The sequence below is a fragment of the Elaeis guineensis genome, chromosome 3, assembly GCF_000442705.2.
Source record: "Elaeis guineensis isolate ETL-2024a chromosome 3, EG11, whole genome shotgun sequence".
NCBI classification, from domain to species: Eukaryota; Viridiplantae; Streptophyta; class Magnoliopsida; order Arecales; family Arecaceae; genus Elaeis; species Elaeis guineensis.
The window spans coordinates 111,280,839-111,352,927 of NC_025995.2; the positions used below are offsets into that span (position 1 = coordinate 111,280,839).

Consider the following 72,089-nt stretch of genomic DNA (forward strand, 5'->3'; position numbering starts at 1 on the left):
GCAAGATTGGAGCCCACCAATTCCTCTAATTGTGCACTTTTTGTCTTCTTTTGACTGACTTCCTCTCTGGTTTGATTCATGAACTCATGCACCAACTCAAGAGAATCTATGTAGTTCAAAAGCCTAAGCTGCAGCTTTTAGATTTTGAAAAGGTGAAGAAGTTATCCATCTCTGCACTAGCATCCAAATATAGTCTAAAACCTATTTTTGTTAAAAAAAAATTCGAAGTTACCTGCTGTTCATGCTAAATATGGCATCTCAAAGTAAATATTTTTGAAAAAAAACCTTTTTTAAAGAAATGCAGTGATAATATACCGTCCCAAAGGTTGAGTCCCTCGATCATGGATCTTAAAGTAATAAGATTAGACACAAGAACTGCGTGGTAGAAGTCACCAAGAAGAAAAGCTAGAAAGTGCATCCCGTTTCCCGAATATAATTTGGGAGCAGAATTCCAAGGTCTGTGGAGACTGGAACTTAGCCATCCAGTGACAGTCATGGTTGTCAGCACCCCATTGCAATGACGGAAAGTTGTCATAAATTGTGTGCTGCACCCACACTGAGAGGGATGGGCGGCTTGTCTGCCCAGTTCCAGCCACACGTCGTGCCTCAACGTCAGGTCCGATATGATGGGCACATGGCCACTCTTCTCATTCACCTCAAAATTTGATGCATAACCGGCGGTATGCATCATTATTTTTTTATTTTTAATGTTTGATAGGATGGATTCATAATGAAGGTACGAAAACATGAAATATCACGGAAGGCGTTTGGAGCTACCCCCAACTCGGTCCATAAGGAGCCACATTCTCTTGCCATCCTCTAAATATCCTACAAGAGGAGATGTGTAACTACCACCCCAACTTGTCTTTCGATCCATCCAAACACTGTAGCTGAGTCGTCCTCATTGTAAATGAAGTTAGCTCTCTGGATCAGCCTCGCAAAATGGACACATCTTTATTTTTAAAAAAAATATAATAAAAGTGTCTTACAATCCTACATGAAAATTAAGGAAAAAAAAGGAGAAAAGAAAGGAAAAAAGAGTGTATACATACTCACCAAAAAAAAAAGAATGTGTTACAACACAATTCCTTAATTTGAATGAGCAGCAGATCTGATGACCCAGTTTCGTCTTGGAGGCATTGCGTATGTTACAACTAGTCACACAGGGCGCCAGCGATTGAACACAATTAATAACCAAGGCCTCACTGAAAAGGTAAGATACATCTCACGTGAATGGCGCGCCATTTGCACTGCTATTAGAGTGTATATATACTTGTGAAAGCAGAGGAACTGTAATATATAGCAAGCGTAAACTAGATATAGTTGTATGCTATTATGAAGCTAAGGAAGTGACTCACCACGTCGCCTCTTGCGTGTGTGTTTTTTTCTTTTTCTTTTTTTTTTGATTGAAAGGGAGGTTGACCTACCCTATTTTATTGGAATTGAATATTTACAGGGATGGCCTGATGCTATGCATGCCTGTCAACAATGAGACCTCATCGATACTATTCATGTCAGGGCCATGAAACGGAGCTACATGATTTTCTAGTGGGGTTGTAAGATTGCCTAGCTTAAAAATCAAGATTGTGAGTTCCTAAAGGGCTAAATGAGCATATGGTATGTATTTAGAGGGACAAAGCCCAGAAGGTAAATCGACGACACTACAACATTTCTTGTCTTTAATGACTATTCAGTCAAGTATTTTCACTCCAAAAAAAAAAAAAATTATTTATTCAAGTATTTATCCGAAGGAAAACGACTATTCATCCAAGTACCAGGCTTGCCATAAGTTTCTACCTACCGCAAACCGCACACTATTTTGTCTATTTTAGAATTTTAAGCATGCACCTAACGAGGAAACAATAAGTTTTAAGATAAATTACAAAAATATTTTTGAGATTAGGACTAAATTACACTTACACATAATAGTTTGAAAAATACATGCATACCTCCCCAAGATTTATTTTTATCTAATATGTTAATTTTTAACTTAACAGAATGTTAGTTAAAACTGGTAGACCCAAATACTATATTAGAATTTAGAAAATGATGAAAATAATCTTCAACACTATATGGACTTATCAAGATCAAACTTACATTAAAAGATAAACTAAGATATAATATTCTAGTTAGAATAATATTATAATAGCAATCAGGAATATTAAAAAATATTATTAAGATATAATATTTTAAATGTCTTAAATGCAAAACTGTTGGATTCCTATCCAACAATACATAAAAAGATAGGCCAAAAAAACTTGTAAAAATAGAAGAAAGATGAGGGATGTATTTCTCTATACGATCAAAATGTCGCATCATTAAACCTCCCACCGAAGCTAAGCCATGTGGAGCTTCTGGAGCTCCTCAAGTCAGGATACTTTTATCATCGCCGACTCATCACCGTCGATGGCAGCATTGTTGTCGTTGTTGTTGCCGTCATCAATCCCAACAACGAAATGGTGTTGAAAGTTGCAATAGTGCTGGCGGCAACTCTACAGGATGAGGAGATGAGCGAAGGGGCTCCATGCTTGGACCTCCATGGTGATGGAGTCCTGGCTTCAAATGCCATGGCGATCAACAATGCAGGTGAGAAGAGGAGCACCTCTCATGTCCCTCAGATTTCTCACTTTGAATTGCCCAATGTTGCATCGATGATGCTCAAAATAATACCTCTATTGTCACCTTAGTTGCACGCCCAAGATTTTCTCCATTCTCCTCTCTATTTTCATATTTTAATTTTATTTCTTATTTCATTTTTTTCTATTATTATTATTTTTTTTGATTTATTTTTTCTTCACTCTTTGTTCTCTTCTGCCTCTTCCTCTCTCTTAGTTAGGGCATGTATAAGGGTTTGGTAGACACTCAAAAGGTCCCACACAACATTAGCGTTGCTACATATGGTACATTGGGGAGTAATTAATAAAATGGCTTGGTACATAAATATTCTAATTATATCAATTAGATTTCTCAGCCTTTCTTCTTATTAATTATCACTAATAATATCCCATTCAGATTTCTTTCTTTTTTCTTTATTTCTCCTCCTCTACTCTCTCTATCATACTCCGAATCCATCACTTGATCCGATCATGTGACATGGCCACATAAACCCTAAAACGATACCCTAAAAATCATACAAGGCCTATAGCTTATATAGAATCTCCAATAATATCATAATTTATTTTAAATAATAAATGATCAAATATGTTAACTAAAAAGATTTATCATAATCAAATAAACTTGTTCAATTATAATTATTCAAATATGCATAAGTATCAAAAACTAAACTAATTAATGAACTAATAACTTTGGTACTCAAACTTCACGCCCAACCTGACCAATGCTATACAGCCTGCAACTTTGAAAGGAAAGAAAGAATTGGAGGTGTGAGCTTTACGACCTGATAAAAATTCTATTATACATATTCCAATATAATAATACAATTCAAAAATAATGAATGAGTAGTATCAAGAAAAATCATAAGCCACAAAATGTCGTATCAGGCATCTAATATAACCCAATAGTTATATAATATATATCACGAATCCTAAATTATCACAGCTCCATGAATATTATATGTAAATTCAAACAACTTATCATGCATGTTTAATTAACATATTCCAAATTAATTATTATCTTTTAGTTTGGACTAATCATGGTCACATTTCAATCCATGACTGACAAACTATGAACCATACTTCGGTCTATGATGACAATCTATAATATTTATGCTTCGATACATAGTGGCAAATCAAGATATCTGTGCTTCGGTCCATGGTGGCAAATCAGGATATAATGATTTGCCCATGACTGACAGTCCAAGGCATCATGATTCGACTCGTAACCAGTAATCTATATTATGGCTAATTCAAATCTTTTTACACAATCAATACACCATTCAATAATTTATATTACATATCTTGCTTAATTTAAAACAAAATTAGATATCATATTTCTATCAACCAAAATAGTCAACATGAAATAGAGCCAAAATAATCATACATAGTACAAAACATACATACAAATGTTCATTTAAAAAAATTCTTACCTCCACCTATCTCAGACTCAAATACAACTATCGATCAATTTCTCGATCTACAAACTTGAGGTCAAGATGTTCCACTCGACATCTTCTTGTTGACAATTGCTCTTCCACATAATCAAGTCAATCATAGAAGATCATGAATGATGAAAATTATGAAAAATACCTAAACATTATAGATCCAAGACCCCTCTTAGGTTAACCAATTGATCCGGATTTATCTAAATACCTGAACCTTCCACTAATCCATAATATCTCTAGAGAGAGAAAGGGATTAGAGAGAGAAAGAGTATAGTAAAGAGAGAGTGAGGAGAGAGAAAAGAGAAAAAATTCTCCTCTTTTTTTCTTTCTTTTTCTTTTTCTCCTCTCTCTCTTTGTCTTATTTTCTTCTTCCTTTTTTCCATGGAGAATAGGGGAAGAGGTCCTAAGCTGACCCACCTCCCGTGGCCATGGCCCTCATCGATAGCACCCCAAATGACTCCGACAGTAGTGGTTCTAGCCTTCGGCAATCAGGACAAAGCCGCATCTGATGACGGCAGCCGATCTGACAGAAGGAAAGAAAAAGAAGAAATATGGGAGATTTGGTCCCCCATGAAATTCAATGGCTGGCAGCTCAATCCAGCTATCAAAAGCTTCCTAGAGTTCGAAAAAAAGAGATGAAGAAGGATATGGGGTCAATACCTCAACTTCCGTGACGAATCAGTGGTAACTCATTGGAAACACTCGATGAAAAATATCCTCTAAACCCCATGACTTCGCTAGTGATTGATTGGGAATTTAAGCTATGCATAGAGGAAGAGAGCTGGGGAATTCATAGACGAAAATCTTAGAAGTTTCACTAGAGTTTGATTGGCCCTAGGATCCCTTTTTGAATTGAATTCACTCAATCGATAGTCCGCCTTTTCCGCCTTATGTGTGTAGCATGGGGGTTAAAAATATTTTTTTTCTTTCTTTTTTTCCTACAATAAGATTTGTGAGGAAAATTTAGAGTCTTCAGGTCCTTACACACTCTCTCCCTTCCCCCCATGTTTCTTGGTTTGTAAGGATTTTTTCATGCGTTGTTGATCGAGGTGCTATGGCTCTGAAGGTGAATGGGTTTGTTTGCAAGGCGGACATGACAAAGGATGACTTCTTCTTCGTATGATTAGTCTTCCCCAGTGCCACCAACAACAGCATGAAATCCTTGATGATGGGGCCAACGTAGAGAAGATCCCATAACTCAACACCATGGGCATCTATATATCCCGCATCGACTATGCCTTCGGTGGGCTCAACCGTCTGCACACTCATTCCCATGTCATAGAGATGATCTTCATCCTCACAACACCCTCGACGTTGGCTTCATCACCACCACCAACAAGCTTCTCACCAAGACCATCACCAAGGGTGATATCTTTGTCTTCTCTCGCTATCTCTTCACTTTTAGAAGAACAATGGCAACACCCCCACTGTTGTCATCGCCGTCTTCAACAGCAAGCACCCAGGCTTGGAGAAGGCAATCAGGGTATCAGAGTTCTAAAAATATTTTGAGAAAGGGAAAGGGTGGCAAAGTATACGATTGCAATAGCAACAATCAAGGCAAACATGGGGCGGCCTGTAAAGGAGAAGATGTGGAAGATCGAGAGGCTTAAAGAGGGTGGGTGCGCATGGATGCTCGAGTGAGTGGATGCAATGATGGCCATGCAGGGGCGGCTGGAGGGTCAGTGTGGGTGGCGACATGAGAACGGAATGTTGTAGGACCTAGCATCATTATGGTGTCATCCAACGATCGAGGCCAAGATGGTTCTGGGCATGGTCGGTGAGATCTTAGGTGACTTGGAGGTGGAGATACACCATGAGTTCATATATTTAGAATGATGGGGATATTGGATATCAATGGAAGATAGAAACGGATGATTTCAATCTTTTACATATTATAAAGGGTTATACCAACGTTATTAATTGAATCGGGGATAAGTATAGATTCGAAATCTATCAATTTCCAGGGTCAGCCGATCTTATTAACAAATCCGTACAACTATTCTTTTATATCACTGTGCTAGATTTCTATCAATAGTTTTTATAGTTTTTTCGAGCACCGTTGGGAAAAAATGCGACTACCAAGATGCTGATACAACGCGAAACACGACATGATAGTTCTAATTGATGAACGTAACTTTTGCTGGAGAGAGAGAGACCCATGTCATTATGTTTGTCTCTCTCTCTCAGGAATCTGTGCTAAATTTGGATCTGACCTCAAATTCAACAAAAAAAAAAAAAAAAAAGAAGGGGCGTGTTGTTTGTAGGGCTGGGGAGGAAGGGAATCTGAGTCTGACCGATTAAACCTTGCATGCAGTCCACACCTATCTTATCTCTGTTGCCTAAACGGGGAATGCGACGGTGTTGCTCCTACTGCGGCGTCTTCGGGCCAGTGAGGGCACATCTACGAAGTTGGGATGGTAACAACCACGCATTTATGGAAGGCGTGCTAAGGGCAGTGAAATGGGACACGTCCGTCGCGATCCAGCGGTCAGGTCTAAAGTTGGGGACCACGGATAGCCCACCCAAGCGCGACGAGTAACGAACACATAATAAGTGGGTGGTGAACTGTCCCGCTAGGTTGATCGGACGGCTATAATTCTAGAAAAAGACATGCAACCACTAGGCCGCGAGACGGGTGGGGAACGAGAGCCGGTGGAAGAAACAAAAGGAAAAATTGACCCTGCAACCTACTCCTGTGCTTGGCATGCCCGAAGTACTAGCTCCTCATGCCAGACAGTTTGGACTCATTTGATTGATGAGAAGCGGGGGAAAAAAATATTTTTAAAAAAATAAAAAAATTATTAAATTAAAATTTTAAAAAAAATAAAAATATATTTTTTATAAAAAATTATTATTTATATTTTATAAAAAATAAAAATTCATGAAGATGGTAAATTTGGGTACTTTTCGTGACATGAAAAGTGATGGTATCTTTTTTTTCTAAAATATTCTTTTAAGATGCATCGTTAAAATTTAGTAAAATATCAATAGATATTTAAAATGAAGTACTAAATACTAATATAATATTATATTAATATTATCTTAATATTTATATAAATATAATATTAATATTTATTATATTTTAATATTATTTTAATATTTTTATTAATACTAATATAATATTTATATTTATATAATCTTATATTTATATCTATATTAATAAATTTATTATATTAAAATATTCATATTATATTAATATAATATTAATATATTAGTATTATATTAACACAATAAATTATTATGATCTAATGTTATATTATAATATATTAATATTATATTTATATCAATATAAATATAATATTTATATTTATATAAAGTTTATGAGTAAAAATGTATGGTTTTATATCTACTAAGGATATAATAAGTATTTTACATAATTTTTTCAAAAAAAATAAATGCTCGTTCAAATATAAGCTACTTTATAATAAGTTACCTTCTCTTGATCAATCAAACGTATCAAGATCCTACTCTCAGAAAGTAACTTTTTGAAAAGTTACTTTTAAAAAAAAAAAAAATTTCATAAACCAAACAAATTCTTTAAGATTATATACTACGAAAAGTTCGAATAGCTCGTCACACATAAGAAATTACTTATTATTTTTTTATCCACATTCCCTTAAGTTTTTATTAGTTATTCACTCGATAACTGCAACCAACAAATCTTGAGACCATAGTTGAGTTTACAACCAAAGCTAATCCAGCTAGATCCCACTTCATGGCTTCAGGGCTGTAGACTACAGAACCATAAACAATTCACTCATTTGGCAAGTTTGGTCAAGTGCAAGTTCCAATGTCGAAGGTTATGCAGGTCTTCTCTTTTTTTTTTTTTTTTTACTACATTTTAGGTCATTTTGCACTAGGGTTGGGTGTAACTCGATGAGACCGACTGCCAAATATCCTGCAATTCTAATAACCGGTCCCACAAGCTTGAAATTCTAGTATAAATCTAAACTGACCCCTTCAACCCCTAAAAGAAACGCCTTTTTCTCTTGTGAAAGCAAAACTGTCTTAGAAAAAGTTCATTTGCGATAGCTAACAGAAAATCAACAATATGCTTTGGATAAGAGCTGAGCAAGTAATCGAAACCGGAAGAAATCCATTCAATCCAATCCAATAAACATCAGTTTCTATCGGTTGAAAGGTATAAATCGGATAGAATCAGATTGGAGTTTGTAAAAAATCGATTATTTACGATCATATTCGGTTTCTACATTTTTAATCTATATGAAACCGAATCCAACCGATTTAATATTTCATAAACTGTCATTTTGGAAAGGCGTCATTTAGACTTCAATACTTCATTTAGACTTCATTCTAAAGATTTAGATATTTTTTGCATTAAATTGATAAAAAAAAATAAATAAAATTAAGTGGATCAATATTGAACTTAAAATCAATATTGGATCAATATTGAAGTTCAAACCAACGCAATCCATCCGAATCCACTACAAACCGTTCAGAATAAAATATTATTTAACTCGATCATCAGGATACGCCCCCACTGGAAACCTACTGAACCGTTGCAGCAGCATGTCCTTGATCAAATTATGAAGTTAATTTGTGCAGGTCCCAACTGAAGATGATTATCTCTTAAACCAATAGAAAAATAAATTATCAGTGCAAAGTTATTAAGAATAAGGAATGACCCTTTTAAGAAGAAACCTTCCTAAACTTCTAATATCACCTTCTGGTCATAACTATTGAATTAGAAAATATTAAAAAACACTAAATGAATAAAACAGGTTGGTTGATGAGGAGCCACCGAACATAACCGGTATAGACAGCAGGAAGAAACGGAGCTTGTTTATCCAACATAAGGAGGGTCCATAAAAGCCCATTCAAAGATCTGCTCATACTGGGCAGCAGCACTGTCCCATGTGAAGTCTCTCGACATTCCACGCTTCATCAGCCCCTCCCATGAAGACCTGTGCTCTCTAAAAGTCTGAATTGCAAACCTCAGTGCCTGCCAGTAATCACCACAACATATATAATCCTACCATTCAAGCATGTATCATCTATTTTCTCCCACAAAAATGCGTGCATCATCTGCCGCTACAAGTAGATACCATCCATTCCAGACTGATGCAGTGGTGCAAAAGGTGAATTCCTAGACAAGAAATTCTTTAAATGGCTGAAATACGATGAAGTTCCCTGGACTTCTCTACTAGCATGCTTCTAAGCAGATGCCACCCAGTGGAAGGATTTAAAGAATTCCAAGAAAGCGACTAAAGTTTATTTTTCTCTTGTCTTGTTTTAAGTTTGCTAAATTCTCAACTGCAGTTCAAATGTAAAGGACAAGTCACTGTGAAAATAAACACCATGCTATGTATCTGGATGGGTGTTGGAACCATGTGCTGGCTTACTCTATAGTCCACTTCATAGGGAAATTAATGAAGTTTGACAGTCCATTAACTATGATGATGACACTGAAAGGTAGAGCGCAAAAGATACCTATCAAGGAATCTGGAAGCATGGATGCAGGCTTACCCTGTTCCATGAGGACCTTCATCTAGTTGGTTCCAAAGAGTAACGACCAATCGCATATCTTCTCCTTCCCCATAACCATAACCTCATAGCTGTCAAACTGCCTAGGCAACCTCAGGCGAGAAAATCGATCCATAGCTCAGGGCCACAGGCTATTGCCCAGGTGCTCAACCGATCACCAGACAACTTGGTAAAGCATTATTGTGCACAAAACATCCAATTATGACTGATATAGGCCCCTTGATTTGCATGGTAGGCAGATTATGTATGTAAGATGCATTATATTCAAGTTGTAAGGCCAGTCAAGTGGCAATAGCTTCATTCTGTGCTTGATGAGTTCCTTTATATTGATATTTCAAATAGAAATTCTCCAAGCATTTAGTTGATATTTTAACTCGAATTATTTTGGCCATTATTGCTGCGGTACTAGAGAAATTCCCCACACCCATTTATAGGTAGAGTGGTTTGATTAATTGTGTTACTACTCTAGCACGTCTACCAATAAAGTATCTTTTTTCTAAATACTGACAACCCTTTTTCTTGAGAAAGATGGTGAAGAAACCATCTAGTTTCATTTCAGAGGGATGATGATAGTAATAATTATTATGTATGACACAAACCCCATGATGTTTTTAATCTGCAGACTATGGTTAACATCTATCACTGAACTTCTATTCAAATTCTATGATGAAATGAGAACTGGTGCCAGTCTCCTGAATTTTAAAAAGATCTTTGGTGAATAATGAACAATTAAACTTACCCCCAACATACTGTCTTTTGATAATGGAAAAAAAGTCCACCTGTCAAAGTATCCAATAAACCTTCATGAATATACTGCAATTAGCGATCCCAGTGAACTTCTCATAAAACTTTGTAGAGAAGCAAACAAATTAATCTATCCATTTGCATCTTGATAACTCATAAAATGAAATAAAGTGAATCAACCAAAGTAGATGAAGAAAGTACATACCCCGTCCCCTGACCACTATCTTCTTTAGCAAATGGGTGGAAATTCTCCACCGTATCCTGTTGCATATATAACAAAAGCAAAAGTAAGACTGATACATCTTCATTAAAGATTAAGCCACAGGAATTTACTGCTAAGATCTCACTCTGAGGCCACCAGTGCAGTGGACGACTGGTACGGTTCCATATCTCATTGCATACAACTGATTAAGACCACATGGCTCGAATCTGGAGGGCATCAAGAATATGTCGCACCTGTACATGTTAAATGTTATATAAGCTACAAACCTCTAGATACATCTTGGACCCCAGGTTGAAAGATCTTTATACCCTGCAGTGATCCGGTGGGAAATAGGGACATTAAATCCAACCCATCCACGGAACTTTTCTCTGTAGGTAGACTCTGCAGATCTCATCCAATCTTCAGTATCTGGGTCCCCTGATCCAAGCATAATCTGAAACAGATTTGCATGGTTAAAAACAAAAGAGATGCCACGCATAATAACAGTTTAGCAATTACAATCAACTAAAAGCAGATACCTTTAGTCACACTTTGATTTACAATGTTTAAATCATAAAATTACACTGTAAGAAAATCATTCCTTCAGGTATAAATAACATGCAGATAGACATGTTGCCTGCAAGTTTTAACAGGAAAAAAGATCCTTCCTCTACTAGATATCAGGCAGCACATTCTCTTTGTCAATAAAATACCAGAATGGCTGCCCACCATCCAAAAGGGGAAAAGAAGCTAGACAGCACCAACTGGGAAAGATCTGGAAAAAAAAAATGTAGTTGATGAGGGTTCTTGTATGTCACTGAAGTCTCAGGTGCCCTCAAGTCTAGCTTGTAAAAATATTCATTCTATTCTTCTACACAAAAATGAAGACCCTTAAGGGAGATACTGCAAGCTTTTCCCACTTCACGAAGTCCACTCTTCCCAAGAGAACACAGATCAACGAAGCAACACCAAATGATACAGATATGCAAAGGCAAAGCATGATGGGCCATTCATCATCTTATTTGCTGATCAAGATCATCAAGAAATTTTATTCAAGGAAAATAAAAATTTGTGACTACCATTCCATTTAATCACAGCAAAGGATCATGTGTGACTATTTCAGATTTAAACATTCATTCATGGGAGTATTACACTTGACACATAACGTAGGTATATGTGCACAGCAGTTGGGAATGGATTTATGAGAGGAAGTTCGAAGAATCACAAAGGATTGGCTACTTAGACCTAGCACAATCTCATTGAGCTGGAATCATCATATAATATAGTGGGCAAGGATTTAAGGCTAGCAGCATGAAGCTGGCCTCTGATCCTGAAGCCTTGTGTTGGGATCCACAAGTAGGAAAAAACAATATATTTGACCCACTGTATTCCTATCTTTTTTTTCTTTGCATGTCCTGTGCCTCTTTTTTTTTGAAAAAACAGGTATATGATCGAGCAGGGAAGAATACAAAGGACTGGACTCTCTCAGATGCTAGAAATTTCTCTCTTCTATTTTTGCCTTAGACATCACGCCTAAAAATTAGAATAAAAAACATCATTTTCAAAATAATAGGAAAATATTATATTTATCATTTTACAATAACCGGGCTCTCTTCTAGGGGCTGGGTATCCAATCCATTTTTCTATAATGTCGATTCAACCAAACAAACAATATCTAAGCAACAAGATTTGTTGACATCAAATATGCACTGGCAGCATAGAATGGTATTGTACAATATCCCCCGCTAGAACATCATATTTGTATTGTTGAATGTACCATGTTCGAACATATTTGGATACATATGTAAGGGAAACCAGCTCAAGCAATAAATAAGGCAGTATGTGTATAATTTACAGGTACACCACCTTTTCTACACTATTAGTGATCCACACTAAGTTTCTGTTTACCATGTATACCATTAAACAATTCCTGATATCTCCATGGTCCATCAGTATGACAGGATAGTTACATCCATCTCTGGGGTTTGCAGAGATACATATCCATGCTCCTCATGCAGTAGAATGCTGGATTTGGACATTGATCACCATAACTACGCCTCAATGATCATAATTAATCTCACATGATCTCATTTTCCATTGCAAGGACCACACTCATGAGTGATTGTGAGCCTGCAGTCAATGCTCTATAGTGAATTGCATTGAGTTTCCACTTACAAGAATATAGAAATCTGAAGACTAAACAATTATTAATTACTTAATAGTTTTAGAAACTAAATTTAAACATAGTTTTTCAAGTGGCAGAATCTGAGTATTGCCATATAGAATGAAATCTGTATAATAAAGCCATCATGAATGAAAAATATAGATTTTGAGTGGATTGTAGTTTTATAGTTTATGTGCTCTCCTCCTGCTAAGAAGGTGTTGCAACACTTTTCGGCTACTTTTACTTCTATATGATGAGTGAATGAGGTTATCTGGTTGTTCCAATTGTAACAATCATGTTACTTCATTCTGTCGATCAGTAGTCAATACTGAATGATCAGAAATTTATAGCAAGGCAAAAAAAAAATCAGTAAAAAGCGGATCTTTAAACATTATCTTACAAGCTTGGGAGCAATGCTGCTTTCAGTGTATGACGTATGATGCTACCTACTTGAGATTTATTCAAACACAAGATAAAAGAAAGAATCAACTTACGAACTGGATGTCGTCTTGCAGAAGCTCAGGCAGGGCTAACCTAATTAGATCAGTGCCCTTTTGGTAGTCCAATCTTCCAATGAATCCAACCTATCAATGCCATCCAAATTAGAATGAAAAAAAACAAACCCTGATTAAAGGATTGACGATTAGCTGAGATCAATTTCAAACCAGTGGGCAGTCAGGCCTAATGGCAAGTCCTAATTCCTTCTGTAATGCTGCTTTGCATGGAGCCTGCCTAGGAATCACTTGACTTGTGAGATATAAATCTTGAGGCAAGTAATACAAGGAGAAAAGAAAGCAGTGAAGACTGGTTTTAATGAAAATTGTGGATTCCATATGTTAAACATTCAATAAACACCTTTCCAGAGAGATCATCGATTGAGTAATGAAATGGGATATATTTGTCTGAAGCAGGGTCCCAGTCATCAACATCAATACCATTTGTGATTCCTGTAAGCAACAAAAATTTCAAGTTGTTTAGATCTTCATCATTAGTCAGAAGGCTTACTGGAGCACAGCCCAGAAGTTCTAACAAATGATATTACCATTCAGTACACTCTTTCGACTACTAAGAAGCTCATTGAGACCATGCCCACCTTCAACAGTTGTAATCTCCCAAGAGTAACCCTGTCAATGAATTCAATTCAATAACATGCAAAAGAATGTTTTAGTTTCACTACTTCTTGTACTCCTTTTGCTCCCTTAAAAAATGTCAGGGGAAAAACCTAAAAGCTGCTAAACAGAATATGCAGCAAATGACCTGACTAACTGTCACTATCCGATCAGCTGTCACAATTGCACCCTTCAGAATATTGACAGCCTCACCCTTGTCGAGTGCATGTGTCCTTGCCCATGGGGGAAACACCCACTCTAGAGCTCCATACCACTCAGGAGGCAATCCCAGGTTCTGATATGTGGTTGCTGCTTCCACCCCCTTAAAGGAATAAAGTATAAATAGAATTAAGATTGAGATTTTGAGACAAATAACAGCAAAAATGGATGCATGTCATAAAAAATGCAGACAAAGTATACCTGATGTGCCAAGTTATGTATGACAAGAATGCTCCTTGCATCTTTATAAACACCATGCGGACGGTATTTTGCCCCTAGAAGGCTAAATAAAAAAATTCATATAGTAAGAAAAAACAAATTCAACCAATTTTTGTTAACAGGTGAAGCTAGTTATTTTAAATAACACAGTAAATATTATCTACAAAGAGATGGCAGACTGACAGCATTATACCAAACAAAAGCACAAGCATGTCCATTCATAATGTCAATTTTAAAAAAAATGATGTATAGATCAGCATTTGTTTTAAACAGCTCATCATATAAGCTCTCTTTTAGTTGATATTTCCAGCTCTCTAGAAGGTTTACTGCACATTTCTAGGTAATTTGGTCATTCTAGGTATATAAGAAGTTCCGACAACTTGATGCATCAGCAAAGATAATTTAATTACTTTCTTGTAGAGGAAAGTTGAAAGTCTTTTACACCTAATGGATCCCCAGTTATCTAGTTTCTCAATCATAAATGATCTGATTTATAATCATTGGTGCCAGAATTTTGTATCTACCTACTCAATCTTAGAGTTGTATATATTATAGATCACAATCATTCCTTGAAACTTGAATAGGGTAAGCAATGTAACAGTAACCAAATCATGAACTTTAGTTAATCAATCAAGAAACACAACACTTGAAGAAACAGTCTCTCACACATCATTTTTCAAAGTCATCTCCATCTTTGCTCGAGTACAAACCCGACCTCTGCTTGCCCACAACTGATCTTGTTGAGGTAGTGAGGTGTCTACTAGTCATCAATGTCAGCATATATCAAAATATACACAATTACACATCATTACTATGCTGACCATGATTTATTTTTCATTCCTTGCATGAGTTTGTAAGTAAGTACAGACTTTATATATACTAGCAATGAACTTTTACAAATGCACACGAGCAAGATGGATTTGAGATATCAAGATTATTTTTTTAATTCACAAAAGATAATAAATGCACTAATAAAAAGGGGAAAGAGAGTGAGAAAAGTGGTGCATTTTGCAAAGAATCATAATGCAAAATGTCCTTAAACATGAACAGTTGAGAGCCCATTAGGTTGGGCATCCATTGGATCTTTGCATATATAATAGTAGCAACTAAGCCTCTACGTGTCTCATTCCTGGGGATATGAGTTCTTGCAATTGCACATATGGTTGGGACATTTCTCTAGCAGAATATCATGTTTCACTACAAACACTTGCTTGTTGGGTTTCAGTGGTGAATAAAGTGAGCACAGTCAGCAGATTGATTGGAAGACCACTCACACAAATCTCCTATAAATAATCTGCACTAAGTAGAGGATCTGAGGATAAGAATAAGTGAGCCCATGTGGCTATCTTTGGCTTTAACATCTGCTAGGGTATACAGTTCCAACTCCAGACCAAATCAATGCCTCCAAAAATCAACTGAACAAATGAGAATATTTTGAACGACCTCAAGCTATTATTATATAATTTAAAACCTCAGATGTGCCAACAAACAGTGATCTAATTATGAAGCATGTGTCATTGGCATGTACAAATAAAAATAACCAAGACAGATGGATTAGATAGACCAAACGTAGGAGTGCAGAGGATGACAGCATACACCGGAACAAGGCTTGCATGCCAATCATTGACAAGGAATAAGCAATTCTGGCCATACATGTAACCTCCCAATGTAAGTACTAATGGAGCCTCACATGCTGCGTAGCAAAGCAATGTATACCTAAACTGCAAAATGGAACTTGTTCATTGACATGAAGAAAAGCCTGTTTTTCACTGTTTGATTGTAATCTATTGGATAAGTTATACTGACCTGATTGTCACCAAAAGCTCCATATCTGTCACCATACGGGTTTCCAGCTCTATGATAACAAAAATGATCAACAAACACCTAGTCACAAAAGATAAACAAGAAAAATTTCCAGTAGTAGATGATTGATCAGCACTTATAATGAAGCTGAGGTTACTGTCCAATATGAAAGAATACAATGATTTCTCGAGAACTATTGTGCATAAATATATAAAAAAATTTAAAACGCCCAAAAATGATAAAAGCATAAATGCATATATATATATATAGGAAAAGAAAGAGAGGAGAACGGAGAAACTATACACAGACATACACACACACAGAGAGATATAGAGAGAAAGGAGAGGGAGGGAGGGGGGGGGGAGAGAGAGTGATATGACATATCAAAGCAGCATTTACCTAATTATACATCATAATACCATTAATGATGTACTATGCACATTAGAACTATCAAGACTAATGGTAACAAACTATTAAATGAAAGAATTAGGCTTAACTGTTCTGCTTATAAAAAAAACTGATTAAAAAACCAAAACCGGTTGCAAAGAAGGCTGCCTGAAGCTGAAAATTACTAGTGCAATGTGATGATATTCATATTAAACCTGAAAGCACACATACTTGCTAACGCACACCCATATGCACAGCAGTGAACACCCACAAACATAAAACAGTGAAGACAATCTCGTATGCCCATGAATTGATCCCAGAAAAGTCTCTTAAAAATGATTACCAGAAAAACCACTGGAAAATGAAAATTGCTATTAGGAAGTGATAATGTTATTCAAATTAGATATGCCAGCATAGATATCAACATAAACATACAAAAGAATCCACTCAATCCACATGCACTACAAAATAGTTACCATGGCAGATAGCAAGTTCATTAAAGAAAATGATCTACAAGGTAAAGTGAATACCCAATCAACGCCAGCCCTATATTCGTGAAAAAATGCGACTTCCTGCTCTCCACCAAAGCATGGGATTTTAATGCGTCTTCCAACATCAACTGCCTTAGCAAAATTTTTATCCGAATCCCCATTTAAATATCTTGGAGACACTACCATCACACGATGACCACGAGATGCAAGAGAAATAGGTAAGGAACCACAGACATCTCCTAGTCCTCCCGTCTTTGAGTAAGGTGCGGCTTCAGCAGTGACAAAAACAATATTATATGTTAATCTAGTTTCCAGTTGCTCCTCTTCTTTGGTGTCTTCAGCTTCTTCCTCTTCCTCTCTATTATCAATAACAGCAGTGCTAGAAACTGAGACTTCTGTGTCACCTTCATGTCAATTTGAGGAACTTCTGATCAGAAAACTTATCTCCAAGCATCAGACAGGAACATTCTGTCAGAAAGTCAGCATGGCTGCTATGCTAACAATTACATTAGAAAGATCCACTTGTGAAAAATCTCAAATTATAGTAGTATAAAGAAATGAGAGCACACAGTAAGATCAAGGAAAGTTGTAATATGCATCGCATTGCTGAAGCATTTCTTGGGGAATATTATAATCTAGCATCTAGAGCATCAGCATTTATCAAATTCAGTCATATGGACAGAAAACATGAATGCCCATAGAAATATCATACATCACCATGACAAGAAGAGAAGGTCACAGATATGATCTTAAGATAAAGATTTCGTCCAAGGCCAATTGGATATATTATTCAGAATTCCCTTTTTTTTACTTGAACAAATATTCTTTGGAATTCATTACATGGCATAGTCTCACACTGCAAGAATGCCAAGACAACATATTATGCAATTGCATGCGGTGATCATTTGCATCCAATCTAGCAATACGAAGCTGATCTACTTCTGCATCATTAAAAATGTTTAAGGAGTTGTTACGGTGGTCACCGCGACAGCCTCGGATCGACGGTTGCCATGAGCGCTCAAATCGGCACGGTGTCAACAACTACTTCAAATTGCCAAGCCACCAATCGTTACACAGAGTCGAGCTGTCTACCCCGAGTGGATCGACTCAGGCATAACCGACTCCCCTAATCTCACAGGAGCGATTGATGGCTGGATTATCTCGCCCACAATGGCATGTCCAACGGCCTTGCAATCTCGGGATTACACGATCTCACAGCTGTACAACCAGCTGTTCGACAGCCTTCTATATAAACCACCAGAGCCCTGAGGATTAGATAAGCCAATCAACCCTCTCAGAGAGCTCGTTGCTGCATCATTGTTCTCTGAGTCTAACTTGAGCGTCGGAGGATCCTCGCCGAAGCCACAACCTCCGATTTGGACTTGTTTTGCATGTCACTTTAGTGCCAGCATCCCTGCATGAGGCTCGTCGCTCTCTCTCCGACCTCGATCGATTCCAGCAGCAACAAATAGAGAAAAGGCCACATTCGCATCATGGCTCCTAGACGAACATCTTTCCGACTCTCCAATGCCGCCGCCTCCTGCCTGGTGATAGGCTAAGTCAATAACCAAGTGCAGCCAATGGCGTCGGAGGTTTCGTCACCGATCAAACCGGTCCAGCCAGCGCCAGTTACGACTGACCAGTTCAACTAGCTTTTCCAACAAGCTCAAAATCTGACGACCGTAATTTAGGAGGTCCAAACTTTTCTTGCGCCTCTTCAGATGGTGCCGCAACCTACTCAGGCTGCCCCTGCACCCTCCCCAACGGTGCAACCTGTAGTTTCCGTGGTGGCGCCCCTACAGAACTCAGTCTCGCAGCCATCATTTCAGTCAGAGCCACAGGCACCTCCTCGAAGTTCGAAGAGGAGGCCAACTCATCAGAGCCACCCTAGGGCCCAACTGGCCAGACGGCATCTCCTAGCCTGCGATCAGGATATGATTCAACCTCTGGTCGCCATTCTCCTCTGCATTTTGAAGCTTGCACCGTCCGAGATCTCGACATTGAAAAACGGTTCCAGGTGCTCGGCCAGCAACTAGACAAGAAGATAGAAAATACTCTCAACAATAATTCCTCGACGTTGCCTTACGAGGGGTTCGACAGCAAGCCACCCTTCATCCCGATGATCATGCAGGAGCCGCTCCCCCTATAATTTAAACTGACTCTGCCGGAGGTCTACAACGGGACCACCGATCCCATCGATCATCTGGAGATCTTTAAAGCGGCAATGCTCCTCCATGGAGCATCTGATGCCATCTTCTGTCGGACATTCCCTCCAACTCTTAAGGGGGCCGCCCGACAGTGGTATTCAAGCTTGAAGCCGGCCTCCATCCATTTTTTTGAAGACTTATGCCGATCCTTCATCGGCCATTTTGTTAGCAGCCAGCGACAACAAAGGCGATTTGATTACCTCCGCACCATCAAGCAAAAGGAGGGAGAGTCGATCCGTGCTTTTATGAATAAATTCAATACGGCGATCCTAGAGGTCCGCGACCTGGACCAGTTGACCATGATGGCTGCGATGATGGGTGGCCTACTGAAGAACGACTTGAAAAAATCGTCGACCAAAACCTACCCCCGAGATTTTTCGGATATGCTTGTCCATGCGGAGAAGTATGCTCGCACAGAGGAAGCCTTTGCTGATGATCCTCCTGCCAGTTCTGTTATGGTAGGATCGAATAAGGAGCACTCCCCAAAGTGAAGAGAGAAAATCCACCGGCGCTCTCGGTCCCCATTCCAAAGGCAGAAAAATGGGAGCCAAAACCATCAGTCTCGAAGTTCTCCTATAAGGGATAGACAGCCCTCACCTCCTAGGCATTAATAACTACACACCTTTGACTGTTCCTTGGAGTGAGGTGTTGATGCAGATACAGCCTGAGCTGCTTGAGCCTCAACAGATACAGACGAAATCGGAGCACCATCGTGACCTCAATAAGTATTGTTTTTACCATTGTAACTACGGTCATAATACTGAAGACTGCCATCAGCTTCATGACGAGATCGAGAGGCTCGTCAGAAGAGAAGGCTGAATCATTTTGTTTGGAGGGCGGCTCCTCAACATCGACCCCCAAGAGTTCAACAGTCACCTCTTTTGCCTCAACAACCACTCCCTCTGCCTCAGCCACAGCCGGCACCATTGCAACAGGCGAGACGACAGATGGGGGAATAGGAGGTGGAAGAAGAGCGACCCATCCATAGGGAGATTCACATGATCACTGGGGGTCATCTACATCGACAAAGCCCCTAGAGATGAAGCAGCCGAGGCTTGAGGGTGAGCAGGAGATGGAGGCTATCATCTTCACCGAGCGCGACGCAGGTCTCTTGTCCCCGCACAATGATGCGGTGGTTATAACAGTGAATATCACTAATTTTAATGTATGCCATATTTTTATTGATAATGGAAGTGCGGTAGATATCTTGTACTTTTCTATCTTCACCCAGATGAGGTTCACACCTGACCAACTGAGTAGATTCGACACCCCGATCCAGGATTTCTTCGGGAGCTTGGTAGTCCCAGAGGGAATGATCAAGTTGCCTCTCACCGTGGGCACTCAACCCCGGTGAACGGCAATTCAAGTTAACTTCTTAGTGGTTAAGCTCCTTTCAGCCTATAATGCAATTCTTGATCGTCAAAGCTTGTGGATTCTAAAAGCTGTCATGTCAAGCTATCATTTGATGGTGAAGTTTTCGGCCAGGCATGGAGTGGGGCAGATCCGAGGCAACCAAGCCATGGCATGAGAATGCTTTGCCGCTAAGCTCCGAGCAAAGGGCCAACCGGCCCAGGTGGAGGTCCAACCTAAGCTTCCGATAGGACTGGACGCCCGTGATGATCTGATTGAAGGACGTCCCCAACCGACCGAGGACCTCCTAAATGTCCCGCTGGAAAAGGAGAACCCAGGCCGAACTGTAAAGATCGGCTCATGCTTGGATGAGGTAACTAAAAGCCGGCTAATAGCTCTTTTGCAGGAGAATACGGATCTTTTCGCTTGGTCGGCGGCAGACATGCCTGACATTGATTCGGAGGTAATATCCCATCATCTGAGGGTGGACCCAACCCGTCGTCCGGTGAAGCAAAAGAAGCAGAGTTTTGCCCCAGAACACCAAAAGGCCAAGAAGGTAGACAAGCTGCTCAAAGCCAGTTTTATCAAGAAAATCATGTATCTAGATTGACTAGCTAATGTTGTGCTAGTCAGAAGGCAAACGAAAAGTGGCACATTTGCATCGACTTCATCGACCTCAACAAAGCTTGTCTCAAAAATAGCAACTCTTTGCCTCGAATTGATCAATTAGTGGATGCGACCTCCGGACATGAGCTCCTCAGCTTCATGGACTCTTTCGTCGGCTATAATCAAATCCGGATAGCACCTGAAGATGAGAAGAAAACAGTCTGTATCACTGACCGTGGATTTTATTGTTACAGGATGATGCTCTTCGGCTTAAAAAATGCAGGGGCCACCTATCAGCAGTTAGTGGACAAAATCTTCAAGGATCAGCTCGACCGCAATATGGAGGCATATGTTGATGATATGTTCATCAAGAGTCGGACTGCTCCGGATCATATTGCGGACCTCCAGGAGATCTTTGATACTCTCCGTCAGTTTTGGATAAAGCTGAATCCGATGAAGTATGCTTTTGGAGTCACCGCCGACAAATTCCTTAGATTCATGATCTCTCGGAGGGGCATCGAAGCGAATCCTGAGAAGATCAAGGCAATTCTTGAGATGGAGCCACTAAGGACCATAGGGGAGGTACAATGCCTCATTGATAAAATGGCCTCACTCAATCGCTTTGTCTCCAGGTCAACCGAAAAGTGTCTCCCCTTCTTTAAAATCCTTAGATAGCCAAAAGACTTTCAGTGGACCACCGAGTGCCAGAAGGCATTTGAAGAATTAAAGCAGTGCCTCAGCTCCCCACCGTTGCTCTTGAAGCCTTAGCTTGATGAGGGATTATTTCTCTATATCGCCATCTCCCTTATCGTAGTCGGCTCAGTCCTGGTTCAGGAAGAAGGATGAGTGCAAAGACTTGTGTACTACACCAGCGAGATCTTTCATGATGCAGAAATCAGATATTCTAAATTTGAGAAGCTAATTTTTACACTGATCCTCACGGCAAAAAAGTTGCGACCTTATTTTCAGGCTCATATGGTGGTGCTACTTACTGATCAGTCAATTAAAGCTGTTCTCCATCGTCCAGATACCTCGGGATGGATTGCAAAATGGTCTTTAGAACTCGTCGAGCTAGACATGCAGTACCATCTACGGCCTGCCATCAAGACCCAGGTGCTGGCAAATTTCATCCTCGAATGCACCATTCCAAATGGGGAGGACTCGAAGGTTGCAGAGAGTTCGAAACAAGGGGAGAACCCAGGGTCTGGCGAAAGCTCAAGAGGCAAAGAGGTAGACATCGGATCTGACCCAAAGGAGCTCCAGACACTGCACGTTGGTGGTTCATCAAGTGCGATGAAGGTAGGGACTGGACTCATTCTTACCAGTCCTGAAAGAGAGGTGGTGGGCTACGCCTTACATTTTGACTTTTCCACCACTAATAATGAGGCGGAGTATGAAGCTTGCTTTCTGGCCATCGAATGGCAAGAAAAGCAGGGGCCCAGCATCTGAAGATTTTTAGGACTCTCAGTTGGTGGTTGGCCATATCAAGGGTGGCTATGAAGTTCGAGAGGAGAACATAAAAAAAATCTTCAAAAGATAAAGGACTTAACATCGATCATTTTGAGCTTTGACATTCAGCAGGTTCTCAGAGTGGACAACGCCAAGGCAGATGCGCTATCAAAGCTGGCGGCTTTGCTGCCCACCAATTGGAAGTAGGGAACTTACTTCGAGGTACTAAAAATCTCGAGTCTTGAGGAGCCTCTCGCTATTCAACAAATTGATGAAGAGCCCTACTGGATCGACCCTCTACTCAAATATCTGAGGTCGAACGAGCTGTCATCTGATCACAGAGAAATTCAGAAAGTAAGAAAGCAAGCGGCCCATTACGTCCTCTATGATGACAAGCTGTACAGGCGATCCTTCTCTCTACCATTATTGAAATATTTGCATCCATCTGAGGTGGATTATGCACTATGGGAGGTCTATAAAGGCATCTGTGAAAGCCATTTGGGGGGTAAATCTCTCTCCTACAAGATTCTCTGTCAAGGATACTACTGGCCCACCATACAACAAGATGCAGGCAAGTTTGTCAGAAAGTGTGATCGCTGCCAAAGGATTTTTAATATCCAGCATCAGCCGGTGGCATCTTTGACTCCTATCAGCACCCCTTGATCGTTTGCCCAATAGGAGATGGATATTTTTGGTCCCTTTCCTCTTGCGTCAGATCAGCGCAAATTCCTTTTGGTGGCCATCGACTACTTTATAAAGTGGGTCAAAGTCGAGCCTCTGGCCCACAAACAGAAGCCAAAGTGAACGATTTCATTTGAAAATCTATAATCTACCGCTACGGTCTCTCTAGGGTATTGATCACAGACAATGGCAGACAATTCAGCGATACTCAACTCCATGAATCCTACAGAGAATATTAGATAGAACATCATTTTACTTCGATTGGCCACCCACAGGCAAATGGAGAAATAAAAGTGACCAACCGAACCATCTTGTAAGGCTTAAAGGCTAGGATCAACCGAATTGAGGGGTCATGGGTTGACAAGCTTTACCATGTGTTGTGGGCCTACTGGACCATCCAGAGGCTCCCAACTGGCGAGACCCCTTTTAACTTAGCATTCGAGATAAAAGTAGTCATCTCTATAGAGTTCGGACTTTCTTCCCTTAGAGTTGAGGAGTATAATAAAGATACCAACTCAGTATGGCTACGGACTAAGCTTGACTTAATTGAAGAAAGCAGAGAGCGCACCGCCATAAGAATGGCTGCCTACCATCAGAGAGTGGCCAAGTATTATAATTTTCAAGTTAAATTGAAGGAATTTCAAGCTCGCGATCTTGTGTTACGGTGGGCTGAGGTTTCACAGCCCACTGAGCAGGAGAAGCTATCATCCAACCAGGAAGGCCCTTATCAGGTGGATGAAGTGGTATGTCCTAAAACCTATAGGCTCAAACGGCTTGACAGAACGCTGATCTCCAAGCCATAAAATTCAACTAACCTCCATATGTACTATCAATGATGTTGTAATATCTTTTTATACGAATGAGTCTTTAGGTTTAATATTAGCACAGAGGAATCTCTCTCTAGTTAACTTCATAGGTTTCCTTAGCTGTGACTATGGTCAATTCATGGAGGACAATTCAAAAAACCTCCGTGACTCAGAGATGGGGCTAACTTACAAGACCCCTACAAAGCCCAAGTCGCACGAGAAGCGGAGGGAGACCCTAAGAGACCTCCAGAGGGTTAACTGACCAGATCCTTAGAACACCACCGAGGAAGGCACAAGATGCCATAGACACGAGATGCCGCAAGCACACGCTGCCTCTCGCACGAAGACGAGAAGAACACAAGATGCCGTAGACACAAGATGCCACAAGCACATACTGCCTCTCATGAGGGCTAACTAGCCAAACCCTCAGAAGACTGCTGAGGAGGACACAAGATGCCTTAGGCACAAGATGCCGTAAGCACAAGATGTCGCAGGCACATGCTGCCTCTCGTACGAAGATGAGAAGAGCACAAGATGCTGTAAACACAAGATGTCGTAGGCACATGCTGCCTCTCGTGAGGGCTAACTAGCCAGACCGTCAGAACACAGCTGAGGAGAGCACAAGACGCCGTAGGCATAAGATGCAGCAAGCACGCGCTGTCTCTCACATGAAGACGAGAAGAACACAAGATACCGTAGGCACACGCTGCCTCTCATGAGGGCTAACTAGCCAGACCCTCAGAACACCATCGAGGAGGGCACAAGATGCCCTAGGCACGAGATGCCGCAGGCACACTCTGCCTCTCACGCGAAGATGAGAAGAGCACAAGATATCGCAGACACACACTGCCTCTTGTGAGGACTAACTAGCCAGACCCTCAGAAGACCGTCGAGAAGGGTACAAGATACCATAGGCATAAGATGCCACAGGCACACGTTGCCTCTCGGGCGAAGACGAGAAGAGCACAAGATGCCGTAGACACACGCTGCCTCTCATAAGGGCTAACTAGTCAGACCCTTAGAACACTGTTGAGGGTACAAGATGCCGTAGGCATGAGATGCCGCAAGCACACGCTATCTCTCATACGAAGATGAGAAGAGCACAAGATGCCGTAGGCACAAGATGCCGCAGGCACATGCTGCCTCTCATGAGGGCTAACTAGCCAGACCCTCAGAACACCATCGAAGAGGGCACAAGATGCCATAGGCACAACATACCACAGGCACACGCTGCCTCTCATGCAAAGACAAGAAGAGCACAAGATGTCGTAGGCACAATATACTGCAGGCACACGCTACCTCTCGTGAGAGCTAACTAGCCAGACCCTCAGAAGACTGTCGAGGAGGGCACAAGATGCCATAGGCACAAGATGCCGCAGGCACACGCTACCTCTCATGAGGGTTAACTAGCCAGACCCTCAGAACACAGTCAAGGGCACAAGATGTTGTAGGCACAAGATGCCGCAGGCACACGCTGCCTCTCGTGTGAAGACGATAAGAGCACAAGATGTCGTACGCACAAGATGCCGCAGGCACACGTTACCTCTTGTGAGGGCTAACTAGCCAGACCCTCAGAACACCATCGAAGAGGACACAAGATGCTGCAGGAACATGCTGCTTCTCGGATCAAGATGAGCTGAGTCTGCCACTCATAAGACGAGCAAGGCATAGACCGCTTCTCATGATCCGAGCTGAAGACGAGTAGCTACATGCAATAAACAAAGCACCAGTTGCCTTTCAAGCAAAATGGTCTTTGCTTTCTTCAATTATTCTTGATTAGCCCTAGCACAAAATGACTCGCTGGTTGGTTCGAGACACCACCTAGTCAAGACTCCTAGATTGGAGCGAGCTTAAATTCTTAAGTCCAAAACCACATGCGACTAAAGTAATCCTAGGCTCCGAAAGTCGGAGCTAGCCTTTGTACGATAAATCAGAGACATAAATAGAAATACGAGACACAAGCATGACGGAAGCAAGATAATTTTTATTATTTCAAATAGTTACAAAGGGTAGATGCCTTAAGTGCCACTTTACAAAAAAAAATGAAGAAAAGATTTCTTTTACATGGCGTTCTCAGCACCATATTACACACAAAGAAAAGATTCTGCCAGTCTAAAAGATTATGTCGGTCCAGAAGATTATATCGGTCCAGAAGATCATGCCGATCCAAGAGCAGATCTCCGCTAGCCGGCAAATCTAGTCTAGAGCTCTCATCATCATAGGCGACAGCAATGATCAGGTGGCAAACACTCTCCTCGCCCAACTCAAGGATGAGGAGGCTCAGTCCTCATTTGACGAGGAAGCCTCCTCGTCGCTATTCCCGAGTTGAAAAGAGTGGAGCTCCAAATACGATATTATCTGCAGCAGACGGAGCTTACAATTCTCGAAACCATCAATGAATCTGTTGGTGGCAATATCAATGATGTCCCTCCTAAACTCCACAGAATCCTGGTACTCCTAAATGCAGCGAGCCCGAACCTCCAGAGGAATCTCCTCGAACTGGGAGGTACGATGAACCCTGGGCCTTGATAGGGACCGTAAGGTGGAAGGTGTCCAACGAGAGGAAGACGGACCTGCGCTCCTGGCTCTCACCCTTCTCTAGGCTTCTCTTATAAAGGCCCATCTTTCCTTTACCCTAGCATTCACCCATGGCAAAGGGGGATGCAAAAGGGAGTGCGGAGGCGATGCCATCATGGCAGAAGAGGGGAGTTTCTGCGAAGAAAGAAGATGGAAGATTGAGTTTTTCTGTCCAATTAGCCTCTATTTATAAACACCAATGTCTGCATCAATCGCCAATCAACGACTGAAAGGGGCATGGCTATCCATCAGGCAATTAATGACATACCTTCTCATTATCAAAAATAAATTCCGATGACGCTTCGCAGACCGAGACATAGAAATGTGGCATGTTCCTACATGTCCTATGCTCTCTCCCAAGCATAACCTTATCAGAAAAGTTAGGGCCGTCATTCCCTATAATCACCCGCATTAAAAGAACAAAATGAAGTTATCGCTCGACTACTCATCTCAGAGCAGTATTATAATTAATTGTTACAAAGTGGCATTAACAAATAATCACCTCGGATCAACATGCGCAAGTGAAAAAGATAAGGTATGATTAAGACATTTTATTTATTCCTCTTAAATTTTTACAATGACCATGAACAGTCATTCTACAAAAGAAAAGAAAAACAAGAAGGCTATAAGACAGCGCCTGGAGCTGGGGCACCTATCACAGAGACATCCGCTGTGGTGGAATCCCAGATTTCATCTAAAAAGTTCAAGTCCAATTCCGGATGCTTAGCAGTGACCCTATCCCAGATTGACTGCTTCCCAGCATCGTAGGCATCAGCAAAATATTTGACTTTCTCATCCTCATACTCCTCGAAGGTTCGAAAGTCTTCAACAGACTTGGAAGCAGCCTCCGCTGCCTTCTTCTCTGCCACCTCCAGTTGGACCTCGAGCTCTTTTATTCTCTCCAATAATCAAGAGTTCTCGTCGACAGCTCCTCTTAATGCGGCCTCAGCATCCTCGACTCTCCTATCGACAGTATGAGCTCTCATGGAGGCCTCTCCAGCTTCTCTTTCAACCTTCTCCTTTGCACCTTTAAGCATCCCGACCTCGAGCTCGAACTTCTTCTTTTCTTTCGTGAGCTCATGGGAACTCTCTATGTATCCATTCAAATAATGGGTGAGCTGATAAAAAAAAAAATGACCCTTGTGAATAAACATTAGGCATATATACAAAATGAATAAAATTGCAGGAGGGAACATATCCGGATAAGATAGTTCACAGCTACTTTTCTCATCTCTTTTCGAGGGACATTTAGCGACTCGTTTGCATCAGCAGGAAGAAGCATCCCGGAGAGTAACTCACTCGCCAACCTGGGATCCCTCAAAGTTGAAGCCTCGAGCCTCAGAGTGGCCGGAGCGGCTCCTGATGCACTGACCGCCTCAACTGTCACCTCATCTGAGGGGGGACCAACAATGGGAGATACTGGTTGAGCCGGCAAACTTGGAGCAGGCAAACTCAGAATTACCTCCTCAAAATCTTAATCTGTCGGGTCCTCTCAATTGCCCACAGTAGCCAAAGCAACAGGCAAGCCACCATGCACCCGCACGATTTCAAAGTCGTCGGCAAGAGAAGGCCCAGAGTCTTCTGACTCCAAAGATGGCTGCATAGGACTCCCAACTCTGACACGAGTACTCCATCCACCCGTGGGCTCGGCTATCCTTTTTCGTAGGGCCTTCTTTTTCAATGAACTCAAGCTCGTCCCAGCAACCACCTCTGCAACCGAGACAATCAGATTATCAGGATAGGAGTAATGAAAATCAAAATAATTCAAGTCATAAGTAGCCGACTTTCATATACCTTGAGAAGCGGCTTGGCTGATGCCAACGTTAAATAATGTATGGGCTGACAACATCTCCTTTAGATCTGGAACCTTGAAGCCATGCAGAATTGCTAAATCCTACTTCAAGCAACCATTCGTTGGAGGTTCCTTTAGCACGGACTCTTGAGGTTTGCCCCAGGCGATGAAGCCCCAATCTTCACCTAATGTCTGAGAAACGATGATGAGCCATAGTTTCCAACTATGGACAGTAGAAGGCACACTCGAAAACTATAAATGAAAGCCATCTTTCTTCTTTTGAGGCATCACGTACCACCACCCATGCGAGTCTGGATGCCATCTACGGCTGAAAAAGAGGCGAAAGAATGTAACACTGGGATCGATCCCAACCAAGACATACTGCGACGAAGCCATAGATGTGCCGCTAAGAGTTCGGCATAATCGTGCATGGCGATGTCTCGGAGAACTGAAGAAATGCCATAAAGAAGGGGTGGAAAGGAAGCCGCAATCCTGCTCGAAAATACTCCTCATAAAAGCTCATCCGTCCCAAAGGTGGTTAGCAGACTTGATCGTCCAGACCCGAAACTTCTAGCTGGAACTCCGGAGGGATCTGGTACTGTCCATGAAGTGCTACTATGTCCCTCTCAGATAGCTTGGATCAAAATCCTAATGGTGCGAAGGCAGAGTCTCTGAAGGCCATTTCTCTTAAAGCACAAAGGATGGTGGAAGAAAGAAGCACATACGCCAAAAGAGGAGAAAAACAATCTGAAACTTTTGTCTGGAGCTTTAAATAATTTTTGAACCAGCGAAACATCCAAGGGTTGTCTCCCATCAGCGCATTAATTGCAGGAGACATGAATCGGCGAAAAGCAAACACACGCACAACGTGTGGCAACCACTGGCGGATATAAATTCTGCCGCCGATTTAGTAGTTAAAGCCAGTGGCAGGCAAATCATGCTTTATGCCACTTTCGAAGGGATGCACAGAGATGTGCGCCAATACCTCCCCATGCAGAAACGATTGGAATTTCCATCTTCTCGAAAGCCGTACGACAGGTATGAGACATCTGGCCTGGATCAAAATTTGAATTATAATTTACTGCATTTTATGATTTGAACTAAATCTAATCTAGCTCGAATTTCAGCTCGAATTATGGCTCGGCCCGTGCACTCACTTAAATTACAATGCTAATTAAGTTTTATGATTTCAAGTTATAACTAGGTACCTAATATATACTGACACTCGATCAGTATTCCTCAGCGCATGATCTGTATCCATCCATATATGGAACCAAAATCAAATGCATTTATATATTGTTATAAAAATTCTATTACAAGACTAGAAAGTCTAGATTATAAAAAGAAAAGGAGAAAAAAACGTATATCACTACTTAGAAGCATCACCAAAGCAGCTATCTACGAAGCAATCTTCCTCAGCACAGACATCCCCCTTGGTCTGAATGGCTGCGTCAATGTTACTCATCTCGGTAGGGAAGTGGGATGCCCTTGCAAATCTCTCCACACTATCTGCTGCCACAGCCAACAAGCTCTCATTCAGACAGTCGGTCTGCAGGGACTCGATAGGGTTTGAGGGAAAATGCATCCGGACGATGGTTCTACACTTCTCGAAGCCTGCGAAGAACGCCGTCTTGCAAGCTTGGATGATGATTTTGGCTCCATTCTTAGCCAACCGACCTTTTTTGTTTTCAGTATTTTTCAGTAAAAGCCCTTGCTCTATAAATTTGCCCCAGAAGAGTTTGTGATTTATCTTCCTCTCCTCCAACTTCTTTTTTAAATTCTCCACTTCTGATAGAGTCACTCGAGTTTCAACAGATAGTTTTGGAGATGCCTGGATCCCTTTAGAAGCAGAGCGCCCATCTCTCTGAGGTATTCTTTCTCCGCGGCTCATCCTTTTTGAAGTTCTGGCCCTCTTGGCTGGACCCTCGCTAGGACTCCTTCAAGAATGAATTTTGAGGAGGGAAAGATCTTGACGTCTTCTTTTCCCGAGTGACCTCCTCAGCTGCTCCAAATCATTACGGATCCGGTGGCAGTCTCCCTCGACCTCTAACCTCTGTCTCTCGAGACTTTCTATCTGTCTCTCAAGATCCTCGACCCTCCTTTCGGCTCTAGACCTCTGCCTCTCGAGAGCTTCAATCCACTTTTTAGTCTGCCTTAATTTCTCATCTCGACGATCAATCATCTCTCGAGCTTCGTAGAGGGCCTCTTCAGAAGAATCGAGCTCTTTCGTCAGCTTGCCATTCTTGTTTTCCATTTGCTCCAGTTGATATTTTAGTAAATCAACTTCTTCCCTTGCCGTCGTAAGTTTCAAGGATGGATCATCAGGGGTGGAGCCAACAAAATTAGAGAGGAAATGTCCCACCTGTGCAAAATTTTATGAATAAGTATCAAAAGCATTGCAGGTGGCGGAAGATTGAAAAATGAGTGTTTGGAGATCTTTTACCTGAATTAGAGATCTAAAGGCGCTCAACATTTGTTGTTGCGCTCCTCGTCCATCCAAAGACTGCCCTTCAAACGGAGGAAGAAAGTCCCTCAGGAGTTTTGCCATAACTTGGAGATCCTCTATCACTGAGGGAGCAGAAGACGCCAACTGCGAGGGACCTTTATAAAGGATAGCATAGGGATACATTGGGCACCCATCATCGGCTCTCGAGACTCATCAATCTCCGTGCCTACTTCCGGCATCCCTTCAAGAAGATCGATCGTGCCCTCCGCTCGTCTTTCCCCCACCAAAGCTCCTAATGGATGGTTGCGCTCGCATCCTCTCCTTGTGCTTGCTCCATCAATGTTTCTCTAATGAGGTCTCTTCGAGTGTGGCCACCGTGACCATCGGCAGAAGAATCGCAGGCTCGATGATCGGAGTGGGATTCTCATCTTTTTCATTTTGGGTTTCGATACAACGACCAAAACCTGGGTGTCACCCCTCACCAGAGCCGGTGGGCCAACGGACAGAACTCTGGCCGGCCTCCTACAGGCCGATATCAATTTAAGCTTTTTCACGCATTGGGGATCCATCTCGCCTCCAAAAATCGTAATAGACCAACAAGACAAATGAAGGTTACTATCTCCTTTCGATGCTCTTGAAGCGCAAATTTAAAGAGGAAAGAAACGAAAAGCCACCGCTGGATAATTAAATTCTCCAGAAAAAAAATTATTACCTGAATGGTCCCATCATTCACAGCCGTTCGCATCAATTGCGCTAAGTTGACGTTATCCATTTTAAATGCTGCAGGCAGGTGTCAATTCGAAGGCGCATACATCTCTTGATCCGAGGTATTTTTGAGATACTCCTTTCGTCTGACCTTCAGACTCAGCAGTAGGGGGTAGTATTACGATAGTCACTGCGAGAGCCTCGGATCTACGGTTGCCATGAGCGCTCGGATCAGCACGGTATCGAGAGCTACTTCAAATTGCCCAGCCACCAATCGTTACGTAAAGCCGAGCTGTCCACCCCGAGTGGATTGACTCAGGCGTAACTGACTCCTCCAATCTCGTGGGAGCGATTGAAGGCTGGATTATTTTATCCACAATGGTATGTCTAACGGCCCTGCAATTTCAGAATCGTACGATCTCACAGCTGTGCAACCAACTGTTCGACAGCCTTCTATATAAATCACCGGAGCCTCGAGGACTAGGTAAGCCAATCAACCCCTCTCAGAGAGTTTGTTGCTGCTTTATTGTTCTCTGAGTCTAATTTGAGCATCGGAGGGTCCTCGTCAAAGCCACAGTCTCCGATTTGGATTTATTTTGTAGGTCACTCCAACACTAGCATGAGCATGCCTGTGCGAGGCTCAGTCATTCTCTCTCCGACCTTGACTTATTCCAGCAGCAACAGGAGTCAAATTATTACCAACCTAAAACTCAAACATCTGTTCTCTTTTTTTTTTTTTTTTTGGCTTTTTGTTGGGGAAGGACGCAAAGCATGAGGGCAGGACAACGTTATAGTTATGTCAAACCGTGAAAAGAACATTTGCACAACATCTGTCCTACATGACACTTCTAGATCCTTCTTACAGGACGATATTCAGCCAATAGATTTTGAAACATGCTCCACTTCATTGTGTGCAAGAAGGCTTTGAAAGGTTGTCGTAAAGCTTGCATATAATTTCAAGAAAGGATTTCGTCCACATATTGTTCCAAGAACGATCACCCGGGACGATTGCGTGCGTCTGACTAAATAAATCTAGAAATTCTAGGCCGATTCGTGTTTCTTTGAATATCGTGGAAACAAATCGGATCAAAGTTCTTGCAAGAAATTAAAGAAAATTTTACGTCGCTACCAGAAAATCTCCCTTCAACCATCAAGAATCTCTGCGTTGGTAAAAAAGTCGTTTCTTTGAAAGAAAACCGTATGAAGAATCAAAAATTTGAAATAAAGCGAAGAGCAATCATCAAACAAGATCAATCCTTGAAAAAAAAAAAGGAAAAGAAAACAAGATTACCATCGGACTGCGTTTTCTCGTCCTCTGTTTCTGCGAGGGCGGGGACCGGCGGGTCCTCTTTGCTGCGCTCCGCCACGCACCGCCTCCTTGTGAACAGGGGCCCGCACGCCGGCCTTTTCCAGCAGGGCAATCCGACGGCCGTGGGCTGACATATGGACGGATCCAACGGCGAGGGCTTCGCGGAGCAGCGGGGAGCGACGGGGGAGGAGCACACGCGGAGAGCCGCATCCATTTCTGGGGACCAGAAAAGAGGAGAGAACTAACAAGGGAAAGAGAGGAATAGAGTGGTGAGCGAGAGGAGAAACGTGAACCGAGCGAAAAAGAATAAAGAGGGAGAGGAGTGAGGCTAAAAATTAAAGACTGGGAGTTGGAATATGGGAAGGGCTATGGTTTGGTTCGTTTGGGTTTCCATAGACGGCCTTGAGAGTTTCCCGGGGAGAGTCGGTTTTTTAAAAGAGAGATGTCGATGAGGCTAATGATTAGAAGCACCCAAAGAAGAAACTACGTGAAGAACCAACTAATCCTCGAAGAGTCGGTACTTCTGATATGGCCAAGGCCGTACGCGGGGTTCGGGTTGTATCTTTCGCGAGAAAGAAGGATTAATCTTCTTTTAAGATCCAACGGTTGACGTCACGACAGAAGGTGAATCGTTCTTCGTGCAGGAGATACAACCCGAACGCAGGTACGCAACTTGTGGGCTATCGCGGATTCCTGGACACGTGGATGCGGCGTTGTCATCTTGTGGCAGGTGTAACTGGGGCATTTTGCTTCCTCGAAAGGAAAGACGTGTTCTGAGGAAGTTAGATTAAATAGCTTCGTAATGCTAATTTCCTGATATTCTGTACGGCTAAGTAATAAGTAATGCAGTTTGTAATCAGAGATTTAGAAGGGAAGAATGCCGTGCGGTGGCTTCGGTAACATGGGCAAGAGAGAGAAATTGTGACCTTTCCAACCATGCTAAGCTGCATGCCTGCATATATTCCTTCCTTCCTCGGTACTGAGGCAGCTAGAAAAATATTTTCAGACTTTTCTGTGGGGACCGATGTTAACCACCGAATACTTCACTTAGTATCATGGGAATTACTCTGCGGACCCACACCACATGGTGGTCTTCGCACCGGCTGTTTTTTGTCAGGCTGTTTTTGTGTAAAGAGTAATTCGGCTGCACGCATGGTGCTGCGTTCTGAATTGCTGTGGGCCAAATATTTGCCAAATTAAAATTTCAAGGATCTTGGTACTCATGCACAGGACCACAATATTGCTCTATAATCTGAAAAAAGATTTGTATGTATGCCGCTATAGTACATCAATTTATATGGAATATTGGTAATGCCAGCAGCATATATGTGCCCGATGATCTATGGATTTTTACTTTTCCTCTTTGTCTATGGACTACTCGACATTAATATGGGAATAGATGTTTCAAATATGCAGGTCAATGCCCTGTTGCTCCCTTGAAGGGGCTCGGTTTCATTCTCTTGCTGTCGCTTTATATGGTTATCTTTGTGCATGTATCCAATTGCTGCATTTACTATTTCACCTTCGGTCAGCTCTTCATATTCAGTGAACCAGTATATTGACTTTTCAAATTCTACCGTGCTTCATGCTCCACATGTCACTCTGCTGTGGTTCTAACAATGTGAAGGACATCAATAGTCCCACATCGGTTGTGAATTAAAAAGGACTCACATTTATAAGGAAGAAAAAATTCTTCTCCCGTGAGGCATCTTTTAAAGGACAAAACCATGAAGCCCATAGACCAGAGTAGATAATACCTCACGTGATGGATCAAATTTTTATCTACAACCATGGTGCTCCAGGTAGAGATCGAGGTCCGCCTCGATTCTCTGTGAGACTGAAATCTATCTCGACCGACTGTGGAGCTCCTCGAACTATACACATCAGAGTTTTCTTTAACTGAGGGCTCTGTTGTGGTTCTAATAATATGGAGGTATCCATAGTTCTACATCGGTTGTGAGTTAAGGGGGACTCGTACTTATAAGGAAGAAAAAATCTTTCCCACATGAGATGCCTTTTAAAGGATAAAACCGTGCGACCCATAAGTTTTGTTGTGGTTTGAATAATGTGAAGGGCACCAATAGTCTCACATTGGTTGTGAGTCAAGGAGGACTCAACTTATAAGGAAGAAAAAATTCTTTCCATGTAAAGTATCTTTTAAAGGACAAAATTGTGAGATCAATGGATCAGAACGGACAATACCTCACATGACAGGCCGATCCCTTTTGATATGGGTTACATTACTCATCCTCTCTTATATGGGTTAACAGGGATTTGTCCACCTCATATGACAGATCGAGCCCTTTTGATATGGGTTACATTACTTATTTTCTCTTATATGGGTTACAGGGATTTGTCTAGGTTAAGAGGATTGTTGCTCACAAGATCTACCCTTTTGATATATATTTACAGTTGTATAGTGTCACTATAAGAAATTTGACTTTTAACGATGAAATTTTAGCGACGAAATTTATTTCGTCGCAAATAACTAAGCTTTTGCAACGAAATTTAAATTTCGTTCCCAAAAATCAGGTATTTGCGACGAAAAAAATTGCGTTGCAAAAAGTTATATCTTTTGCAACGAAATTTTTATTTTTGTTGCTAGAAGTTGATTTTTAGCGACGAACCTTTTTTTTCGTTGCAAAAAATAAATTTTTTTGTGATAAAATATTTTTTTTCATAGTAAAAAAATATTTTTTTGCGATAAAAAAAAATTTTGTCGCAAAAAAATTATATTTTTTATGACGAAATTGATATTTCGTTGCAAAAAAGAAAGACTTTTACGACCAATTTTATTTATATTTAGCGACGAAACTATTGCGTCGCTAAATTTTATTTTGTTGAAAAAATTTGAATATTTTGCGATTAAAATTTAAATTTCGTTGCTAGAAATTGATCTTTAGCGACGAAATTTTTTTCATCGCAAAAAAATATTTTTTTTTGACGACGGAAAAATTTTTCGTTGCTAAATTTTTTTTTTACGACTTGATTTTACGATTATTTTTTATATTTACGACGAAATTAAATTTTCGTTGTAAAAAATTAATCATTTGCGATGAAAAAATTTTTGTTGCAAAAAAAATATTTTTTTACGATAAAATATTTATTTTTAGCAACAAATGTATTTCGTCGCTACATATTTTTTAATTCAAAAAAAAAACCCTTTGATATTTTGCCCTAATTGAAAATAAACCTGTTGATTTCTCCCTCCCTGATCTCCGCCGCGGTCGTCCAAATTTTCTCCCTCCCCGATCTCCGGCGACAGTCCTCCCTCCCCGGTCACCGATCGTCCTTCTCGGTAAGTTCTCTCCCTCCCCGCCACCATCCTCTCTCTCTCCCTCCCCACCGCCGTCGAGCCCTCCCTCTCCGCCACCGTCGCCGCTCGAGCCCGCCCCCTGTCGCTGATCGAGCCCACCTCCCAGCGCGCCATCTCCTTCCCGCCTCGCCACCCTCTCCTCCGCGCACCGTCTCCCTCTCGGTCTCCACTGTGTCGCCATCTCCCTCCCTCCCCCACCGTTTCCTTCCTCGCCTGTCCTCTCCCTCCTCGCCTCCACCGTTTTCCTCTCCCTCCGCTTCCTCTCCGACTCCGACCTCCTCCTCCTCCCCTCCCAAACCCGGTCCCTCGAATCCTCCCTCTTCTCTGCCTCCTTCCCTCCGGTTCCCTTCAATCCCTCGAAACCCTAACCCTAGAGCCCTCTCCTTCATCTTCTTCCTCCTCTTATGCCCCTCTTCCGCCTCGCCCACGCTGCCCCCTTCCGCGGCGTCGCCCACAGCTTCGGCCTCCCGTCCCCCGCCACCGCCTACCGCTTCGGCCCACCGCCGCCTACCGTCCATAATAGAATGAAAGGTCCTACACTAATTCTACTCATGGGTGCCGTTTCCTCTGTCTGTTTTCAGTAGCATCTTGCTGCTTTACTATGTGTGTCTCAACACAGGTGTTCATTCCTACAGACAGCCCACACCATGATGACAACTCCCTCCTTCGATTCTTTCACCAACTCTCCTTTCTGTCCTTTTAATTTTGTTAGTCTAATTTTTGAAATGGATCTAATTTTTCAATTACCCTTTCTGTGAGAAATTTTCTTATATGCATTGTACCTATCAAATTATAGCATTTTAAACATTTTCTGCCTTGGGCTTGTGGAAACTTCTGTTGAGAAATTATACCAAACTGTGGGGCAACGCTTCAATCTTTTGGGCAAGTTTCCTCTGCACAGAGCTCCAATTAGATTATTATGATTCTAATAGTACTCTACTATCTTTTTTGACCCCATTTCTGGTTGAAAGTTATCGAGGTTCCATGTTGTGTTTTAACTTTTAACCAAGCAAGCCAGTTCTATATAGGTAAGTGGAACCAGTTACCACCAGAGGTGGAAGATTGTCTGGAAACAGGAATCGTACATAAAGTGACTTGAAGTTTTTTTTATGCTATGAATTATGGTCAGCTGATGATAAAACTTAAAAGGGACAGCTTTGAACCTAATTACCTGAATGCAAATTTATTAAAAGGCTCTGGTATTTGAACCAGGTAGAGAATATTGAAAAAGAAATGTTGCTATATATGTGGTCGAAGAGGAGATGTGGTAATCATTTGGAGATCATGAAGATATAGATAGAACTGTCTCCTTTTATTTTTTTGTTGTCTATTTTTGTATTTGTCCTTGAATTCATCAATAGACCTGCTCATTTTCTTGTCAGTTCTTGAGCAGGACATAATCTTCATTCCAATTGAAGAATCTAAACAGGTAGAAAATGTTGGATAAGTAGCTATAACTCAATATTTACTGAATTTTGCTTTAAATTTGGTTGGTTGTCAGTATTTCTGGATGCAATATTTTGTCTTCGTAAAGAAACTTAGATTTGTCTCTGAGCCAATTTCAGGGGAGAATCTGTACTAAGAAGCTGCCGTCTGTATCAATTTATCTTTGATGAACGCGTTGCTTTCTTCTCTCAAGTTCTCTAGCTAGTATGGGACTAAAATGTTGCGGCATTTTCAGGTTCTACTGATGGAGAAGGAATCTAGTGTGGTGTCGTGATGCAATTTAGTGGGACACCCAGGAACTTGCTGAATCACACCCACTCATTCTTGTCGGCTGGAATGAGATTATTGGTCTAATTTTGTTCTTATACTGCATTTATTTTTGCAAAAATTTTAATGAACAAACACTGGGATCTTTTGTGTCGCATGATGGAACCATCAAGTTGGGGCAGCAGCTGCGTGTCTATATATTTTTGTGCATCAATAGGTGCATATATGCATATGGATATGTATGCAACAGTAAACAATTTTCTTTCTAACCACTTATTCAATGTAGGATTCATTTTAATGGACTTTATTACGAGATGAGTCCAAGCTTTTGATCTGGTCAATTAGCGCGGGTTCAATTTGATTAAGCGCATATTTCGTGCCTTTTACCTAAGTGTTTTCTTTGCACGGTTCTTGCTATATAGCTATTAAGAATGGAAATGGGCGGGGATGAGTTCTATCAGTAAGTGATAACATTACAATACATTCTAAAGGTTAAGAAAGTTGCATTTTTTTCCCATAACCGTCGTACTTCTTCCCTGCTCATGTGCATTTCAATCCAAGGTTGTTGCAAAGCATGATCTTCCAGCAACTTAACTGAGGGCCACCTTGCCATGTGATTTCTGATGATGTAATAAGACTTGCCATGTCATCATTGCAGCATCATGACTGGTCCTGGACGTAGACATTCACGAGGTAGGCAGCAGGCTCCGCTTGATGATACACATCCTCACTTTAGCATTTTGCATGATGAGTCAGAGGATTTAGATGAGACTCAGTTGTCCGAGTCCATAGAGCAGACTAGTGCTCAGCCAGAGCTTGCCCAGCCGGAGGTCATGGTACCGCAGCATCATCTCCTTACAGGTACATCTCTATCAATTTATAAACCATATATATTTTTTTGTTATATGCATTTAGTGATACATGATATATGTTCATTACTCTACATTTTGAATACTTTTAAAGAGTTTGAAAAAAAATTATGATTTTATTTGGTTTATTGTGAAGGAAAAAATGTTAGAATTGAGAGACCAGACGACGAGGGAGGTAGGATCTGACGGTGATACTGGATCACAGCAGGTTTGTTTGATGACAGATGATACGATTTTGGATACCGTCCTTGGGTGGCAGCTAGGATCTGGTCATAGCATGCGGTCCAAAAAATCACGCAGTTCGTCATCCGGCCGGTCTGATGATGCATCGGTGCCAGAGGCAGTTAGGACATCCATGAACATGATGCAAGATCAGATTAGTTACTGGATGAATCGTAGTCAAACGCTCGAGAGGATAGTAGCTGCGATGGTGGGATGGCTCGATATTGATGCTTCTGAGTTAGCACCTCTACAGTCACATGATGCCGCCTCTGCACCACCATCGCGATACATATCGGGTCAGGGATCGACGCCTGAAGAAGGGAACGAGGCCAACGAGTCAGATCATATCGAGTTTGTAGTAATTTTAAATTTAAAATGGTGTATGGACTTATATTTTTGTATATGACAAAGATGGTTATGAAACTTTTTGATACTTTGAATTGGTCTTTTGACTTAGAATATTTTTATTATGTTAATATACTGTTTATTTAAAATATGTTTGATCAGAGAATTTGTATTTGAGCAGATTTTTTTTGAAAAAAAATAAAAATTTTATTTTTTATCCAAAATTTATTTTAACGACGAAATATTAATTTCATCGCAAAAAATTTGTGAACCCAAAAAAGTAAAATTTTTATTATACATTGTGACGAAATTTTTTATTTTGTTGCTATTTTTGCGACGAAAAAATAGTTTCGTCGCTAAAAATTTTAACTTTTTGCGACGAAATTTTTATTTCGTCGCAATTATGGCGATGAATTTTTTTATTTCGTCGCCCTTATAGCGACGAAATTTTTATTTCATTGCTATTTTTGCGACGAAAAAATAGTTTCGTCGCTAAAAATTTTAACTTTTTGCGACGAAATTTTTATTTCATCGCAATTATGGCGACGAATTTTTTTATTTCGTCGCCCTTATAGCGATGAAATTTTTATTTCGTTGCTATTTTTGCGATGAAAAAATAGTTTCGTCGCTAAAAATTTTAACTTTTTGCGACGAAATTTTTATTTTGTCGCAATTATGGCGATGAATTTTTTTATTTCGTCGCCCTTATAGCGACGAAATTTTTATTTCGTCGCCATTATAGCGACGAAATTTTTATTTCGTTGCAATTATAGCAACGAACATTTTTTTCGTCGCAATTATTGCAACGAAAATTTTGCGATAAATTTTGTTTGCGACGAAATCCGTTGCTAAGTTTTGCGACGAATTTCATTTTTGTCGTAAAAAATAAGAAAATATTTTTTTTTAATCACAATATTTAGCGACGAAATTATTTTTCGTTACAATTTTAGCGACGAAAATTTAAGCTCTTGCGACAAAATATTTTCGTTGCTAATACAGCACATACTTCGTCGTCTATGTTTACTATTTTTTGCGACGAAATAAAATCGTTTCGTCGCTAAAGTCTTTTGCTACGAGGCTTTTTCTACAAATTTTTAACGACGATATATTTCGTCGCAAATACTTTTAGCGACGAAAATATGATTTTTAGCGACGAAAAAATTTCGTCGCAAAAAATCAAATTTCTTATAGTGTGTTTACTTTGTCCATAGGCTTTGTCTTTCTTCTGTTACCCAATTGAGTATACTATGTCTTCATTTACTCTTTTGTTTTGTATTACTTTTTCTTACCTGCGTTACAAGTTTCTTATTTGCCGTGCGCTCCTCACTTTCATCAGTCCTCTTATACATGGGCAACTAGCAATTTTTGTACACTTATTTTTCATGTAATTCAATGCAGTTGTCTTTTAACCAAAATATATATATATATATATATATATATATATATATATATATATATATATATATATAAACACACACACACACACACATATACAGGTTGCGTTATTTATTTCTCCTTTGGGCTTACGGAATCAATCCCAATTAGCTGCTCTATTCTCTACTGAAATAATGTCAAACACACTTAAACCACTTGGAAATTGGTTTGATCCTCACTTGGGACATTAGCAAGCTTAATCAAACCTTCTTGAAATATTTCTATGCTTTATTTTCCCGACCAAGTAATTCAGTCAATTTTAACTGGCTGTGGGGTTCGCAAGTTTCTATGAGGATGAAAATATTTTGGTGGAAACTGGTGAATTTAAAACTTCCTTACAAAGTTGTTCGAGCAAGCCGTGGTATCCTTCTTGAAGATGCTCAATACTGCGATCTGTGTCCATCATATACCTAGGATTGTGAACGCGTAGCAGTCACTTGTTCTTGTGCTCAAACTTGTTGGCAGCAGTTATCTAATGAAAGCGGCCTGGGCTTCTTTCCTACCTTGCGTTTGCTGAACTCGTGGTTGCTTCGTATTATTGTCTACAGATAGCTGTACACATTGGAAGATCAAAAATTATGGATAGAGAGAGATTCAGCAACAATTATGAATCGGCTTACCAATCCTTCTTCCTCTAGATATATATATGTGGATGGCTTCCAGATGGACAACTAAAGTTACTCATGCACCGCGAGAAGGAAATCATGCAGAAGATTGTTTACATAGTTAAGGGCTTAGGCCTAGCTATGCTCTGTAACATGTATAACTTTCTCTATTTCTAGAATATTTTCTCCTCCACTTTTGTATCAAGAAAAAAGAAAAAAGGCTGCAAGACATTTGTACATCAATAGCCTTTCAACGGACATTGCGACTAGAAATGCTTCTGCAGTCTACGTCACCAAAGAGAGGACCACCATAAAAGTTATACGGTAACCATGCAACTTCTTTCATATGAGATCTGAATTGTAATAGCAACACTCTTGTAATAAAGCGATATATCGATTATTTTTTCGTAATTATATTTCCAATTTCGTTCTTCTTCACCCAATCACCCTCCTTTTGGGGCTATCCTGGTATTTTTGTTATTATATCTCTTTTAATATTGACGGTGCTTAAAAAAAAAAAACTCTCCAACCTAATCCTGCAATTCCTTATTTATCCTTACTCCTATCATTTCTAGAGTCACCACCTACAAAAATTTTAATATCCGTGAATATGTAAATTAAACCCCCTAAACAATGATATTGCTTATCGCTGCAACGCATTCATCCAGTCGTGTTCTTACCTCAAAAAAGATAATGCTGGTCTCTAAAACTTTAACTGGATGAAATTTACAAAAATCCTCATCATGGCCTTCATTAGGTTGTTCGAAAATATAAACAAAAGACTTACGGGTGACATTGTTATGGATTATATTAGACCTTATGAGAATTCTCAAGAACATTTGACCAATTAAAAAGGTTAGTTCCAAGTAAGTTTAGTGATAGACAATGACAATTTAGAACTAAACTAGCAGAATTATGACTTTCACCAAATCATTATTATCCTTCAATCCTATTGCTGTGAGACTCCAATCAAGTGCTAACGTGGCTAGAGTGAATGCTGTCCAGGATTCAAGATGCTGAAGGGGACTTATAAAAGAAGTCCACACTCCTTAAGAGTATCCTGACTGGGACGCTTCGATGCCTAAATTAATTGAAGCTCGAAAATACTAGAGGATAAGAAAAGAATAAAGAGAGAAATAGCTTTTATTATGAAAGTTCTCCCATCCAAAAATGTTCCTCACTTTAGAGTCTTCTTTATTCTTTTTTTTATTAGGAAGTTTAGCCGTAGTCTGGTAGTCAAAATTTATAGATTATTAGATTTGATTCTTTAGGCTATTGGACCGAATTTTAACCATTCATTGAGGAGAAAAATCTTCGAATTAAGGTTGTTTGTCGTGGATGCCATTGTAGGCTTCATCTATATGAAAAATTGAGTTGGTAATCTGAAATGGGTGCGAAGTCAAGATCCTGAACCCTAGTCTGATGTAATTTTACCAAGTCACTCTGAATGCACCCCAAAAAGAAAGTCCGTTTCGATTGGCAGATTTCCTCCATAACAAATCTCATTTACTAAATAGAATGAATTGCCACTCACGAAGTAAGGAAATAATACAGTAATATGGGCAACCATCCCCTTTTTCTGAAGCTGGAAGCAATCATCTCTTTTAGTACTCCAAATGTTTTCTTTTGATTAAATCACGTACCCAAGTTACAAGCCATGCGATGTGTTACCCAAAAAAACAAGCCATGTGATGTACCATACTCTGTTGTTGTGATAACATATACGATTTTTGACATATCAAAGCTTAAGTAGAATATTTAAAGCTAGAATGTATGGCAAAATTCATTATATATCAAAAAATGTTTAAAATAGGAATAATCAACAATAAGAATTTGTTGAATAAATCTTATATGGTTGGAACAAAATTTGATGGTTACAATCATTTTGCCAATGCACGCTTCCTCGATTCCTGAATGCTTAGCGACAGTTTAGTAATATGTCAAAGCCCAATTTATCAACTCGATCCAAGTTCATTGCAAACTTTTAATTAGCTATGCTGCATAGCTCCCATGTATACTTCTTAGGAGAGGACTCTCTGCTTGGTTAAATTGCACATTTGTTGTACCAGTTGATCCAAGTTCATTGCAAACTTTTAATTAGCCATGCTCCATAGCTCCTATATATACTTCTAAACCGCAATTAAAAAAAGGATTCTCTCATCAATCAAACCGCACATTTGTCATACCACTTGAATAAAGTTTAATTGCTAACTTTAAAGCAGTCACGCTGTATATCTCCTAAGAGTAATTCTTTGTGCACCGCCTGCGGTGTAGAAAATCTAACGTGGAGTGCACCGCTTCCTCCAATCGGACCATATAGCCATCACTTTTCGATGCATATTTAATGCCTGCAGGTTGGTGTTTTTGTTTAAAAATTTTATATAACGAAAATAACTCTATCCAAAATTATGATATTCCTTCACAAAAAACCTCTTATGATTTTCTGATATCTTGTATTACTTCCTGTGAGTGACTTTCTATAAATATATATAACTTCCTGTGAATATATATGACTTTCTTTGAACATATATGATTTCCTATGATATGTTCACAAGAAGTCATATATGTTGATCGGAAGTTATATATATTCACAGGAAGTCATATATGCTCAAAGAAAATAACAGGAAGTCATATATGTTCACAGAAAATCATATATATTTAAATGAAGTCATATATATTTACACGAAGTCATATGACAGGAAGTCATATATATTCACAGAAAGTCATACAAAATATCAGAAAACCATGAAAGATATTTTCATCAAACAATTTTTAAATAAAAACACCAACCTGCAAATATTAAATGTGCATCGAAAAGCGGTGGCTATGTGGTCCAATCAGAGAAAGTGGTGCATTCCATGTCAGATTTTCTATATCGTAAATGGTGTACAAAAAATTTCTCTCTCCTATATGTACTTCCATAGAGCAACTAAAAAGAGGATTCTCTAATCAGCTAGACTGCACATTTGTCACACCACTCGATCCAAGTTTAATTGCTAACTTTTAATTAGTTATGCTGCAAGCTCCTATATATGCCTCTGAAGAGCAACTTGAAAAAAAAGAGACTTTGGTCGGTTAAAATGCATATTTATCGTTCCTCATTTCTCTTGTTGGCTGAATTATCATACTTTAACAAAAATCATTTATAATCTATAAAACAAGCTAATCATTCTATAAAAGAACATGCTTCTATATGTATATGAATTTTAATTATTTACAGTACGTGTTTTACATAATCGAGAGCTATACAGTCCTGAATAGCAACCACATCATCCTTCTCGGAGACGAATAGCTATTACTCATCTCATATGTGCCATGTTCCATGCCAAATACGAGACATGCTTGATGAATAATAGTTGTCCATCTTCGAGATGGATGACATGGTGGCTATCCAAAATAGGGTAGCTTTTCATGGTGCAAAACACGTACCCAAAAGGATCTAAATCCCATAAACATACACCACATATTACCTTCTACCAAAAAAAAAACAAAAAAAAAAAAAAATACACCACATATTACCTACCGCTCACATTTTCTACAACATCTTATATGTTTAAGCAGCTAAGCCATCCTCCTCCCTAATCCCCTAATTAATTACGTGATGCTCACAACTGGGTCTAATGACAAAGTGGGCACAACATCAGTCCATTCTCGTTGCACTTGCCGCACCTCAGCACCCCCTTTCCGTCCTCCGCCACCACCTTGCAGCTCCCATTGCACTCCAAGCACGGCACGAACCTCGCCCCGCCGCATCCCTTGCACTCCCTCCACCCTCCTCTCCCCCTCTCCCCTCTCGCCGCCATCCAACATAGCATCTCCCTCAGCTTCCCGGTCTCCCCAAGCTCCGCCACCTCCTTCACCCCTCCTACGTACCTCCCCCTTATGAACAACCTCGGCACCGCCGCCCCCTCGCCGACCAGCTCCCTCACCTCCTTCAAGTAATCTCCGTGAAGCGACACGTCGCGTTCCTCCACCACCACCCCAACCTCCACCGCATGCACCTCCACCGCCCGCCGCACCCACTCGCAGTCCTCGAACGTCCGCCGCACCCCATGCAGCGTCGTCGTGTAAAGAACCACGCCGTCGCCATTCCCCGACGGGCAGCGTTCAGGATAGCCCTCCAAAGGGTCTCGCCGCCGCCGCCACCGGGCAGTGGCGGTGAGATCGCCACTGGCCTTCTTGCTCTCCCTCTCCTGACGGTCGCGAATTATGAAGCTGTTCTCCTTCACCGGCTTGAAGCCCGCAAGCTCAAGCGAGGGCGGACGGGGTGGCGACAGGGATCGAGGAGGGGAGAAGGGTGGATTCTTTTTGTTGGTTGAGGAGGAAAGCTGGGCGGCGAGCTCTTCGAGGGTGTGGAGGGAGCTGGTCTTCTGGGGAGGACTCTTGCGATCAGAGGAGGGAGGGGGGAGTTGAGGGCGATTGGTTTTAGAAGGGAGAGGAGGAGGTTGGTGAAGAGAGGGCTTGAGGTCTTCTAAGGCTTTGCTGACCTCGGACCAAGAGTGTGGAGAGAACTCGTAGGATTCGATTTTCTCAAGGATAGGAAGGGGCAGGGGCGTGATGGTCTTCTTCTCTTGCTGCTGCTGCTTGGGGTCTTCTTCTGTTATGGTGGTGATAAGCCAGGGCTCTTGGATGGCGCTGACATCGAAAATGGAGATGCTGGTGGGTGGAGGGCGGTAGACGTCTGCCGCGACCGCCGCTTCCACGCGCTTCGAGCTCGCACATCCCATGCTTTCCTTCTCCGTGTCACACCCTCAAGGCTGGATGCTGGCGGCTGCCACAGGAGGAAAGAGATGGATACATAGATACAGAGAGAGAGACGGGGGATGGGAGAGATTGTGGTGAAGGAGGAAGTGAGAAATTGAGTGGCTGTGCACGGGTCAAGAGAATCCCAGTTGATGTTTGATAAGAGCCAGTAGAGACGGAATTTGTTCCTTCTTGATTTTTTTTTTTTTTTCTTTGGCCTCATCTTTCTGTGGTGTTATATGGCCTTAACAGGCCGTAGCCTCTAGTTGATGACTGGATATAGGCATCCCACATGGACGAACGGAGAACTAATTATCCTCACTTTTTTTTTATTATTATTATTACGTCAATCGCTGAGGGGAGCTCAAGCCAATTGCCACTGGACTACCACCGCAACCAATTACCCTTCCGCCCGATTACCTTTTTTTTATTCTTTTTTTTTTTTAACTCCTATTTCCTCTCTAAACATATTGAGAGAGACAATTTCATTCGTATGCTAAGGAAAAAAAAAATAAAAATAAAAAAACTAACCACAAGTTACCATTTTATCTATTTTAGACACATTAAGAAAGTAATTTTATTCTTATAAGAACAAATTGAAATCATACACCATACACAACCTTTCACACTTCTCACGAACAAAAATCTTTTATCCCATGAAATATATCTCATCTCCTAAAACAATATTTGAAAAAGCTTCACTCATCCATTCCAAATTTATTCCATTACAAAACATGGTCTTCGTGTGTTTAAAAAAAAAAAAAAAAAAAAAAAAAGAAGCAGTTAGACAGGATAACTTCATCCGACCCGATGAAATAAAATGATTTTGAAATAAAATTATTTGAACTGGAATAAAATTTTATCCTATTATCTGGGACTTATCATGCTCCAAGTTTATTCTGCAACCAAACTTACCCTTTCCATTTCTAGTATAAAAAAATAATTATACAGGACAACTTGCCCTTACCCGGATCCAAAATACGGAATAGTTTCACCCCAAAAACCCCCCACAAAAATATTAGTGGCTCTTTTTGATAGACTGTAAATTTTAATAGCCCTTTTTAAATCATAATAAATATTAGAGGAGCTCCTATGCCTAAATAAGATCCAATTTCTCCAATCCATAGGCATTAGCTATCAAAGGATGAGCTCCTACACCCCAATTAGATGCTAAGCCCGTGAGAAAATATTCATTGCAACCGTGATACGACGTCAAACTTGTTACAACCTAATGAGAGCGCCTACATTTCATCAAGTACCATGTATTTCACTAATTCCCATGAATGAAGCCTCACATTAGCCATCGATTTCCAACTTTTAATTGAATTATGACAACTTTGACGTAGTTGCAATGAATATCTTCTCCCAATCCACACAACCAATGGTGCCACCACGACGGTTTTATGCCCCCAAAAGTCCTCAAAATAGCCAACATATAGCCACATCTTATCTCTTCACATCCAAGAAATAAAATTCAAATAAACAACAAGCTTCACTAATGACAAAAGACATTTAAAAATGAAAGAAAAAATTTACAAAAAACCTCCTCAACTTTCATTTAGTTTCACTGGCTTGCCTGATCTTGCCTTTTACCTCCATCAATAAAATTATATCACATAATAATCATATGAAACTATCATTTTATAAAATGATCAAACTATTCTTAACATCAATTGCTCAATTGCTAATAGGATGTTGTTTAGCACCAAGATGCTCCAAAATATATAAATTATCACACAACCCATGGTGATTAATTTTCAATTACCATTATTTGTACATCCAAAAAACCCCAAGTTAAATAGAAAGGAAGAAATCCTAAATCAAGTGGGCGAAGAAAAGAAGGAATATGAAAAAAAAGAGGAAACCATAGAGGTATTTCAATCAAATTCTTTCACTTTACCGTCCTCCTAAAAATAAAGCAAAGGAGAAGCACATAAAGAAAAAAAACACACACTTACACCAAACTTCTCTTCTTTCCACCTTCATCTCTCTCCTATCCTCCTGAAAACATGGCAAATGAAGTAACAACATAGAGGGAAAACAGAGAGGGAGAGAGGAGATTAGAGAGAGAGAGAGAGAGAGAGAGAGAGAGAGAGAGAGGAGGGGGGAAGACATCAAGGGGGAGAGTTTGTCAATACAGAGGGAGAGAATAACAAGAGGAGGCAAAGAAGACGATACTTGATCGTAACAAAGATATTCTTAAAGCTACAGATGTTGGGGAACTACAAGCTACCCAACCGCTGCCCATTGCCCAAGCTTTAATATCACTCACTCTCATACGATAGATCTCATCCATTCCTCTAATTTTTCCTTTATTTCCCCCTCCGACTTTTGTGTTTATTGTGATTCAAAAAGAACGAAGATGTTATAACACTTGGTGGTCAGTGGATCATGGTAAAATTTTGGTTTTGATGCTAAACTAGATCTCTTTCCCCAATCCCCTACTTATTTGTTCTGGTGACGTTTCATAAGTTTTTAAAGCTTCCAACTTTTCTTAAAAAAGAAATAGAATGTGAATGCAATTTCCTTTATTTTTTTTGTGAAAATGAGAAGAATGATATTCTCTTGTTGCTTTTATTGGTGGAGTACTTGATTTAAAATTCATTTTTCTAAAAAAAAAATTCAAAAAAAAATATTATCGGCCAAAAGATATATGAAGCTCCTTTACTGCTTAATGAAATGCATAGAGCTTGTTGGATGCTCGCCGCGGAGCTACATTTGTTCTCATAAGAAGACGATCACTTTAGAATACCTTAAAAATTTAAAAAATTAATTTGATATTTCTTAAGATATAAATAAAACTAAACTAAAATTAAGATGATGTTCTCCTAATTTTTTAAAAAAATAATATAAAAAATAATATACCAGTACTCTATCTTATGGGATCAAGAACTCATCAGATTTTATCATATTCAACAACCAACACGGAAACCAAGCTGGACTGCCGGTATCATCCGCGCATCACATTGGATTTGACAAGGACATCATCTTAATGGCCACAAAATCTTTGCAGCATATCTAATTTTGTCTTTTTCATTATTTTATTTTGAAAGGCAGGTCAAGCCTTCAAGCTTTAAAAAAATAAAAACGGAAAAATGTTGAAGAGCTGATAAAAGCCAATATGGTGACCACACAAGAAGCATTCACCTTTCAAACACGTGACGGGAGTTACCAAAACAGGTTATAAATTTTTTTTGTTTTTTTAAGAAAACAAGTTATAAAGTTTTCAGCCGTACAAGAGCTTAAAATCTGGCGGCCACCATAAAAAACCATCGGTAAGCTCATATCAATCGAGAAATTACCATGAAACCCGACAACAGCCGGTAAAAACGTTAAATTTTCATGCAGCCAGAATGAGATACATAAAAAACCAGATAAAGAATGAGATAAACCATCTAAAGCCCTATTTTGAATTGTTGTTACTGGTGGAACTTATGGTTGCAGAAGTTTAAATAGTACAGCATTTGGGTAAAAGCTATTTGGTGCCGGATGACTATATTTCTAAAGTATACATCAACTTACTCACAAAATTAAGAAAGCACCTGTAGAATGACAAAATGACAATACATAGTATAATATATTATTATATATTAAGATATTATTATATAGTACAATATTACAATGTATATAAAATAACAATATATTATATTATACTATTAAACAAAGCCTAAATGGTAAAACTACTTGACAGTATAATACTATAATGTATGTAGCATAATAATATATTATATTATACCATCAAACAAGGTCTAAGTGGTAAAATTAATTGTGTTGTACCTCATCATTTAAGCTAAACAAAATTACTTTCGTATTTGTGTGTTCTGGTAAACATAAGCAGTGGTACATACTCTCTTGGCTTTTGGTAGAACAATAATAGATAGATACTCTCTCATCACTGTTTAAGGCATTACAACTAAATAAATATAGTCAATACTCATCGTAAAGAGGTCGAATTCAAGCCGGGATCCAAGTCATACCCCACCACAACTTGATAAGGAAAAAAACAACTTTGGATTCAGATCAGATCCAGATCCATCAAATGAACAAAATCCAAACTCAAATCAAATCATAATATATGGATTTTGAGATTCAATTTAGTGCATGATTTAAATAGACCAACCAGCCAAAAGTCAACAAATTTCCAAAATTGAAATGACCTACCCCCAGTCTTGAACTTCTGGCGGATTGCAACGAGAAAGGAACACAACATTAAAAAAAAAAAAAAGGAATGATGGAGCTTATTAAAAAGAACCAATCACCTATATGTATATTTAGTTTGATTGAAACGCATTCAAAATATAAATGTTGGCAGATATTGTAGAATTGAAATAGAAGTGCGTCAGCACAAGTCTCGTAGCCATCCATACATTCCAAGAATGAAAAGCCTTTTCAAGATTAAAGCTTCCATACCATCTGACATTGCTGACCTAGCCACCCAACTTCCTCATGCTCTGGGAAGGTGTCACCTTCTACATTAGCTACCGGCCTTCGGCACCAGGATAGCTGCAGCTCCATGAGCCCGCTTCCCTCCCCATCAACTTTGGTATATCGAGCACCCCTCCACATGGCCAGGGAAAGTAAATTTTGATGGTTCACTTGGTGATGACCAAGATAGAGATGGAATCACGGCCCGAAATCACTAGAGTTCGCTCCTACTAGCAGATTCAAAATTATTTCATGCATTTTCCCACTCCGACCCTATCTCTGAACCACCAGCTGCTTCAGAGTGGTACTTGGCAGCCATTTATACTTTAAAATGTTCCACGATCGCTACGCTGCCTGGATATTCAGGTTGTATCCAACCTCCAGAGCCTTCCAATATACTACCTTCCGGTTCCACTTCATCCTAACCGGGACCCTATAGCTGTCGTCCATGCACCGAAAAAATAGAAAAAACAGAAAAAGGGGAACCTCTCCTCCGTTCAATGAAGGATTTTAAATAAAAGTTCCAGGTCATCTAGATGATTTTGTTTTTAATATACCTAAGGTAGAAATGGATTCAAGCAAAAGCCTGAAAGTTGACTTAAACATTTACTTAAATACATGAACTTAGCCTGCCGCGTCTTCCCAGCAGCATCTTACCCATCGTTTCATGGTCTAAACAATAATAAAGGACTATACCTTTAAAGAATAAGTTGGCAGGTAAATTTATAAATTGCCCTTAGTTAGAAAAAGGAGCTTGAGTTTTTTAATGGCAACTCTGTTTACTGAATCATCATTGTCCATTCTAAATCACAAGACTCCAACTTGCATATTCCATTCACTCTACATGAATACGCCTAGGTCGTATACCCAGAACTAGGAAATATGCATTTGCAAAAGCAGAGGGGAAATACACAGGTAATTTTACTCCCTTCTACCATAGCGTGGTTTGCGATATATAGAAGATAAATTTCATAAAATCAATAATGTAAAATACTGCTCAGGGTCAAGCTCATGGTCTAAGAAGGCTTCAATGTCCTCAAATGGGTCCTAAGCCCCATCCTCATGGTTAAGTAAATCTAGGTGTTCTCGACTAACCTAACATCCAAGAACAGGGCTTGAAGAATTGGGGCAATTGTGGAATAGAGGTGCAAAAAGTCATCATGGTGGCATTAGCAGCATTAAAGACCTAGATAGCATAATTATGACAATTTTCTGAAGAATGTAAAAGGGAATCAGTAGTAAACCAAATATCTCCAGAAACAAAAATCTTGAAGCAAAAGGCTCTCAAAAACACTCAAACCAACTTAGTGTTACAGAGCATATAAGCAATCAGAAGAATTCAAGCAGTGCAAATATGAATTATATATGTTTCAGCCTAATATATGATCCAAATCCCTTCAATTTTTCACTATTTACACTTACACCCCCAAAACCTTTTTTTTTTCAATTAGATCCAAAAACTTAGGATTTGATTGCGACATCCATCTCCACTAGGAATTGTGTGCACATGATGGTCACGTAACATAACTTAAACATAATATTCCATAAATACCCTTTGTTATTTGTTTGCTGAAAAATGAGATCACGTGACCATCTTGTGACTCCTTCCATTCCTCTTTCTTTTTGCTTGCTGAGAGTTATCTGTAGGAGGCAAGAATTCCTTTCTTCTTCTTGAGTATAGATCTTCCTCTCTATATCATACTAAATTTTTTTTTATTTGATGATAAAGTGGGTAAGATAAAAGGTTTTCTTATCATGTTATTGACGGTCATCCAATAGGAGGTGATGGTTCTTCTTCTTGAGCATGGATCTTCCTCACGATCCACTTCCTTCTTTTTTTTTTATTTGATGATAAAATGGGTTAGTAACATAGGAGGTTTTATTGTTATGTTATTGACAATTCTCTATTCCCTCTTGCTATCTTTTTACCTCTCTTTTTACTTCTACCAAGGCCGTGGGAAAGGATTTCTAGAAAGAAAGAGTTGAGATATCTCTATTTTGATCTCTCAACCTTTTTCTCACTAATAGACCCAATTATACCATGATCTCATTCTCTAACTTTATTCATCAACATCTTTTTTTTTCCCCCTATAGAAAAACCCTAGTTACCATCTTCAAGCTCCCATATAATCTCATTAGATCTCAAAGACGTGCACTCACCTTTCAATAAATATCCCTGATAAAAGGGATCAAATTTTTGTCACGTATAGATTACCACCACCTAAGAATTTACCAAATATCAACCTCCCCATGATATTTGCTTGACCTTCTCTATCCGAAAAATAAGCATAGAGCCCACCATTTTTTTTACCATCTCTCTCTTCCCTTTTTCATAATAAACATAGTAATCTGACATGGGATTCATTTTCCCATGCCAGATTACCTCCAACCAAACGGGCCCTAAGGGTAGAAGCGTTCTTCCAAAGGTAAACATGGATCATCGGAGCACAAAACTATCACAACCATTAATACTCATGGTTTTCCAAGGTTTGTAGCATGCTGATGCAGTCTATCAGAACAGTACAAACAAAACTACATAGATTCACGGGCATTATCATCAAAAGCAGCTCAATATATCCATGAAACAGTGATTGCTATTTTCATTCAAATGTGGAGAAAGCTTTATCCTTTTTTTTTTAACGCCAGTAACTAAAAGCCACAAGCACACAGCATATAACTCAGTCATGTAATTTCATTTTTCCTATAGTTTTCTTGCATCAAATTTAAGCTCAAGGTCCAGTATAGTGGAAGAACAGTTTTGAGTTTTTGTTGAGCATATATTGATTAAAAATGAATTTTTTCTGAGAATAAGACAGGTCTTCGAATTGTTTGTACAATCCAAGAAGGAAGTCCAGATATTAAGAAAATATATAATTTATCTTGTTATGGTGTTAATGTTCGTCCCGGAATTGTTTGAGTCCAATAGTGTTGAAAAGTCTCAGTGTCATTACCTCCAAGTTGAAAGTCCTTTCAGACTAGCAAACATAACTCTTAAACTGTCACTGGGCAACGTATCTTTATATAGGGGTCCAACTGAATTAACAAACCTTGAGTAATGCTAATGATCTCAATTCTTCTGCGATGGATTTCATAAAATTCTCCTCTAATACTCTTTTTTATCCCCTTCATGATCTTCCTCTTCAACTGCTCAACAAATCACCTAACACCACTCAATTGTTTGCAACTTTGCATCATAAAATATCATAGATTTTACACACACAAACTATAATTTGAAGAGGGGCATAGGGTTGTGTTCCTCCATATTCAACCCTCCACATTCAACCAAAAACGATATAACAAAGTTGAAGTGCTCATAAGAAAGGGGGAAGAGAGAATAAAAAGGAAATAGAGTTTATGTTGTGAAGAAACAACAAGTGTTCTAAAGTATACCAAAAATATATATATACATCAATGCCATACTCAAGTATACTAATAGGAGCTCTGATCTCCACCATGGCACAATAAAGATTTGGGAGCATGGTTATCGTTCTACAGAACTCTCCTATATTTCTAGGCTAGAACTTCTATGAGATGGTAGAAGATGCAAAGGGTTTTATTAAGCATCACTGCTGACCGGTCAATAAATGTCATGGTCCTATGTGAGAGTTGTTTTGGGTATTTCACCAGAGATTGTCCAACGTAAGAGTTAATGGAAGCACATACTAATTTTAGTTGTATTTTTCAAAGGAAAAATGGTTCTACTATTTCAGAATCAACTATTTCAGAATCAACGCTCCATCTACCATTTTCCTACTCTCACTTCCTTTTACTGGTTATTTTCTCCCATCATCTCCCCTTCTCTACACATCTCTACTTTACTCCCTTTCGTTCCCTCTACTTTACTCCCTTTCGTTCCCTCCCTTCAGCATCACGTCCCTTCCTTTTATGTACTCATTGTGTTCTCCCTTTACATGATGAGATTCTACCATCATCATTGTTGCTCATCAAAGTTCTTGGTCATCTAATTACTACTTCCCAATCCAAAGATAGAAGGATTTATCAAAAATAATAAACATTATTTACCACACTAAAATGCAAGAAAGGTCAAGCTAAAAAACCAATGGAAGACATAAACATCCATGAAAATTAAGATGGGATCTTAACAGTAATGATACATTAAATCAAGACCAACCAAGATTTTTCGAAGTATCAAATCAAAATACTAGGAATCAAGGCATACCATGTGATGAACTATCCATATTTGCAGCATATACGGAACTATGAATAACATGGTGAACATTGATCGTAGTTTGGATTGGTCCAAGGTGGAAGGATCTGAATATTACTTGCACCATGTAGGTAATGATTCACTTCACACGACCTTGACAAACCTTTGAGCAATAAGGTTGTTCATCTTTGTTGACTGGGTCTTATACCAGCAGTCACACCCCTCTGCTTTATAACCAGAGATTCAGTGTTTTCTTGGATGGTGGTGCATCCTCAAAAGTCTGTACCTGGGTAATCAATGAGGATGGATCTCTCTCTCTCTCTCAAAAAAAAAAAAAAGGAAGAAGAAGAAGAAGAAGAAGAAGAAGAAGAGGTAGTACATCTGAAATTCATCTTCAGATGCATGGTTCAATTTCAATCAAAGCAAAAGAATATTAATGTTCTATGTCAGTCATCAACTGAAATATGGAATGAAATATTCAATTTTTAGTGCAGGTATAAAATTACACAATGCCTGGCATTTCCAAATACCAAGATTCTGCTAAGCTTAAGAACCAAAAGAGAAGGAAATAATGACCAAACGACATATCCTAATATCATTAGGATGAAGAGGAAACCCATAACCTTAGATTTCTACCTAACTTGATAGTTCCATCCTTCATTTATACAAGAGGTGAATATAAAACATGAGGTGAATATAAAACATGATTTAATCATTATAAAATCACTGAAAAATGAATAAAAATAATGGCAGGTTTAAGATACACAAGTAAAACAATAATCAAGAATATATTTCCATTTAGAAACAATGAAAAATTTCTGCCTATCATGCTACCTATCATGCATCTTCCTAGATTGTACAATGGTCCTATCTGTCTCAAAAATTGAATGCAAATGACGGCAGGTTTAAGATACACAATTGAAACAATAATAAAGGATATATTTCCATTTAGAGAAATAATGAAAAAAAAATTCTTACTATCATGCATCTTCCTAGATTGTACAATCAGTCCTTCCTGCTGGGACTGATAGCAAGAGGACTTGTATGTTTTATACAGCACATGCAAGTGCTAGAAAGCTAAATGTACATGTACATCCACAAAAGGTTTTGCAAGTATCATGAGTCATAATTATGCCCTATATTGCAATTTGCAAGCATCATGACCCATACACACACCCTGTATTTTCAAACCTTTGGGAGAAAACGAACAATATAACTTAAATATTAATAACAACAAGGTAACACCATTCATCTATACACCCTATATTGTACTTAATAACTTGGCAATGAATGTTGAATGGTTTTAAACTCCTTGTACGGAGAATAGGATAGGTTAAGCTTTCCAAAGCGAACAATGTAGAAAGTGCTTGGTGTTGCTTCTTCTTTGTAAAAAGATTAGGAGAAGCCAGAAGATACATGCTCCAGCTTCTCCTAAAAGCGCCTTTTTCTAATTCTTCACATAGTGCCTTTTCGCTTTAAAAGCCATAAAAGCACTTCTTTTAAGGCAATGCCAAACACACCCATAAAAGCACTTCTAGCTGGAGCCAACAAATTATTGCTGGGCAGTATATAAGACCATCAATGGAACTGGAACAACTTATGTATGCATAAGACGTGGACCCCGCACGCGCGAGAGAGAGAGAGAGGAGGAGGAGGAGGAGAAGCGAAGAAGCAAACTCAAGGAGACATGTTGAGTTCAAATGTCACATGTAAACACCAAGCTTGTCCTCCAGTTAACACATGGTCATAGTTCTAATGGAAGTAAAAAGGTTAAAATTGAAGTTTAAATGAATGTGACGTGAACTTGAAGTTACACCTACCACCCTTAATGACAAGTCCTTGTTGATGTTGGTGCTCGATTATTTTCTGAGAGTAGATTAACAAAGAGCAATGCAATAATCTAACAATGCAATGATAATGAACCTAAAGATTGTTATGCAATTTGCAGCATTGTGAATAGGAATCATGTCTCAAGTTACTCCAAATTAAGAAAATTGACCACTCATCAGTACGCTAGAGCAAATTTCATGCAGAACGAACCTGGGGAATACACCTTCAATGCTATCCCAGAATACCAAAGCTACTATCTGCCACATAAGGAAAGTCGACAAGCATAAAAGAACAAGGACTCCTGGATAACGACACAGCAGCACTGATAAGGACACAACAGCAACATGGAAAATTGCTTTCACTACAGAAAAAGATCCTGGATAGAAAAGCCCTTCAAAGTATAACAGAAGTAATGATCAAAAGATCCCAAAGCAAAGTTAATCTATAGGCTTACTTCATGGGACTGTATTGATTGTCCAAATGCTGAATATTTGTAACATTCTGTGAAAAACATCTATGAGATGAAGGTTATGTCACCTATGTAACGTTCGTACCTTGGGTTCTCAGTAAAATGAGCGCTCATCACAGATTTACATTTAGCAGGAAAACAAGCCAAAGCATGTGATGAAGCCTTACTTACATAGGGATATGAACTGTTATACTACAATCACAACTAAGTTCAAGTTATTAAACTTCAGTGAAATTCCCTAGTAACTAAAACTTAAAGCTGAACCAAATCAAGGTGGTTCCACTTATTGTATAATGGTATAGACCAACTAGAATGTACTGGATTTGCTATGATAAATGAATAATGAAGCTGCACATTTCCAAAAGCTAATATTACTCCAGTAACCTTGGAGAACATTGGAGTCTGATATAGAATGGCTCAGTGCCTAAGATATAGCAAAGCCAGTTTGAAATGTTAAATGATTGTCAAGACACTACAAAATGAGCATAAGAGACATGATGGTGTTGATATGTGTATGTGTAAAATCAGTAGAACTCTGCAATTTACCTAGGTAACATATATCCTGCATAATTTTGTGCGACTTAGTTCTCCTGTTTACCCTTGATATCCTAAAATCATCAAGACAACAATATGCGTCCTAGCCTGAAATTGCCGAAGGTTATCCAGTCAAGAAACTCCCATAAGTTTGCAGAGCCAACTCAAGCTAGTTAGTCAAAGATGTTCAGATTTTTCTAAGAATCAGTAAGATCACCAGAGTTCTTTTTTTTCCTCCATAAAAATGGAACATTATAAAACTGAAGAACCTCAAGAGGCACTAAAGCTTGTCACTACAAGTAGATAAAAACACTATCACATAAGACCCATAGTGAACCAAAGCTTTTCATTTACACAATCGATCAAGTTCCTCACTTGTCAATCACCTAATTTAGCAAGTCGATCATATAATTGAGGCAAGAGACAAAGCATCTAAGTTGATATCAGTTTCTGGTATAGTAGAAAACGCTTGTGAATATGATCAACCAAAAATTAATGGGGCAGAAGAGCTCCACTCACATGGAGGACACATAGAAAACATTCAGTCTGCAACTTGGTGAGCTTCCTAGTCCCTATGTGAAGCTTGGAAAGTACAAGAACTGCCAATGAACAAAATAGAACTAATAATTAACAAAAGAAGTTGCTCAACATAGGAGAACAAAGTCAAGAAACACCACCATATATAAAACTACATACATCCAAATGACAATAATTATTTGAACAAGCATCTTACACTTTCTTTTAGCTGTAAGATAATAGAAATGAAAAATGAACATACAACAATAAAAGGAGGAGGAATCCTAAACAAATGAGAAAACAAAGACAAGAAAGGATGGCATCAAACTTAAGACCAAAAAATCTTCATCGAAGCATTTTGCACTCATCCAGCCCCAGGCATATAACAAGATAATCCTCCCAAATTTCAGCAATTTACACCTAAGCTTATCCTGTTCAGAGAACGGACTAAATTGTTTCCCGCAATTAATTCACCAAATAAAATAAGGAAGGAGACCCCATTTGAATTTAAAGCCAACAAGGGCCCATTTATTTCCATACTAAAGCAATTGGTCAAATACTTTGAGAGAAATCCAGGGTTACCATAGCAGCCCAAGATGATATGATGGCACCACTACATTTCTTCAAAACTCAATGCATAAGAAAACAAACCAAGCAAGAACATGCACTGCTTATCAGATTACAGGGATTCCAAAATACCTTATTAAAGTCAAATCCCGACATCTGGTCAGGAAGCAAAAAAGCCCAGAAACCCCTAAACGAAGTAACTCTTAGACCCACGAACAGTGTCTTGTCATTGAGCACAAGGATACCAAAGCCATGTAGGGTTTCAAAATTTTAGCATGGAGAATAATGGTCTTAACTCAAAGCATTGAAAAATTATAGTATCGGTCCTAAAGGTCCTCTCAAAAAAAAAAAAAAATGTTTGGGGAGGGTGGAGACCTCCAGTAGCAGTGTTGTGCATCTCTCAGATAATTTTCCTTGGACAATATAAAAACAAACCTTCCCTCCAAAGGTCATGAGCCATTCAAACCAATAAAAATAGCAAGAGTATTTGAACATTACAATGAAAAGGTTTGGAGAGAACAGAACTCTATAAGAGGGTAAAAGCATGTAGAGCAACATGATATGATCAATAGTATCAAAATTTCAAACAAGCCTGGATCTCTTGGCAGCTCGGGACTCTTTTATTAAAAATTTAAAAAAATAATAAAAAAAAAGAGAGAGAAAGAAAGAAAGAAGAAAGAATAGCTTAACTGAAACTCGGTCTAGATCAAGGTATCCTGAACCGGTATCGCCAGATGTATCGGTCGACCGACGGTATGGATCGGTACAGTTCGGTACCGTACAGAACCAAGACGAACCGACGAAGGCAAGCGGATCCGAACTGAAAGAAGAAAAAGAGAGAGAGAAATAGAGAGAGAGGAAGAAAGAAAAAGAGGGAGGGGAAAGAGCCGGCGGGGCCGCCGGACGGCCTCCGGCTCGCCGCCGAAGGGTGCAGTCCACGCACGCGGCGCCACGGACGCGAAACAGGGGCGACGCCCCTGTTTCACGAGTTTTTTTTAAAAAATCTAGTTTTAAGTGAAGTCAGCAAATAGTTTACCGGCTTCACAATTTTTGATTTTTTTTTTAAAAAATCTCTGAAGCCGACAATCCAGTTAAAAAAATTCCTGAAGTTGGCAACTGGATTGCCGACTTCATCAGTTTAAAACCAAAAAAAAAAAACGAAAACAGACGATGGCCTGTTTCGAAAAAGAAGAAGGGGGCAAAGCCGCGGAGGGGCTCCGCCCGCTCAACCGCCCTCAGGCCGTCGGCGTCGGCTCGCCGACCACTCGGGGCCTCGCGACGGAGACGCCGTCCGTCGGGTAGGTCCCCCCTCCTCCCGAGCGCTCTCTCTCTCTCCTTACTATCTTGAAAGCCCTATTGGGCGATACGGGGCCCGGAAGCCTCCGACGGCCGCAGCCGGGCACCGTCGGCCTCCAGCGGCTCCCATCTCCCTCCCTCTCCTCCTCTCTCTCTCTCTCTTTCTCACTTTCTCTCTTTTTCGTACCGTCGGTGTACCGAATTTACCGACCGAATCATGCCGGTTCTCCGCCAATCTAATAATACAATACGGAATGTACCGGCCGGTTCGACACGATATGGGAAACCCTGGTCTGGATCATAGATGCATTGGAGGCCTCCTATTTAATGAAAGCAAGTTTAACAAGCATAGCACCAATGTGCATAGTTTCAAAAATCTGGAAGGCAACAACACTCATACCAGAATTTGTCATGCAATAACCCTTTCATGAAAGTACATTATTTCTAATTCTGATGCATGCAATATCCATGAAAATGAGAGAAACAAGCATATAATATCTCAAAAAAAGAGTTCAACATAACCAAATGTCAACGCTGCTTCTTGTACAAAAGGTTTAAACATTATCTGGTTCTCCGGTTCACTGCATGTCACAAAAGATACATCAACTAGGTTAACTAAATTAAGTGTTCATTTCAAATTGGTTGACTCCTTTCTGGAAAGATCTGGTGTCTTCAAAAATTAAAAGATCCTAGTAGTGTCCCACTGAAAATTTGAACCTTAAAGTCTCTAATCTGCAAAACTATGTTCTTGCTCTTGTCACGCTTCTTGCCTTCAGCTGAGGGTGTAAATATGTGACAGCACAAATGAAAATACACAGATTAGATACATACGCAGCCCAAGCTCCAGAAAATAATAAGAACTACAAAAAAATGTAACATGATTACAGCAGTAACAAGTTTGTATATTAACAAAATGGAGCATTCAAAGTGTCTCCTGCAAACAGAAAGAGTTCAGAGGAAAAAACAAACAAGACCTGTTGTGAGAGAAGGATAGGAGATCACCTTCTGCAGTTGGTAAATCAAGGTCCACCTGATTCACTGAGTACAAAGGCCTGGAGAAGACTCTGGGCAGCATGAGTCTGCTCAGGCGTTCCAGATATTATAATCACAGCCTCTTTTGCTTCAGGTCTAGGTTCAGTAATGGTAATTTTTGCCTCCGAGATCTGAGAAAGTGACACATGTAATTTTGCAAGTATCAAGGATATGATTTCATGCATAATCAGCAGAAATCTCAAGGCAAACCTCACGAATTCGTCTTAGACAGCCACCATCATCCCCATATATGGAAGGTACAAGAGATCGAGGAACAACAACATCTACAGTTGTGTTTGTAATGACAGCAGGCTGACTTCCACTGTATAATAAACAAGAAATCCCATGACTGGTGAGTTAGTCCAATTATGCTAAAATGTTAACCAAAATAAATAGTGGGGGGAGTAACTAACCCAGCAAATCCTCCAATTCTTCTTTGTGGGGCTCCTCCTGGGTACTCGGGCATAGGAATGGGACCACCACTTTCCCTCATACCCTAAGGCAGTTCCATCAGCAGGATTGATTTATTATAAAGAAAAAAGGCAGAAAAAAAGTCTAACTTGTAGAGCTTGTTCTTCATACAGAATTAAAATGTGGAATTAGATATCATTTCATAGAACAAAAAAAGATTGACAATCAACCATAATTTATGATAAGCAAACTCTATGAACGAGGAAAGACAATTAGATAAATAGATCCAAAGCATTCTGGTTAGTAATTAATCCTACCATTCGTTAATGAATCAAGCAACATGCCATTAAAAATTTAAAAAAAAAAAATTCCTTGAATCCCATTATTCTAATATAAACTCCTTCGCCTGCACAAAAGCCTCGTCACATCTATTGTCATAAGGGTGCATTTGGTAGGCTACTCGCCTTTATAGCCTCACCATATCATATCCTCAGCATCACTTGTAAGTAGTTTAATGAACTCAAGCTAGCTCAAACAACATATATCATTATCATACATCATGCTTGAAGAAAAAGCACACAACTCTGCACCACAACCCATCTGCTTTGCTGCTACAGGTGAACCAACTAAACCTCAACAACTCAATCAACCATATTCATCTCATGGCTGTAACCCTACTTCCAGCTCGAAGTCAAACAAGAAAGCCAGCCTTCTGATTTTTCTATAATTACCTTAATGTCTGCTCAACTACCATTCTAAAAACCATACTAATTTAATAACAGTTAATGTTATGTCACGAGTCACTAAAGTGTCAAGTGAATTTATTAAGCAACAATTTTCAGGTGCATCATGCACTTATGAAATGGAATTCCATTAAGAATGAAAAGGTATTGAGCACTTTAAAATAAAGCATGATCCTCCTCTAAGGAAATAAAGTATCCGCACAAATAAAGAAAATATTCAGCTTACAAGATGAGTCACACTTATTCTTATCACTAACCCAACCATGAGTTTGTTATTATTACTTCACTACAATTGCAACACCACGACTATCCATTACTGGCATTAGAAAAAAATATTATTCTAAGGCAAATAGCAGATATATCAACTAACCAAATTCTGCATGTACCTAAATATTGTTGACAACTCCAATGGGTCTACATAAATTGGACCGATCTAAACTACATAAAGAAAGATTTCAAATATCTGGAGCACGTGTTAACACACATGCAACACTTTAATACAAACCAACGGTATGCACAGGCTGGATAATCATGTTTTTAAAGTTCTAGGACCAGGTACCTCACATCAATGTTAGGCAAATCAGATCATGCCTTAAATCATACATACCAACATAAATAGCCAATAAATAACAGTCCAGCCATGTTAACATAGAAGAGTGAAGTGGTAAGAGGGTGGACATGCTCGAAGGGAATTTACCCACCAATATTTGCCACTTCAAAAATCACAGAATGAACTATCAGTTAACTACTTTGGGCACCTCATATACGTGGAAGCGATCCCAATAACAGATGGAAATATGGGAAGGTATTTGACCATGAGTGTTCTCTCCAAGGGAGGGCCCCTGAATTATGACAGAGATGTTTAATCAAAGATCAAATGTTGAATGCTTTTCTTTAATTGTAGGTCAGCACAAAAGGTTGTTTGGTGGTGGGCCTTGATGAAATCATGAATAGTTTTTTGTGCACCCCTCCACTCCCCACCCCCCACCCAAAAGGAAGAAAAAGGAGAGTATCCATAAACATTTTTTCTTTTGAATTAGTGCATTTCCATCATGATTGTCACTTTCATACATAAAAAGCAAACCTCAAGAGAATACCAATTAAGCAGATGAGTGTAGTAATCAAATTTGTTCATCTTTTGTGGGAAACACTTGCTAAAGATTAGCTCCCTCACCACCCTGCTCACAACTTTAGCCTCTAAGAGACCTAACACAGGAAAACTTCTGTAAAAATATATATGTCTAAAGTAAAAAATGTACAAATATTTCAAAACATGTTGCCTACAGACAACATTGAGCGGTAAATGGAACTCCTTAACTACAAATGGGGGAAAAACCATTCCATGTTACAATAACTGGGGAAAAATAATGCAATATATAACTAGAGGTGGTTTGACACCTGAAGCTAATGATTTAACAGTAAAATAGCTAGCAGTTGTCATAATTTGAATGAAAGAGTCTCTTTAAGGATAGTACTAAAAAGGGAAAAAGCAAATAAAGAAAGAAAAGGGGCTGGCTGTTGACAATTCTGGACACATTGAACTTGATAGTCCATTTTTTGGAGTGCCTAGGAGTGGTATGTGGTATCATGTCAAGTACAAGCATCTTAGCTGAGTTGCAGAAATAACAAAAAAATGTTTCAGTTTTATTAAAATTCAACATCAAAGGTGTTTTTTATTTTGCTGAATACTAGTTGCTTATATGCCAGATTATATATAAATATTTGATGATTTGAGTTTTATGAGTCAAATGTTTTTTTTTCTTTTAATCACAGATAATGACAGTCCACATCTGAAAAACTTCTGCATTTGTTTGCTATACATTTGTGAAGCTTATGAAGAAAAACAATTATGGCATGAAAAGGCTCTACACGGTAAAGTAGGCTTGCTTATGAAGTAGAGATAAGAAAAGGTATGTGATCCCCGTGTCATCAAAGACAGTCTGGGCACTCGTTAAACCCTCTAAAAAGCAAGGCAGCCCTCAAGCACCTCAACAGCCAAGACAAAGTGAGATTACTGAGGTGATGGTAAGCAAGCACCTAAGACTGTTTCATTAATGTTCAACACCATTCTTGTTCCATTTTTGACCATTTCTTAAAAAGACATGTTAGTGTTTCACTTTGAGGAACATTTTGGTCTCCATTGAAGCCCTTATAATTGGAGGGCTAAAGTAATACCATGTCTAAAGTAAGATCAATGGCAACTGCAGGGACCTCAACTTCACAACCAGATCTTCAAGAGGAGGTTAATTTGAAGGAGACAGGCAAGACGAATGATGATTACAAACCTAGTGAAGAAAAAAGTGATAAGAGCAAGGAATAATTATGATGATGACGAATGAAGAGTTGATGCTTCTATAGGATGTCTCTTGATTACTTTTTCCATTTTAATATTTTTTAAAAAATGTTTTCAAAATTGGTCTTCTGCTTCATGTTTGAACTTTATAGCCACTTCAGGATGCTCAAGCATTTACTTCTGCTACATTCCTTTGTTTAATCTCAAAAATTGCAACAAAAATCACCATTCCGATTAAATGCCTCCCCTTCCCATTCCATTTCAGTTATCATCAGCATTCATTCCCGTAAACCCTTCACTTCTTAGGATGGCCTGTGGCAAAACTAAATCATTTAGATACACTATAGGCGATCAGCAATCACTTCTTCATATTTGCATGTGAGAATGCACACACATATACATAAGTACTAATCTGAAAAATTTCAAAGCATCAGCCAATGCACATACCAACCATCCCCACAGAAAATCAGCAAACAAGCCATTACTTCTAATAGACATACCATTATCTGCCAGCTGGGAGTGTCCCAAACTGTTGCTGCCAACAATAACCAAATCATAGATGCCTAAAGACTAAGTACTCCTTGTCCTTCACAATAATGACTAGAGGAAGGTAAAGTTTCATACCTGTGAAGATAATGAATGTCAAAAAGTAGAGCTTTACACAAGATCGGGCATTAAAGGACACCAAATCTCTTTTTGTTCAAGCTCCTAGGTTGTTTATATGCTAGGTTGGGCAGTTCATTTTCATGCAAAAGTAACGTATATCCATACAATTATGAGCATTAAATTCTTACCAAAAATTTAATTAATACATTATGTATCATGCTGCATTCAAAAGCAAAACCATACTCCTAAAGTTAAAAATATTGCAAATACCAATAACAGGAAAATTTCATGGTAACACTGAAAAAAGGGCTCATTACCTGTGGTGCCCATGGTGCACCTCTTTCAAGAATAGGAGGAAAGGCCGAACCATGAAATGCATGAGGAAATGCAGATCTTTCCTCATAGGGTCGACCAACAGAATCTTTCTGAAATGAAGGCAAATTGGAATACAACCTGGGGGGTGAAGATTCCCTCCTTCCCATGTATGGACCAAATGGATGTATTTGCTCAACAAAAGCAGGATGACCACCAGGAGGTAATTTATCGCGGAAAATATGATGCTTCAGTCTAGCAGTAACCTGCAGCAGAGCTTCCTGAACTGCTCCAAATTCACCAGTTATCTAGAATGAAACAATTCAAGTATCATGATACTGATACAAGAATGTATCAAATGAACATAGCAATTATATATCGACAAATCAGATGAAAGGAACAATGATCAAGGAAAAAAATAAACACAACCAACTGATAAAGAAGGGCACAAAAGGGTTCCCGGCAACCAAACATGAATATGAGTGCAACAAGTCAAGACAGACCTGCACGACTTCATCATTTTCGGGCACACCCTTCGGAATCTGATCTTTACCCAATATACGAATGTGAGCTCCAGAGAGCTTCCTCATTTCGGCTATTATGGCACCACCTTTGCCAAGAAGGCAGCCAGTCTGGTTCGAAGCAACAAGAAGCCTAGATAAAAAAACATTCTCTTTATTATCAGGCACAGCCATGACAATCCTGTGCTGCACACGTAGGACGGCATCTTGCACTGGCGAAATTCTATCATTTGGGAGCTACAAACACCAATTAACAAAATTAATGAAGCTTGCATATCACTGTAACAATTATAAAATTATAAAATGTATACAGTTGCATAGCATTGATTACCATGACACCTATAAATTCCCGGAAACAATGAGTCAATCAAACCAGGCCCATGCTAAACCCACTTTAAGTGGAGATTCAATCACTAATCAGTTTTAAGATGCATGTAGTCATATAGAAAGTTGTTGGATAAATAACAAATAAACAAGTTAAAAACTAAAAGAAAGAAAAAGAGAAATAAAAAGAGGAGAAAAAACAAACTACACAAGCAGGCTAATGGAGCTCCACCTCGGATAAGGGGAATACTTGATATTAGTCTTCATTCAAATTTAGACCATCTAGCTGATGCATTAAGCCTGCTTTTTTGCAGAAAACTGAAAAATAGAAGAAATAACAAGTGTTGCCACCCCTCTCTTATCAAAAGAGAAAGACCCTTAGCAAATCCCAATGAATTTATATCGAATGACCTAGCAGTATCGCATCATTTAAACAAGGCAAGAAAAAGTTTGGGAACAAAAGATCCATTCAATAATTACAAGAAAAAGTAAAACAACACATAACATGCTGCTCTTACAAGGTTTAGCAGAATCACAAAGTAATATAAATCATTGACTCATGAAGAAATGAATAGAGAATGTAAATGCAACACAAGCAAGAAATAGAAAAAGGCGAATATGCCCTGAACCTGTGTAAGATTGCCCAAGGCATAGTGACTACCAAGACATTGCCTTGGCAGGTGTGAGGACAAAGAAGTCACGTCATCAAGTTAACCAAAATACTATAGATTAAGGATCCACAAACTCAAGTTACACCACTCCAAAATATTGCATTGTAATCATACCCAATAAAAAACCTTTAAAAAGGAGCTGAAATTGAGAAAAATCTTACACGTAAATAGACCTGGTTATACAGAAAGGTCCGAGTTAACTACATAAAAAAAAAGGAACAGCTCACCCTATTGAAGCCTTCTGAACAAACAAACCAACCATATGAAAAGGCATCTCTTACACAAGGCATCATAAGGAAGAAGAAACAAATAAACAATGCATTCTTTAGTGTTTTCTGTAGCATGTAAGAGTAAAGTGCATGCGTGTGCGCTTTAGTAGTTGTATGGAAAATCAACTTGTATTGTTTCGTGATATGCATGAACAACCAATGAACCTAGAAGAAAGGTACATATGTTTCCAAAGGTGGGTTCCATAAAAATTTCAATAAAATAACAATATGACTCAATGGGAGTTGATGGAACACATTTTCGTGAATGATGGTGGGATGTGACACATTCACAGACTTGTAATGCTTTGAATTTAGCATCCGAATAGCTGATTCAAATACAGCAGGCCATAAGATCTCCTCTGCCGGTGATATACAATATATAAGATTACATCATTTTACCATTACGAATTTCACTCTTTTTCAAAAGAGTCACAGCCATAGAGCAAGAGAATCTTACAAAGTACAAGCATATTTGTTGACTTACGGTATCAAATTGGCACCAAGGGCAGTCCTAAAATAGAACAGAATGTGCAAACACCCAAGTCATGGTAAAATCACAGATTTTGACAGGGAGGACTAGAGTTTGTTTCCATTGCAGTAAAAGTAATCAAAGATTTTATAAAAAAATGCAGAAGTACGATATACAGAAGCAAGCAGCTAACTTCAAAAATATTATGTCATAAAGCTGCTCATTGGATAAATCGCTTTGGCAATCATAAGACAAAGGCAACATGTACAACTCAAATTTTGGTAATATAGCATATCATAAAATATATAAGCTAAAAAAATTCAAGATAACTTGTGCAGGAAAAACAAAATATCAGATCTAAGCATTGGAAAACAAAAAAACAGACATATCCAGATTCAAACACCCTCTATGGGCGCATTACAAGATTGAAGTCTTTCATTCCCATTATCCATGACAATTCTCATATGCCAACTCTAAGTATGCAAATAACCCAAAGTTGCTACAGGTATCATTTTCAAAAGTTTTGATAAATTAGCTTGATATAAAATATTTCTACCAAACAATAACTTTAGGCCAATGTGGCATGGATATGCACACCAGCTCCTAGAACTTGCGTTGGATATGTACTCTAATTGGATATACCCAAAAAACACACATGGATACTATCAAAATTTTATTTTACGTGTAGCTACAAAAAATTGTTAGAGAGTTGAATGAATCCAAGAATGAGCTTGACCCACTACAATAATGTCAAAAGTGAACTTTGTTCTTTTCAAAGATTGGTCAAAAATATTGGTATTATGGTAACTTTGCTACATTCCTTTGTTCCAAATTTTTAAGACAATTGGGAAGCTTCAATGAGAAACACACATATTGATAGACATTAAAAAATAATATATTTTAATATTTCATGTATGCAATATTTTATTTAAGTATATTTATTTTTTTCCATGTATTCCTGCATCTCTTTTTCTTGTTTTCCTTTTGTCAAGTCAAAAACATGGATCCATGCACAAATCTGATTCTCATGTTAGCATCTACACAACAACAGTATAGGCTGCTGCTAACCTGGATATGGGTGTCACAGAACGATGCAACATAACAAGTCCCAAGCACATGCCCTCACAATTAGCACAAATCAGTGTGAAGTTCTTGAGGGATTCATAGTACACAACCACATAGACTACTTTCTAGCAACTAACAATAGTAGGGGTGGTGGGAATGGTACAAATAATAATGATAAGTTATAACAATAAAAAAAATTATAGTATATATAAGGGTCAATCTAGGCCCTTCTAAGGAGGATGACTAGATGAAGATACAAAGTCCCGTATGATTTCAACTAAGGGTGCACTTTTAAATGTTTGAGAGATTCTTGCTACAAAAGAACTATTTATTAGTCAACTAAGTGTTGCACCTCATGAAAACTCTCCATACCAAGTTTCCTTCCCAGCTTTTGCCCATGATACAACAAATACACAAACAAGAAACAGAAAAGTAACAGAAAAATAAGAATAGAACAATATAGTACTTTAATGATATTGAAAGTGGAATATGGAAAAAAAATAAGGACAGAAGCATTACCGCAGGACCTGATATGACTATGATGCGATCATCCGACTCAGGTTCAGTCTCGAGAATTTTGATTTCACAACCTGTTTCATGTTGAAGAGTCTTGATAATGCTCCCTCCTTTTCCAATCACACTTCCAACTTTGTCATTGGAACACATCAACTGATAAGTTAGTAGCTCAGGAGAAATTGGAGGCTGGCCCGCCACTGCAGCACCTCCATGGAATTTAGAAAAAGGTGGAGCAATGCTTGAATGATAATCAGCAATATCATATGGTCGACTGGAAAAAGGTGTTCCCTGAATCGGACGATGAAAGCTTGCTGGTGGGAGACCTTCTGGCCGAGGAATAGAAACAAATGGATGGGATGATGGCCCAGAAGGAACATTTGCAGGAAAGCAATCACGATCACGAGGTGGATTCTCTAGCAGCTGCTGAGAAACAGATTGGAGCGCTTTCCTCACTGAATCAACTGCTCCTGTGATCTGCAGAAAATATCAAAAAAGAACAATTATCATTCAACAAGTATTATAAGCAAGGCTTTGAAGTTTGAAGTATGCTTCTTTAAAAGATTAATCCAAGGATGCATACAAAGCAAGAGCGAACAACAACAACAAAATGATGAAAAGATTTATTTTTGAAAAAAGAAAAAAGAAAAGAAAAGAAGCAACCATCCCGTCCCCTCCCCTCCCCCCAAAAAAAAAACCGCAGCGGCGCGCGTGCACACAGAGAGAGTAATGCAATAAAAACCCTAAAAAGGAAAAACAAAGAAAATCATTCACACTCCCTGAAACCTTTGCTATTAAATTTCAAAACTAATTTGCCTTCTTTTTATAAAAACACTAAGATTTGAAAAGTAATATCCCACCTGGACGATTTCATCATTTGGCAAAGCACACAGAGGAAGTTTGTCTCTAGGAAGTATTCGGATCTGGGCCCCACTCTCAGCTGACATTTGCTTGATCACACTTCCACCCTTCCCAAGAAGACAACCAACTTGGCTAGAAAGAACAAGTAGTCTCATAGTAACTGAAAAATTCTTGTTGCTCGATTCATATCCACCATCACTCTCTACTTCACCTTCAATTATCCTCTCAAAAACAAGCAAAAGAGCCTTAAGCGCCGAAGATGTCGTCTTCTCTAATTTCACATCTTCTATAGCATCAATTTCCTCTTTCCTTTCATCATCATCTGCAACTTCCTTGGTATCATCACCAACATCAGCAGTTCCCACATCTTCATCACCTTCCTTACCCGGTTCGTTACCAACTTCTACATCTTTTTCTGAACCAGTTATAACAACTACTCTCTCATCACAACCAGGGACAATTTCTTCAAGTCTAATCTTTGCACCAGTCTCCTGGCGTATCCTTGCAACAATGCTGCCACCTTTACCAATCACACTTCCCGACTTAGAAGCAGGGCAAAGCACACGGAATATAATGGCCCCAGATACTACTTTCAACCGATTCTGCTGTGAGATGGAAGATGAGGTCTTTTGCAACTTGCCCCTCCCATTCGGTTCTACAAGGCTACGTTCATAAGGTCGCTTTGATGGTGTAAATTGAAAAGCCATGTCCTCTGCCACCAAAGATCAAAAGAAAAATTAGACGGTAGAGATCACAAACATAAAGAAGGAAAAAAAAATGGAAAACCATTATATACACTAGGATTTGCCTGAAAAAGTACACAAGAAAAGCAACATATGAAAACAAGGTTATTTAACAGGATATCCCAAGATCAGATATTAAGTCATGTAGATTTCACACCAAGTGGTCGTCATGCTTCCATCTAACAAGTGCAAACCAGTCCCATTCCTACAAAACCTTGCTATGTAACATTCAACCGTTATCTAATAAGTTAGTCAAAAACTGCATAGGTTATTCTGGTTTGGCTGGATTTGGTGGATGTGGTGGCTAATCTCAACAGCATAAACCATAATGCACACAAAATAATGATAACAACGTATCTTTGAAAGTGTAATACAAAGAAAAGACATGAATATCTGCCTCTGGAAACCTGAAATAAAAATAGTAGTGTTAAAGTGACCCAATGAAAGAAAAAGTACGTCAGAGAAAGAGGGGAAAAGAATAGACACCTACACTTAAGAATACAGCCAAATCACACAAAAGCAGAAAACAGACTATGCAAAAAAAAAACTACATATATAAGCAGGATATGAGTTGGCAAGTTCATAGCACAATAATAATTTATATAACTGATTCAAGCTATTTTAGCATTTCCTTTTTTGCTTGATAGATCACATCAATCTCAAAATATCACATACACGATATCCCCTAGTCAAAAAATCGATTTATTGCCAGAAATATATAAAACCACTCAATTAAAATGAGACAAACACAAACCATAGAAAAATGCTGAATGTATCAAGATTTTTTTTTGTAACCCAATAATGAAAGTCCCATGCAAAAATGTATCATCATCATTTACATCTGAAAATGGTTTATAAGTCAGGTTCACAGGTCATCATTTTTCCCTATGACAAGCTCTCAGACATTATCAACTATTTACCTGCATTTAACTCATGATACTTCCAAGAGTTTTTTCCACAAATCATGTAGTTGCATTCCAATTCTAGTTGAAATCCAATTACAGAAGAGACATGCTACAATAAACTGTTCAAAGGTGTAGGGAGATATCCTATGCGACCCTTCCAAGTTGTTGAAAACTATAGAGGCAGTAGTTAATAGAAAGTAATCAACAGAAGAACCGATCACAAAATCAACCAAGATGGGATAAAAGAAGAGAAAAAAAAATAATAGATTCGACATTATACAGTCAAAGGACTCAAAACCCAAGACACAGCAACAAGTGGTACATAGAGAACTAGACATAAAGAGCGGGAATGGATATGTCATAACTCAAGTAACAATCACAACCCAAAAATTAAATCCACGAAGAAAATAGAATAACACAAAATGTTAACCGCAGTAAACCACCAAAACCTTAAAGGAGATTTGCCTT

The 72,089-nt window shown here is 39.3% G+C and overlaps 4 protein-coding genes across 26 annotated transcripts in view; all 4 read right to left on the bottom strand.

Annotated features, from left to right (window-relative positions):
• Nucleotides 1–8,441: 8,441 nt before the first annotated feature.
• Nucleotides 8,442–33,245, bottom strand: LOC105040918 (soluble starch synthase 1, chloroplastic/amyloplastic). Of its 7 annotated transcripts, none has more exons than XM_010917670.4 (15): nt 32,814–33,244; nt 16,943–17,307; nt 16,029–16,106; nt 15,819–15,943; nt 14,205–14,286; nt 13,933–14,106; nt 13,718–13,799; nt 13,531–13,622; nt 13,341–13,403; nt 13,170–13,259; nt 10,841–10,965; nt 10,657–10,765; nt 10,515–10,570; nt 10,305–10,344; nt 8,442–9,023 (listed from the first exon to the last, which is right to left on the bottom strand). In XM_010917670.4, exons 1-15 carry the CDS (start codon nt 33,043–33,045, stop codon nt 8,865–8,867), a joined length of 1,872 nt encoding a protein of 623 aa, XP_010915972.1. In that variant the 5' UTR covers nt 33,046–33,244; the 3' UTR covers nt 8,442–8,864. The 7 variants fall into 7 exon arrangements, with proteins under 7 accessions (XP_010915972.1, XP_073110520.1, XP_073110519.1 ...); XM_073254419.1 differs by having other exon boundaries at nt 16,029–16,077; nt 16,943–17,342; nt 32,814–32,982; XM_073254418.1 differs by having other exon boundaries at nt 15,819–15,938; nt 16,943–17,342; nt 32,814–32,982.
• Nucleotides 17,406–32,807, bottom strand: LOC140856595 (uncharacterized). Of its 4 annotated transcripts, none has more exons than XR_012139980.1 (4): nt 30,815–32,807; nt 28,374–30,733; nt 28,042–28,289; nt 17,406–27,697 (listed from the first exon to the last, which is right to left on the bottom strand). XR_012139980.1 is itself a non-coding variant. In XM_073254420.1 (2 exons), exons 1-2 carry the CDS (start codon nt 30,998–31,000, stop codon nt 30,311–30,313), a joined length of 609 nt encoding a protein of 202 aa, XP_073110521.1. In that variant the 5' UTR covers nt 31,001–32,807; the 3' UTR covers nt 28,296–30,310. The 4 variants fall into 4 exon arrangements, 1 of the variants encoding a protein (XP_073110521.1); XR_012139979.1 differs by having other exon boundaries at nt 27,802–28,289; XR_012139978.1 differs by having other exon boundaries at nt 17,406–28,289.
• An 11,259-nt stretch (nt 33,246–44,504) lies between the features above and the next one.
• LOC105040916 (uncharacterized) lies at nt 44,505–46,693 on the bottom strand. The gene has a single exon (XM_073254421.1). It carries the CDS (start codon nt 46,060–46,062, stop codon nt 44,953–44,955), a length of 1,110 nt encoding a protein of 369 aa, XP_073110522.1. The 5' UTR covers nt 46,063–46,693; the 3' UTR covers nt 44,505–44,952.
• A 143-nt stretch (nt 46,694–46,836) lies between these two features.
• Nucleotides 46,837–72,089, bottom strand: part of LOC105040917 (RNA-binding KH domain-containing protein RCF3) — a 26,615-nt gene continuing 1,362 nt past the window's right edge. The window contains exons 2-11 of one of the 14 annotated variants that reach the window (XR_012139988.1): nt 69,973–70,685; nt 69,119–69,589; nt 65,784–66,038; nt 65,286–65,588; nt 61,329–61,411; nt 61,126–61,237; nt 60,886–61,046; nt 58,024–58,103; nt 56,712–56,758; nt 54,567–55,063 (exon numbers count right to left, since the gene is read on the bottom strand). Coding sequence is in view for 3 of the 14 variants with exons in the window: in XM_010917669.4 (XP_010915971.1) it covers nt 60,903–61,046; nt 61,126–61,237; nt 61,329–61,411; nt 65,286–65,588; nt 65,784–66,038; nt 69,119–69,589; nt 69,973–70,680 (2,076 nt within the window). In the remaining 11 variants the exon portion in view is untranslated. Of the gene's footprint in view, nt 48,080–54,566; nt 58,104–60,348; nt 60,660–60,857; nt 61,047–61,125; nt 61,238–61,328; nt 61,412–65,285; nt 65,589–65,783; nt 66,039–69,118; nt 69,590–69,972; nt 70,686–72,089 lie in introns of those variants that run through there. The other 13 variants (XR_012139987.1, XR_012139985.1, XR_012139991.1 and 10 more) reach the window with 13 other exon arrangements.

Coding starts and splice junctions, on each gene's coding strand:
- LOC105040918 (XM_010917670.4), bottom strand. CDS start 33,045: ATGGATGCGGCTCTCCGCGTGTGCTCCTCCCCCGTCGCTCCCCGCTGC. Junction 17,308..32,813: donor CGAGAAAACGCAGTCCGATG/GTAATCTTGTTT, acceptor ATTGACATGAAG/GTGACACAGAAGTCTCAGTT. Junction 13,404..13,530: donor TCGATGATCTCTCTGGAAAG/GTGTTTATTGAA, acceptor ATTCCTAGGCAG/GCTCCATGCAAAGCAGCATT.
- LOC140856595 (XM_073254420.1), bottom strand. CDS start 31,000: ATGTATCCCTATGCTATCCTTTATAAAGGTCCCTCGCAGTTGGCGTCT. Junction 30,734..30,814: donor CCTTTAGATCTCTAATTCAG/GTAAAAGATCTC, acceptor AATTTTGCACAG/GTGGGACATTTCCTCTCTAA.
- LOC105040916 (XM_073254421.1), bottom strand. CDS start 46,062: ATGGGATGTGCGAGCTCGAAGCGCGTGGAAGCGGCGGTCGCGGCAGAC.